Source organism: Heloderma suspectum, chromosome 11, assembly GCF_057233095.1.
Source record: "Heloderma suspectum isolate Gila_16-S chromosome 11, 16-S_ref, whole genome shotgun sequence".
Taxonomy (NCBI): Eukaryota; Metazoa; Chordata; class Lepidosauria; order Squamata; family Helodermatidae; genus Heloderma; species Heloderma suspectum.
Window position 1 is genome coordinate 8,756,196 of NC_139468.1, and position 69,594 is coordinate 8,825,789.

Consider the following 69,594-nt stretch of genomic DNA (forward strand, 5'->3'; position numbering starts at 1 on the left):
ACAAAAGTCTTACTACTCCCAGCATTCCACAGCTGGCTGGGGAATGCTGGGAGCTTAGTGAAGATGTCAGCCCAGTGTGCAAACTCCCATGTTAGGCATAATCAGAAAAGGAATAGAGAATAAAACTGCCAATATCATACTGCCCCTATACAAATCTATGGTGCAACCACACTTGGAATACTGTGTACAGTTCTGGTCACCACACCTAAAAAAAAGATACTGTAGAGCTGGGAAAAGTGCAAGAAAGAGCAACTAAAATGATCCAGCAGCTGGAGCATCTCCTCTATGAGAGAAGGTTACAGCAGCTGGGATTGTTTTGCCTGGAAAAAAGGAGGGTGAAGGGAGACATGAGAGAGGTCTACAAAATTATGCATGGTGTGGAGAATGTGGATAGGGAGACATTTTTCTCCCTCTCTCATAATACTAGAACCCCACTGAGGTGATCCCATGAAGCTCATAGGTGGGAGATTCAGGACAGATGAAAGGAAGGGCTTCTTCCCACAGCACATGGTTAAACTATGGAATTTGCTACCACAAGATGTAGTGATAGCCACCAATTTGGATGGCTTTAAAAGGGGGTTAGATAAATTCCTGGAGGAACAGGATATCAGTGGCTACTAGTCCTGATGGCTATGTGCTACCTCCAGTATCAAAGGCAGTATGCCTAAGTACGCCAGTTGCTGGGGAACATGGGCGGGAGGGTGCTGTTGCACTTGTGTCCTGCATGTGGGTTCCTGGTCGATATCTCATTGACCACTGTTTGAACGGAAACCTGGATTAGATGGAACCTTGGTCTGAACCAGCATGGTTCTTCTTATATTCTTATAACTTAAAGCAGAAAAGCCTTAGGCCTATCCAGTGCTGCTAATCAGAATCAAATTTTGGAGCTGGACATCATCTAGCTCAACCTCTTCTTCAGTGCAGGAATCTACAGCATCCTTGACAGATGGCTCCCTAGCCCACAGCAGAGGACAGCCCTCTGAAGGTAGTATGTTCTGCTGTCAAACAGCTCCACCAGAAGTTTCTCCTAAAAGTTAGCCGAACTCTGCTTCCTTGCCACTTCCATCTCATGGTTCTAGTCTGGAGCCACAAGAACAAGTCTACTCCATCTTCTGTGTGACAGCTCTTTAGGTATTTGAAGACCTCTATCATGTCTCCTCTTAATCTTCTCTTCTCCAGGATAAACATACCCAGGTCTTTCACCCATTCATCTTAGGACTTGATTTCAAGACTCCTCACCACTCTCATCACTCTTCTCTAGACAAGCTATAGCTTGTCAGTGTCCTTCATGATATATGGCACCCAGAACTGGATACATTACTCCAGCTGTACTAATAACCGGCACACTCCGGGAGAGAGCAGAGGACAGGAAGGCCTGGAGTGCTATGGTCCATGGGGTCACGAAGAGTCAGACATGACTTAACAACTGAACAACAACAACTAATAACCACACTTGGAGTGATGTCCCAGTTCTATGTTCCTCTTCCCAAGCAGAATTGGAGTTAATTAAAAATGGTTGTGAACCTTTAAGGCAGGGTAGGGAACCTCTGGTTCTCCAGATGTTGTTGGACTCCAACTCCCAACAGCACCAGCAAGCATGGCCAATGATCAGGGATAAGGGAGGCCTACAGGTTCCCCATGCCTGCTTTAAGGGTATAGCTGCCAAAATTCAGAATTCTCATGACTCAGATCCATTGCTCCAGTTCAAAAGCTGTTGTGCAGAAAACCTGCAGAGTGCTGCAGTCCAATCAGCAACAGCTTGCAAGAGCCATGTCTCTCCTACCCTATCAGGGGTATTCAGCACCGGAATGTGCTTTACTGTGTTAGGCTATACATACAGGGCAAATGAGAAGCTACTACACTTCCACCCTGCCTGGCTGGAAGACTCGGTCATCTTCTGTGCAAGCAGATATCTGACTTACTACCCTCTTGGAAAGATGCTTAATGATTCCATTTTTTAAAAAAAAAATCTAATTGAACATTATTTTAATAACCACCAGTATGTTACATCATCTTTGATGCCCAAGCTGCATGCCCGAAGTATGCTCGACTTGTTTACTCAGAAGTCCCACTGAGTTCACACTTACTCCCAAGTATGCGTGCCTAAGACTGCAGTTGGAGAGTACCAAAGGACATTTGACTGGTCATTCTGGCCGTTTTGCAATATTTTTCTAAGCAAGATAAGTTCCCCGTATTCAATCAGCCAATGTCTGTGGGCAGAGATCCCAATCAGCACAGCCTTATCAGTGCAAGTGTTTCATCACATGCACCACTTCAGCTTACTTCATTTTGAACTGTTTGCAGAAGTTCCAGCAGATTGCCTGTAGATTACGTGTAGATTACATGGTCAGATAAAAGATTGTGAACAGCAAATCAACCCCCCCCCCTTTTTCTTTTTTTTTACAAAGAGCGCCTTGGATAAACATTGTTGGGAAACATACAGGACTAATGACCCAGGGCCTCTCTGATCTGCAGTGTGTAGTGCAGTTAATCCTTTGTTTACATACTGCTATGGGTTTCCCCATCAGATTTTTATGAATAAAACTATTGGTGTAGGTTGTCTGCAGAAATACCTGCCCAACAAAATAGTATTAATATCCTGGCAATATGTTACCACATCCAAACTAAATAGCCAATTGCTTCTTGATACAGGATCTTTGGGAAAAGGGCTGGCCTTTCTCTCCCTCACCTCCACGCAGAGGTAGGTCTCAAGGGATGCGTGTGTATGATGCTGGGGTCTCCAATGTCATGACTGTGGGCACCAATGTGCCAGCAGACACCTTTCTTGGCGCCCACCAGAGTTCCTGTCCCTCCTGATTTTTATTTTATTCAAGGTTCTTTAAAAAAAAAAAAAAAACTGGGAGGTTGCCATGCTGCAAAGCAAAGGCTTTTGCTCCAGCACTATCTTTATTTGGGTTCAGGAGAGTGGTTTTGTTTTGGAGCTCAGCCCCCACCCCTGCCTTTTACTTAGGTTCTAGGGAAAGTTATTTTTCTTTCAGCCTCACTAATTTGCCTTCTGGGAAATGGGTGTTTTGTGACTGGCCACGAACACCATGGCAGTCATTTTATGAATGTGCAAGCGAAGAAAAAATCTAATTATGCGTCATAAATAACGATGATGATACATTTAATTTATGCAGCATCAATAATAATGACGCTAATAAATCCGATTTATGCCGCATCCATAACGATGGCGATGGCCGTAACGATGACTCCTTCCATTGTTTATTACGGTCACAGACCAGCGAAATCAATATAAAGCGCAGGTGAGACTAGCGCGGCAACAAAAGACAATGTATGAGGTTGCTTCTGCCACGAAAACAGTACCGTTTTTTCCTAGTTTGCATTAAAATCATTAAAAAAAAACGAAAGAACGCCCGGCAACCCCTCCAGCGACACAAGAAGCCCCATCCCGTAAACAAAAGGGCACCAACGCGGGGGAGGCGGCTCGGGGGAGGCTGTTCATGGCGGGGAAATCCGCTTTCCTCTGCATCCCCTGCGGAAGTCGGGATGTCAGAGAACGCGCCCGACGGATTCCGCCGCTCCGGCGCCCGCTCGCCGACGCCGACCCAACACCGCCGGCACCGGCACCGCGCCCGCGGGCGCAGCGCCGCCCGCGTCCCCGGCGCGCCTGCGCGGCTGCTGCGAGAGCCGCCCCGCGCGAGCCCTCCCGCGCGGGCCCCGCCCTAGGGAGGGGGCGGGGCCTGGCGCCGGCGGGGCGGGGCGGGGCTCCGCGGCCGCCGCCAATCCGCTGCCAGTGCGGGCCGGGCCGCCCGCTGGGATTGGCCGGCGCGGAGAGGCGAGCGCGGCGCCGGCGCGGGAGCGACGGGGACGGCGAGGAGGCCGCGGCCGCACCCTCACCTTCTCCCTCGGGGCCCGCCGGACCGCCCGCCCGCCCGCCCGGGAAGGGGCCGCAGAGGGCCGAGCGGCGCGCCGGGCCCCGTCCCCGCCATGGCGTCGTCGCGGTGGGCGCCCAAGGTGAGCGCCGGGTGACCTTGGCTGGCGGCGTCTCGGGGATCTCGCGGGAGCGCCCGCGCGCGCGCGCCCTCGCCCTCGTGGCGCGGGGGCGGGCCTCCGTTGCGCCCCGCCCCCTGGCCCTCGCCCCTCCCTCCCCCCCTCCTCACGACCCCCCTGCGAGGCAGGCCGGCCGGGAGCCAGCCTCTCAGGTCGCCGTCGCCGTCTCCCACCCTTTTCCCCCTCCGTGGGGCCCAGGCCAGCTTACGCAGCCCGCTCCGATTCATCCTCACAACCCCCCTGCGAGGCAGGCTAGCTGGGAGGTGCTCGCCTCTCGCCCGCCCGGGAGCCCGCCTCTTAATTCGCCGCCATCATTATATTCCACTGTTTATTTCCTGCCTTGTTCCTCATGCAAAGAGCCCAAGGTGGCACAGCTGTTAGTGGGTGCCTTGGCGCCTTTGGCGTGAGAGAGGCCTCCGGAGGTAGCCTGATGTGTTTGTTTATTATTTGCATTTATTATTACATTTGTATCCTACCGTCTTTCGTCTTGCAAGGAATTCAGGGCGGCTTACATGGCCCTCCTCCGTTGCAGTCTCACGACAGCCCTGTGAGGTAGCTTAGACTGAGAGTCATTGGCTGGCCCAGAGTCACCTGTGTCTGAGTGGGGACTAGAACCCAGGTCTCCCGAGTCCCAGGCCAGCACTCGAACTACTATACCACTTTAGCTTTTTCATGCATATGTTTTTATCCCTGTATCTGTATAATGGTGTTATTGCTGCTGTTGGGACCCATCAGGCTGCAATGCAGTCATGTGGGGGTAGGCAACCTGGTGGCTTCCAGATATTTTTGGACCACAGTTCCCATCAGCCTCAGCCAGCGGGGTCAATGGCGGGAGTTGTAGTCCAAACACCTGGAGAGTGCCCAGTTACCCTACCTTGCAGGATCTGGTTTGACTCACCAATTGAGAGTTGGTGCTGGCTATGACACACCGGGGAATGTCTAATTCAGCCTTCCCCAATCTGGTGCCCTCCAGATGTGTTGCACTACCAGCAGCCAGCCAGTGCATCTGAGGGGACCAGGTTGGGGAAGGCTGGTCCAATTTAAAGAAGAGCCCTGTTGGATCAGAGCCAAAGTCTGGAGTCCAGTGTCCTCCTTTCCACAGTGTCCAGCCAGATGCCTCCAGTGCATGAAGGCAGCAGCCCTCCCTTGTAGTTGTTGGTTGTTGTTGTTTACTCTTAGTGTCTGGGATTTGGAGACACATTGCCTCTGAATGTGGAGGTTCCATGTAATCAGCGTGGCCAATAGCTATTAATAGAGCAATCCTATATGTTGTTGTTGTTCAGTCGTGTCGGACTCTTCGTGACCCCATGGACCATAGCACGCCAGGCCTTCCTGTCCTGCGCTCTCTCCCGGAGCGTGCTCAAGTCCATATTCATTGCATCGGTGATGCTATCTAGCCATCTCATCCTCTGCCGTCCCCTTCTCCTTTTGCCTTCAGTCTTTCCCAGCATCAGGGTCTTTTCCAGAGAGTTTTCTCTTCGCATTAGGTGGCCAAAATATTTGAGCTTCAGCTTCAGTATCTGCCCTTCCAATGAGCACTCAGGGTTGATTTCCTTTAGGATGGACTGATTGGACCTCCTTGCAGTCCAGGGGACTCGTAAGAGTCGTCTCCAGCACCACAGTTGGAAAGCGAATCCTATATGTACTTGCCATTAATAGAGCAATCCTATATGTACTTGCCTTATCACTCACATCCAATCGTTAGATTGGCAAAAATGGGATTGTTATTTGAGGAAATGGACGAGTTGGAGGGGGAGCCGCAATTGTAAAACTGTTTGGAGCAGGAATCTGTGGCAACAGATTTGTGTCATATTCCAGACTAATACAGAATTTTATTTTGGCTGTTCTTTCTTCAAAGTGGGTGAAGGGCTTTGGCTTCATAGTTCTTGTTCTTTAGGGAGAACAGTTGGACACTTGGATTAAGGGTCACCGGACCATGCTGGTATTTGTGCTTGCCCAGATGAAATGTGACATGGCCTCCAGTCCTCAGTTTTAACAATCCAGCTTTTCCCAGCTTGCTGAGGGGTTGCAAAGCAATAGCCACAGCCTTGGTGAATATGGAATTGTTCAAGTATGTGCTCTCTTTGACCTAGTAAGCTTGATCATTTATACTGAAATAACTCTTTCAGTCGTTTCTGTCTCAGATTTGCTTTTGGGTGTGTACTGTTGATAATCTTTCAGAGACTTGGTGTTGTTGTTGTAGATATACCGCTTCCTGTTGTATGTACAATCATTATTCATGTTCCTTCATTGTCTCTAGTCAAAGTAGTTTTGTAGATTTTCGTAGTCTTCAAAATGGATCCTGGGAAAAGCAAAACCAGCTTATATTGCGACCAGCAGTTCTGCAACAGACCTATGTACATTGGACATGATGGTTACACATGCCTATTCCCCCCACAGTGCCTAGAGTACCCCTGGAACTGTGTTTAGAATTATGATTGTATTAGAGAAAGTTGAGTGTATATATGTAGTTGAGCATTCATTTAGAGTTTTGAAAACAAAGCAGGCATAATTTTAAGGAGTGAAATTGCTCAGACAGGAAATCACCTGTCTGGTCTAGTCAATTTCACATCTCCTTTGACACCTATGAAAGTAGAAGGAGAGGTTGGAATTAAGAATATAGATAATGAACCATGAGGCTCTTCCTTTACTCTTGAACAATTAAGCTACCTGTGCAGACTGGTTAATTTTCTTAGGACGCAATCCTATGGGGTTAGGCAGCCGCCTCCGAACTCAGAGGGGACCGCCTATCCAGTGCAGGGCAGGAGAAGCACGGAGGGGATCATGTATTTGCAGCTAGACAGCTGATTTTGGCTGGCTAGCCATGGGAAGGCGGAGCCGGGGAGGTGGCTGCTGGACGACACATAGGATGTGTCATACCAGCATTTCCGCCTTCCCCGCCCCGTTTTCACCACTCCACAGTCCAATCTGAGCGCGGGGCTGCTCCAAGCTGCCTGCAAGGCAGCGCAGGATGGGGGGAAGGTCGGTTCTCCAGGAACTGACCTCGTAGTGCAGGTTCCTGGAAACTGACGTATCCTATGGCTGTCTAGCTGCTGACTAGTGGCCATAGGATTGCTCCCTCCCAGACTTACGTGATTCTGGGCTAGTGAAAGGCTAGATAGCAAGGCACTCTTGGCCTGCCTCTGTTACTGAGATAACTTATCTTGTCTGCAATACTTACAATACTCAGGAAAGTAGAATCAGGAATTCATTGTAAGTGAGCAGTCAGCTGAGAGCAACCTGAGAAAATAAACAAGGACTGCATAGTTAAAACATTCTGCAGTGTGTATCTGTCACAGAAATGAAGACTCCAGTTCTGCAGTGTTCCCTATGCGAGAATATACTTCTGTTTGTTTTCTGTAAGTTTTCAGAGTTTGCCAATAAGAACCACACTGGAATAGTGAGGTCTACTTTTCTACCTTGCTGGGTATATAAGAGCCTATAATATGCAAGATACAAACTCTTAAAAAGCAAACTTGGAAAATGGCTAAACTGCAAAATGCTTTGCTAATACCTTTCACTGGGTTCTGAGTTACCTTCCATGTGCCTGTTAAGCAGCCAGAATATTTGGATGGTGCTCAGAGTAATGCTGCTTTGTCAAAGTGATGTAACAAGTGCAGTGACTCAAGATAACTGAATGTTTAGGGTTTATATTCACTCTAGTGGGATACATTATTCCTTTAGTTGCAAGGACATTAGTAGTTCAAAGGTGAATATCAGGACGAAACTCTGCCTTGAAGCAAAGAACTATTGCAGGCCTGGGCCCCGATCTCACTGCTGATGCAAGATGTGTCATCCTCTTGTCTGGAGTAGTTATGCTGCTTTGTCCAGGGTATGGTCCCAAGGGAGCTACATGGAAACATAAACCTTCCTTAAGTTGCAGTGCAAGATCGCCTGTAGGCATGACAGAGCTTCTTCCCAGGATAAGAAGGAGGCCTATTGATGGCAGGTCAAGCCACTGCTGCCAATGATGAGGCTGTTCGAAGGCCACAGACAAATCTTTGAAGATGGAATGCTTCAGTTGGGTGGCATAAACATTGCGGCATAAACATTGCAGCATCAATCCAGTGAGACCCTTTATGTGCACGCATGGGATTTCATTTTCTAAGGAATCACCTTTCCCATATTACATATCAGGCTGCTCGTTAAAACTCTGAATTTTAAGTAGCAGGTTGCCGTTCTTTTCTCAAAAAGTAACAAATTTCCTATTTCTGTTTCTTTGCTCATAGGCCGTAATACAATAGATACATTGATAATGCGTGTGCAAACAACACATGAATGTCTTTGAATGCAGAATTGCTGGAGTCCTAACAGACTGGGGGATTGTTCCTTTTCTATTGCCCTCATGGTCTAAAATAATCATATTTCTGTTTTTGTTACATTTCTGTAGGTCTTTCGTTTACTAGGGGGTTTCAAAAGCCCAAAACAGGTGACCAGAAGTTTTGGTAGTGCTGTGAGTATACTAGTTTTTTTTTCTTTAAGAAGCTTCTCAAAGAAAGGTGCTATTTTTGTGTCAGTTTAATTTAATCATATTGAAAATAATCTGTTCTGTTACCATGCACTTCAGAGATGTATTATGTATGTCACACTTAACTTGAGTACAGAGATCTCTGTGTGGTTGTACACTTGGAGAAAACTCTGATGAACCATATTCAAAATATCCAATAAAGCTTTTGAAGCCTTGCTTTCTCCTTCTATAAAGCTCATTCTACAGAAGAAAATTCTCTGAGAATGTTCATACATAATTTAAATAGTTTGTATTAGCCACTTGATGGTCGGGAAACTTCGAAGCAGGAATAATGTTGAGAACCTTCTTATCTTCTGCACCATTGTTTGAATGTTTCCTTATAGGCAGTAGAATTATTTATTTTTTGCTATCTAGAGTAGATTTCTCTGCTTCTTAGATCTGCTCCTTAATTTATTCTATTTCGTTTTTTTAGAATTATCCGTCAACAGTCTTGATGTATTGAAGCATGTCACGCTTGCTGTTCTTAGCATAGTTGGCATTTCCTACTAGCGGCCCTCCAGATGTGTTGGCCTACAACTCCCATCAACCCTAACCAGCATATCCAATGGTGAGGACTGATGGGGGTTGTAGGCCAAAATATCTGGAGGGTCACTAGTTACCTACCCCTATCCTAGCGGATTCCCTTGTCAAATTCTTTGTATACCTGTAGTCTGGTCTGTAACTTCCTTTTCAGCTTGTTTATCTTGTTTTCAGTCTTGCTGTAGATAAATGTTTGATGCATGTGAATTTTTTTTTTAATGGGCGGAAGCAGGCTCTTAAAAACATACCTAAAGAGGGCTTTGAGTCAGCCCTGGGGGCTGCATAGATTGGGGCCATTTCACACATGATGTAGTATATGTATGCTCAACAGGGAGCGATGACTTATAGTTGTTCCTTCACATGCATTTGTCACATTCACACCTTAGGTACACATTTTTAAATGCCTTAGGTGACCCAACAGTAGTATTTCCTGTGGGAAGGAGAATTGCAGAAGAGATTTTGGCTCACGGTGGTGATGCAGTAACAGTTAGGTGTGCATCAGATTCATCTGAAGCCCAAGCCGAATCGTGCCCCTTCAGAACATTTCTGGTGCTTCCCAAAGCAAAGAAGGCTTCCCTCTGAAGCAACCCAAACTGAAGCTGGACCAAAACAAGACTTCCTGGCATGATTCAGGCTTCAGAAATTTTCAGACGTTCCATCTCCCTAAAAGCGTCTTTTTCGTTCTCTAAACACTGATGTGGGTGGGGGAGGGAGTGCGGTAAAGTGACTGACGGTCTACCTTCTAATCAGAGAGCAAGTTTTACCAGGAGCTTTCCCATCGTTGTGCGGGAGAAGGGAAAGAGAAATGAGTCGCTTCCCCCCAGCCATCACTTGATCTTTATAATAAGTCTTAGGTCCAAGACAGATAAGCAAAATCCTTACATGATATATTTGTACCACTGCGGGTGGAGGAACATATACTTGGATGTTTCCCTACTCAAAAGATTCCCTGCACACAGAAAACTAGAAAGTGGGAGGGGGGCGGCTAAGAGCTATTTATCCTGGAAAAGCAGACTTTGTGATCATAATGCTTCCCGATGCACTGTTCATGTTCATTCAATTTCTGGGCAATTGTTAGAATATAAAAAAGTAATTTTGCACCATGCAAGCCACAGGTAACCTGCAACTTTCTGTAAATTTATGTTTAATCATGGTTTCTGGTGGACTATTATTTTACATCTAGAATCGGACAGTAACTTTGATCCCAGGAGATGGCATTGGACCAGAAATATCTGCTGCTGTCGTGGAGATTTTTGAAGCTGCTAAGGTAAGGTACTCCTTTGATAGCTGCATGTGTTTCTCTAGTTCTGCCTGACACCCTTGGATTTGTTCAGTTATGGAATAGGGTAGTGATGGGTCCCTCTTCCCTTGAAGGAAGGGTCAATGTGTCTGGGAACAGCTGTTCCTCTTATTAGGGGAGAGGATTATTAGGGCTTTGGGGGTAGGGGTGTGTGAACCCATCCCCATCCGGGTTCTCTGGGTGCCCACCCAGTCCCTGCCCCCGCTCGCTGGTCCCTGGACCGCACTTGAGCCCCTCCCGTTCTTGACAAGCAGCCCCCACTCACCCCACCGGCCTTGGTGAGCTCTGCAGTCACCATTTTTTGAAAAATAAAATGGCAGTCACAAAAATGTGCATGTTTGTGAATGTGCTGAAATGTGCATTTTGCGAAAGTGCAAATATTTGCAGTCGCGAAATGCGCATTTTCGCACATTCACAAATGTGCACATTTTTGCAGTCACTATTTTATTTCTCAAAAATGGTGACTGTGAAGCTTGACAAGGCTGCTGGGGTGAGTGCAAGCCATTTGCCGAGTGCAGGCAGGGGGCAAACAGGGGCTGTTCCGCTGGATTTCCAGATGGAATCGGGGCCCTGCGCCATCCCTGTTTGGGGGCAGTAGATATCTTGGCTGTGATGTCAATGCATAGCAGCGAGAGACTTTGGAATCATAATCTGCAGATTGTGTTTTACATACCATGACCTTTGTTTCAGAGCTTTGGCAATTAATGGCATCGCATTGCACAGTTTGTCTGCACATTAATTATTTAGGGAGATCTGCTCTGCAGATGCATAGGTGTAATGCACATTGTTAATTTCTACTGCATGTTTTTGGTGTTCCGCAATCTGGCATGTTGGGGATATGGGGAGAAGACAATGATGTATGGAGAGCACTGGATTTGGGTACTTTCTGCTTTCTTCACCCCTATGCTTTATAACCATGAAGCCTAGAAGCCTATAGTTGTTTTGTAAAATGAACAAGAGCATCTGGTCTGTGCAGAATTGATGTTAAGGGCACATGTCCCTCACTCCTCCATTATTACGAAACGTAACCTCACAGCAAAGTTTTTAACACATCTCAGTCTTGACTTGATATTCAAGAAGGAATGGAATGAACTAATGTACAGTATAGCCTCTGAGAACATTCTGATTTCAGTTATTTATTTGTTTAAAACCTTTGTATCCCGCCTTATATCATTAAGATCTCAGGGCAGCTAACAGATAAAATCAATTAAAACAATAAATAATTGAAACAGCTAAAATCATTAAACAAGGTAGTACCAATTAAAATCTAAAACATTGTGCTACTTCAGGGAATGCATTTAGCCCTCAAAGGCTTTGGTAAAAAGCCATGTTTTTACTTGGCGCCGAAATGAAACCAATGTCTGCACCAATCAGGCTTCCAAGGGGAGGGCATTCCACAACTCGGGTGCCACAGCAGAGAAGGCCCTCTCCCAGTTATGATGTCAGTTTGGTGGTTCAATAAGAAATGATATGTGCTTGACATGAATGAGATTTTAACACTGTAGCAGTACTTATGTGCATGGCATTTCACAGAGTAATATAAGCAAAAGACAAATCTCTGCTCTCTAGAGCTTACTATAAATAAATAAATATATATATATATATATATATATATATATATATATATATATTAGTTTGTATCCTACCATTCTTCCGCAATGGAGCTCATGGCGGCATGCATGGAAGAGCACGTGGGAACCCCATCTAGGCTCTGACAAGAACCAACGTGCCTAGCTTCAGCAAGGTCTCTGCTGTGTGCCTCCAGACCCTTGCCCTAAATTTAGATGTGGGATGAAATGGGGGTGGGGGAAAGACAGATAACAACGTATGAATGCAAGTAATGTGTTTTTAAGTCTGAGTCGGCATCATTGCAATCCTTCCTGAGGTCAAAGCCAAGCCACATGACATTCTTGCAAAACGGGATATTCCCCAGGTGACTCTCAACTAAGAAAGCTGAGAGAGACCCCACCAATAGGATCACTCTTAAATTTAGATAAGGGGCGCAGATGAATCTGCTCCTATCTGTCAGAAGTCTCCGATCGATTCCAAATCCCTGTGAATCTTGCGAAAAGCTTTCCTGACCAGTGATGAGGGTTTTGCAGAAAACCTGGAAGTGGGAAGATTTCTGTTGACCTAACTCTATAGAGATCTGATTTGGCATATTTATAAGTTAGTTACAAACTTGATTTTAAATGTATCAGTATTGTATCAATTCCAGTTGCCCGGTTATTTTAATTCATTATGTTACTAATTTTATGGAGAAAAGGCGTATCTAAAAATGGAAAGTTTTCCACCTCACATTGCTGTTTTTGACATGAGCCAGCTGTAGCCAGATGCATACTGTGTTGTGCCACTAATGGCAGTTAAAACTCTCTGGTTAAAACTGCCATTATTTCTGCAGGCTTGCCATAGTTGCCTCCGCTGGTCTATATTTCTGTGTAGACCTCCCATTATTCAGCCTGAAAACTTCTGCTTTAGGGCTGCTGTGTCTTCCAATCCAGGGTAAGGGATTCCAAGGCTGTGAACAAAATCCCTTCAACGATTAGTGGTTTTTCCAAAACAGCTCAGAAGATAATTTGAAACAATTATGTTTAGGCTCCTGTTCAGTTTGAAGAGAGAAATGTGACTGCAATCCAGGGGCCGGGAGGAAAATGGACAATTCCACATGATGCCAAAGAATCCATGGACAAGAACAAGATAGGACTGAAAGGTATTTTGGAGGTTTCTGCTGACATAAAAAAAGAAAAGAAAGTTTGCAGCATTGATGCATCTTTGCTCCCTCCACACATCGTTTGTAATCGCATGTTCCCTGGACAGTGTCTGTGGGGGACATAGGATTGTTCCATTTCCTGGCTCCACGCTTGTCAATAGGACTCTGAGCCTGGAGCCAGGAAATCGCAGTCCCCTCCCCATCCCCCTCATGGCTGGTGCGGAGAGAACTGTGCTGGCAGCCTCTACACGCTCAGAAAACGGAGCACAGAGACGGGGAAAGGCGCCATTCCCAGGGACAGGAAAGAGAGAAGACCGGGGGTGGCTGCCTTACATTGTTTCCTATGGATGCCCCAGCCTCCTTCCCTCCCTGTCTGAGACGCTGCTGCTAGACAGGCAGAATCGCCCGTTTAGCAGAAAGGCAGGGTGGGCTGGAGCACGGAGGCCAAGATTGCCTCCGCACTGTTCCCGCTCTGCGTGGGATTCCCATAACCCCCCAAGTTCAGAGGCTGATGGGAATCGTGATAGGATTGCACCCTTAATTTTGCATTAACGAGGTTTTGTTGTATCATAGAATCATAGAATCATAGAATAGTAGGGTTGGAAGGGGCCTACAAGGCCATCGAGTCCAACCCCCTGCTCAATGCAGGAATCCAAGTCAGAGCATCCCTGACAAATGGCTGTCCAGCCTCGTCTTGAAGGCCTCCAGTGTGGGAGAGCCCACCACCTCCCCAGGTAATTGGTTCCATTGCCGTATTGCTCTGACACTCAGGAAGTTTTTCCTGATGTTCAGTCGGAATCTGGCTTCCTGTAACTTGAGCCCATTATTCCGTGTCCTGCACTCTGGGATGATCAAGAAGAGATCCTGGCCTTCTTCTCTGTGACAACCTTTCAAGTACTTGAAGAGCGCTATCATATCTCCCCTCAGTCTTCTCTTCTCAAGGCTAAACATGCCCAGTTCTTTCAGTCTCTCTTCATAGGGCTTTGTTTCCAGTCCCCTGATCATCTTTGTTGCCCTCCTTTGAACCCTCTCCAGCTTGTCTGCATCCTTCTTAAAGTGTGGTGCCCAGAACTGGACACAGTACTCCAGATGAGGCCTAACCAGTGCTGAGTAGAGGGGAACTAGTACTTCCCGGGATTTGGAAGCGATGCTTCTATGAATGCAGCCCAAAATAGCATTTGCCTTTTTTGCAGCCACATCACATTGTTGGCTCATATTCAGCTTGTGATCGACGACAATTCCAAGATCCTTCTCGCTCGTAGTGTGGTTGAGCCACGTATCCCCCATCTTGTAACTGTGCATTTGGTTTCTTTTTCCTAGGTGCAGAACTTGGCATTTGTCCCTATTAAATGCCATTCTGTTGTTTTCTGCCCAGCACTCCAGTCTATCCAGATCACTTTGAATTTTGTTTCTGTCTTCCAAAGTATTAGCTATCCCTCCCAATTTTGTGTCATCTGCAAATTTGATCAGCATTCCCTGCACCTCCTCCTCCAAGTCATTAATAAAAATATTGAAGAGCACTGGGCCCAGGACTGAGCCCTGCGGTACCCCACTCGTTACCTCTCCCCAGCTTGAGAAGGTCCCATTGATAAGCACTCTTTGGGTCCGATTCTGTAGCCAACTGTGGATCCACATGATCGTTGTTTCATCTAGCCCACTTCGAGCTAGTTTGCTCATCAGGATATCATGGGGCACTTTGTCGAAAGCTTTGCTGAAGTCGAGGTATATGATGTCTACAGCATTCCCACGGTCTACAAGGGAGGTGACTTGATCAAAAAATGAGATCAGATTTGTCTGGCAGGACTTGTTTTTGACAAATCCATGTTGGCTTCGAGTAATCACTGCATTGTTGTCAAGGTGCTTCCAGATGGATTGCTTTATGATCTGCTCCAGAATTTTCCCAGGGATTGATGTCAGACTGACTGGTCTGTAGTTCCCAGGTTCCTCCTTTTTACCCTTTTTGAAGATAGGGACAACGTTAGCCCTCCTCCAGTCATCTGGCACTTCCCCGGTCCTCCATGATTTCTCAAAGAGAATAGACAGCGGTTCTGAGAGCTCTTCTGCCAGTTCCTTTATGACTCTAGGATGCAGTTCATCTGGCCCTGGAGATTTGAACTCATTCAAAGTAATGAGGTGTTCCTTGACCATATGCCTGTTGATCTCAAGCTGCAATCCTGCCCCTTCAGCCTGTACTTCGCCTTTGCCAGGGGGGGTCATAGACCCTCTTTTGGGAGAAGACTGAGCCAAAGTAGGAATTGAGCACCTCTGCCTTTTCTTTGTCCTCTGTTATCATTTTAACAGAGGACTCCCTGTCATAAGGAGTCTGTATATACAGACTCCTTATGTATATACATAAGGAGTCTGTAAAACATAGTCTGATGGTCCCACTCCAAGCCCTAATCTACCAATTGCCTTTGTATTCTATCCCCTTCTGATTAAAATCCCATGTTTAAAAATAGGGGAGTGGGCAGGCGATCCCAACTAAATACTCCACCAACTCCTGCTCAACAACAAAGGATACGTTCTTATCCACTTTTCCCTTCTTCCCAAAATTGTTTCTCCCTAGACTCTGTTTTCTCAGTGCACATATTGAATTGTCTTAGTCTAATCTTCCTCATCCTACTGTAGCATGCTGGAGGGACAATAACTCAGAGACAGAGCACATGCCATAACTGCAGAGGATCCTGAGTTTGATCGCTGGCGTCTCCAGTAAAAGGATCAGGGAGCAGGTGGTGGGAAAAACCTCTTCCTGAATCCCGGGAGAGCTACTACCAAAGCAGACATATGCTGTACTGACTAAATGGACAAGTAGTGTGGCTTCATACTTCCTATGTGCAGCTTCCTGTGTTCCTCGCCAATCCCCAGACAGCTGGCTCTTTTATATGCTCTCTCCTTCAGTAGCTTCCAAAAACCAGTGACAAAGTTCCCAGAGAGGGAAGTGGTAGCAAACGGCTAATTATAGAACACTGTAGAGAAGGAATGTAACCCAATGGAGCATATCGGTAAAAAATGTCTAAACCTTCCTTGCCTGTTGAAATATACAGGCCAGGTTGAGGAGTGTTCCTCCAGAATGAATCCCCAGCATAAGATACTGTGCAGTGCAGGTAGTACTCAGTGGTGAGTTGTAACGAGAGCCTTGCAACGGGAGCTAGTTTCAGCTATAGGTGACAAAGTCCCGTCCTCCCAATTCACATCAAAGGATTTAACTTGGGAGTGGCAGTGAAGAATGCTGTTTCTAAGTCTCAGGCCAGTGTGTGATGTTTGTGCTCTGAACTGGAACTTTTCCACTTTGTTCTTTCCTCTTGTCTGTTTCAGGTCCTTTAAAAACTCCAATAGCTGCTGGCCACCCATCAATGAACCTGCTGCTCCGTAAAACGTTCGACCTTTACGCAAATATCCGTCCTTGTGTGTCGATCGAAGGCTACAAAACCCCTTACACAGATGTTGACATTGTCACAATACGAGAGAACACAGAAGGCGAATACAGTGGAATTGAACATGTGGTATGCTTAGATAGTGGAAGCAGATTGCACACTACCCTCCCCCCACAACAACTAATACAAGTTGCCTGAACTAGAAAGTACTTAAACAAATTAACTTTTAACCACAATAGAAGATATATTTAATTTTGAAATAATACAGTGTTCTGCAGACTTGATGATTCACCAATCAACCCTGCTGGGACTATCCAGATTTTTAAAAGATAACTCAGCTTTTTACTACCCACGTAACTGTTGTGTGTCTTTCAGATTGTTGATGGCGTTGTACAGAGTATCAAACTCATCACGGAAGATGCAAGCAAACGTATTGCTGACTTTGCTTTTGAGTATGCCAGGAACAATCAAAGAAGCAAAGTTACAGCTGTGCATAAAGCAAACATTATGTATGTGATCTTAACAGAGTAACCTAGTTCTAATGTTCAAAATTCTTACTGCTGTTTTTGTTTTTTAGTGGAGAAGTGTGTGTGGATCTGCTGCCACATGTCACTGCCAGAAGTGGATACCATGTATTTTATGCAGCCTGCTTCTGGTAGCCAGGCTTTGTTCAAGGCTTGGACTCCACCCCTTTTCTCTGTCATTCAAAATAAGCTTAAGGGCATAATCCTATGCATGTTAGGACAGAAACAGGCCTACAGCTCATGTAGCATACAGGCTGGGGCATGCTGGGAGTAGGAGGCATCTTTTGTGTCTCAACATGCATAGGCTTGTGCCTGAAGAGGTTTTGGCACATTAACTCACTGAAAAGTGATGCTTGCACTTGTATGAAATTATCAGTTCTGTTCTCACTTTCAAATCCAGCGTGACTGAATACATGGAGGAGGAGGCAGCAGGGTTGGGCTTGCTCTCCTCACCCTCCTGACTTCCCTATGTTCAGTAGAAGATGAAAGCAAGGCTGTACACATGATCGAGAACCCTAATTGTGTGGTGTTCTTGACCACACAGAAGAGGCTCTGCGTGTACAATCCTGTTCTCATCTTTTGCTGAACGTACAGCGGAGTAGATCCATCAGAGGTGAGCCTACTTCTTCCCCACCCCCGATGTTCAGCCACGTTGGATTAGAAGGTGAGAATAGGGCTTTGTTAGGAGGCCAACACAGACATCAGATCTCCTTCAGTTACAAAATATTTCCCCATAGCTCTGTATGTTTTGATTAGATTAGTGTAATTTACCTCTTTTTCATGTAGTTTGGGAAATGGTATATCCTAGAGACAGCTATGAAAGCAACCCTTAACAAAGAAATTTTGCACAGAAAAAACAATTTTGTATTAATAACAATATTTCCGTAATCCAATGTAGTCCAATTACATTATGCAACATTTGCCTAAAAATGTAAAATAACTAAACCTAATGCTGCTGCATGAATACTGGAATTAAAATTGTATTCCTGGACCTCAACCCAGTGTGCTTTTAAAAAGACAACCTCTTCTTCTCATATAATATTTGGTACAGTACTACCTGGCTGGTGCTGTGCCACAAATGCCGAGTATAACCACTTGTTTTACCCCCACACCATGCCTCTAGCTTAATCTCCTGACACTCCCGAACTCACAAGATGGAACAGCTTTTCAGTTTACAGCTGACTTTTAGCTAGGGTTAAAACTCCTGCCATCAGATTGTTACAGTGGACATGAGTGCAGAGAGGCTTTATCCCTTTCACTTAAATACAAACCTTTTACAGCTAAGTAGGTGGTTATGGCTCAGTTCTAGAATAATGCTGTGGCCTCTGAAGAGGTTGACTTGAATAGTGGTACAGCTGCTATTGGGTGTCTTGGAGCCTTTGGCACGAAAGTAGGAGCCTGATGTGCTTGTTTATTATTTGCATTTACTTTTATTTATTACTATGTTTATATCCTGCCCTTTTTCCTCTTGCAAGGAATTCAAGGCAGCTTACACGGTCGTCCTCCTCTCCATTTTATTCTCACAACAGCCCTGTGAGGTAGCTTAGACTGAGAGTCAGTGGCTGGCCCAAAGTCACCCAGTGAGTTTCATGGCCGAATGGGGACTAGCACCTGGATCTCCCGAGTACCGATCCAACACTCTAAGCACTACACCACACAGACTAGCTTCAGATGTAAACTAGAAACCTATCTTGGCTGATCAGATGTCTTTTGACTTTTAAGGTCTTCTCTGGTCTTGTCTACTGTAATATGCTTTGAATGGAGGCTGTAGGCTATGTACGAGATACATTTTGGCCATACTGGATTCTGAGCTCTATATTTTTTTTAAGGCAGTTCACAATTTTGAATAACGGTGTGGAAAACTAAAAATATATTACTGGTAAGAACTCTTGTCCCTAAGGAATAGGATATTTGCCCTTAGGGTAGAAAGTATATTAAAAAAAAACCACCCTCGATCTGTCTCCATCCTTCTCCTTTTGGCTACCACTTTAAAAGTTAATGACTTGCTTAAGATCAGTAAAGAAGGTTACATTTGAGGCATGGATGTATGCTATAGTGGACGTTAACAGACGCTCTCGCTGTACCTGGACGTAGTATTAATCCAGTGTGCACATCTAGGTCCCTAACCTGCTTCTTCTGTTGATGTGCAGGCGAATGTCTGATGGATTGTTCCTGAAAAAATGCCGGGAGGCAGCAGAAAACTGTAAAGATATTAAGTTTAATGAAATGTATCTCGACACTGTGTGTCTGAATGTGAGTATACAGCAAACTCATGATAAGGTGTTTAATAGTTGCTATTTCAGGTCATCTTAAAAACAGCAACCTGTCTGTTACCCCTTAGATGGTGCAGGATCCATCACAGTTCGATGTCCTTGTTATGCCAAACTTGTATGGTGACATCCTTAGGTAAGTAGACTTGAGCTAGCATAAAGGAATATATTTATCTGATGTATGTATTTACAAGATTTTTAAACCAATTTTCAACTCGGACTCCCAAAACCGTATACAAATAGTTTAAAATATTAACTTACAAAAACCAGCAATAAAACTATAAAAACAAATGGCAGAGAGGCTAATTCCCCCAAAGCAGCCTTCCCCAACTGGTGCCCTCCAGATGTTTTGGACTTCAACTGCCACCAGCCCCAGCCAGGATGGGGTTAGGAATGCTGGGAATTGTAGTCCAAAACATCTGGAGGGGACCAGGTTGGGGAGGGCTGCCCAAAGCATAGCAAAACAGAACTGTTTTCTCCTGTCTCCAAAATGTCTTTATAGAGAGAAATACTCAGAAGTATGTTCCCAAGCTCTGGAGCTACAACCAAAAAGGCCTTGCTTATTGATGAAGCCAGTTGGGCTTCTACATGGAAATTGAAGCAAGTAACCTAGAAGTTCGGGATATTTTAAAAGTGTATCAGAGTACATCGTTGTGCTAGCATGTCTTGGTCCTTCTCTCCTGCTTTCATGTCATGCAGCTTACTAAGTTTACCCAGCCCCTTTCTCTATCCTTCAAACCATGCTTTACACCATCTTGCCTGCATTTGCACCCACTGACTGGGCTCAGCACTACTGCAGTTAGATCCCTGCATTCTGCTCCCAAACACTCTTCCTGCTAATGTCCTTGTTAAAGCTGCACACTTTTGTCTACCCAGCTCTGCTTGTTGGCTCACTCTTCCAGAGTCACCCACTGCTGGTATGCAAGATTTTTTCAATATGGTCTGCTAAAGGGCCTAAACATAGTATCTCCAATCCTTTTCTTGTGTTTGCATTTTCCTTGCAGTGATTTGTGTGCAGGATTGATTGGGGGTCTTGGAGTAACGCCAAGTGGGAACATTGGTGCTAATGGAGTTGCAATCTTTGAATCGGTAAGGCCTGTACTGCGAAATGAAATTCTGGGACAAGGCCCCTGGCAGGGCCTCGTGGCCCTTTGATTTTCTTGTGACTGTTGTTGGGCTTACTGCAAAAGCAAATAATTCTGTCTTTAGGGTTTAATAAGTTCATTTCAGGGCTGTTCAAATACTCATAATAAAGGATATTGCTGAATCTAACACTCTCTCAGTATCAGGATCTTCAAAGGCGCCATTAGTTTAGGCTCTTAAATGGGATGTTTGTTTTTGAAAGGAACATAAAACAGCAAATTAGCAGCTCAAGTTCCCTTCTCGTATGGAAGTATTCCCCAGTATATTGCAAAGCAAGGAAGTGTGAACCAGGAAGTGTTTTATATTGGCTGTTGTTCACTCTTGGGGAAAAAACGTAGTATCTTGGTCTCACTGGTGTGACAAAGAGATGGGGTGCAGCAATGATTTCTCAGTTCCTCAGCTGGTCCCTGCCAGCCTCCCTTTTTTCCTCAGCAGCAGGAGGCAGCTTTCTTGCGTAGTTCCCTACTCAGGAGAAAATCCCAGTCACTTGTTTCATGTGAAGCCACCGTTTGTCTGAACTTAATAGGCTTTGTAAAAAAAAAAAAAGGCAACACCAACCACCAGACTTTTAACTGCTGATGCAGGATATCCACCAAAAATGTTCTTATCAAAAGAAATGATAAGTCAGCATAATGAGAATTTCTTGTTTTTGTAGGTTCACGGAACAGCTCCAGACATTGCCGGAAAAGACTTGGCAAATCCAACGGCACTTCTCTTGAGTGCGGTGATGATGCTACGTCACATGGGAATGCAGGAATACGCCACCAAAATAGAAGATGCATGCTTTGACACAATCAAAGATGGAAAGGTATACCTTTCTTGGTTCTCCTAACACTGGTGCTCTTGTGATCTAGTTTCTGCAGGGAGAGTAATTCAGATAGAACCAGAAAGCACACAGTACCCTTTTTAGAGAGTCAACTGGAAGAATCTTCTGTTGTCTAGTACCCCCTACTTTGGACTTGCCTCCATTCTCTTTTACTAGGTCTAAAACCCCAGGCCATCCCCATACATTAACTGGGTCTCAACAAGTGCCCAGCGTCTGCTGTTCTCTCCATTTTCAAGTATCTAAATGGTGCTGCTAGCTCTGTCGATTAATTGGGAGGCTGGCATGGTGGTGGGAGGGGCAAAATCCAGGTTTGGGGGTCTAGTGAGAAAGACCTACAATTCTGCATGGGTGCCCTGCAAAGTGGGAGAAATATGCGCTAATCTCTTGCACAAAGCCTCGAACTCTGGACAACTCTTTTTTGTGACAATGTATTGGATTGGATAAGGGGCCGCGGTGGCTTAGTGGTTAAGATGCTGAACTGCAGACTGGAAGGTCGGCAGGACAGCAGTTCGAGACCCTAGTGCCGCGTGACGGAGTGAGCTCCCGTCTTCAGTCCCAGCTTCTGCCAACCTAGCAGCTCGAAAGCAAGAAATTGCAAGTAGATAAATCGGTACCGCCTCGGCGGGAAAGGTAACAGCGTTCCGTGCACCTCGGTGTTCAGTCATGCCGGCCACATGACCACGGAAGCGTCTTCGGACAGCGCTGGCTCTTCGGCTTAGAAACGGGGATGAGCACCGCACCCTAGAGTCGGACACGACTGGTTGGGGACACCTTTACCTTTATTGGATTGGATGACAACATGTTAGGTTGGATCCAGTTAGCGAGACTTCGAGTAGCCTCACTGAAATCAATGGGACTTATGTTAACCATGACTAACAAATCTGATTGCAGTGGGTCTACTCTAAATATGACTGAACCAGCTTCTAACCCTCTATGTCCAGGTCTGGAAATGGTTATGTGGTTGTAGCAAGCCAACTCAACTCTTGTAATTTGTCCTTTCTTCCCTCCCCCCCCCCCCATCGCCCCCATTTCAGGTCTTGACCAAAGATTTGGGAGGCAACTCAAAGTGTTCAGAGTTCACAGCAGAAATCTGTCGCAGAGTGAAGGAAATGCAATAAAGCCTTTTCGTATCTCACTGGTTTCAGTTGTTCCTGATGGATGCTGCTACTAAAGCGCATTAGCTGTCTGCAATTCATATCCATTCTCTAGAGGAAAGCAAACGTTTAGACAGGGGCCCTCTTTGTTAATAAATCCAGCCCAGATGGATGCAATTATTCTTGTGCCTGCTCCTGGTGGACATTTTCCAAGTGTTTTGTTCTATTTATTATATTGCACACTCTTTATAGAAATTCCTTTTAGCAGGTATTGCATGAAATGGTCAACCACCTTCCATTCTGAGTCCTACTTTCTGGAAACACTTGATGTTAAGTCCCCCAGAGAAATGGAAGTATGATTTTTATCACAGCAACTTTAAATGAGGCTCTCTGTTTTAGCTGCCTGCTATCCGTAAGGAATGCAGGAGGCTTTTCCACCTTCAAATAGCACAAGATATTTTTCTAAAGCAAAAGACCTTTATTTAGCTGGCTAGCAAATTTGCCATAAAGAAGTACTTTCCCTCTGTTCCTGGCACCTGAAACCTGTCCTTCAAAAGCATTGAATAAAGACTTGAAACTGTGGAAAAACTAAATAAGTTTCAACTATTGTATATAAATTGCAAGATACCCAACTTTGGGGGGCTGAAGGGATACTGTAAAACTTGACCACACATCCTATTAGACCACAGTTTCTCTACACATCACCTATTACCTGCTCTAGCACTCGTCAGTGAAGATTAGTTAACACAAATTGATTTTTGTCTGCTACAGATTGTGACAGGAATGTTGATGCAGCTTTTCTGTCTAGACAGACACCAAATATATAATTTGCAATTAGTACTGTATCGGAAGGCCTTTTATATTGTGCTCAAGGTTATAGAATATATAATAATCTTCAGTTTATGTTTAAATATTGCTACTCAGTAATTAATGGATTTCCAGCCACTTGAGTGGAAGATGAATGAGAGATAACATAGCCAGTTCAGGCCAGCCCTAGATGCGATGGGAGACCCACGACTGCCACTGAAAACAGCAGCCCTGCATCTCCTCTCCCAGTGACCTTGACTAATACAAAATCCATAATGTGGCATCTTAATTTGCATGTTTTCCCTGCTCCTTGAGCAGCAGTGGATGAAGTGGAACCCGGGAAGCTCACAACATCATCCCATCACATGTGTTGTGTTAGTGGATGTTACTGGGTAAGAAAGGAGGACAAGATGCAGGGATGCTGTGCTTGGTGGCACCAGTATGTCTTCCGCCAGGCCCAGTTCCAGCCTTCGGAAAAGGAAATATAGGGATATTGAGGCTTTGCCAGAAAAGTGCTGAAGATCATTATTTGTTACCCTCATATATTATGTTGCGGGCATACGTGGCACAAGCTTTTTGAGTGTCTTGGAATAATTCCATGCCCAGATTATCTCCATTGTGAGTGGCACACTCCCAGTCTGTATCCAAGGGCTGCTATGAGAGGCGTGACAGGGCCTGCAGCTACTCAAGGCCCGCCTGTCTTGCTCATTTTTTCACACATTAAATCCAAGTCGTACCGGATGGCTTTGCCTTGCCACTACAGTTTCCCGTTCGTTGTCTGAACAACAAGAAGTAGTAATGAGACAATTGAAGTTTGGGCAGCTAATCTTTTTTTGTGTGTTTGCTTCTGCACTGAGAGGTATTTCGTACTATTAAGGTAACTTTCGTATGTCAATATGGGCTTCTCAGAGAACTTGGGAACAGCGTTCTTGCTTGACCTGAATGTGTTTATTTTTGCTGCTGCTGCTGCTTCTGTCTGTCCCTTGGATTGTACTAAGTGATGGGTTACTATTTGCGCACAAAGTGAGGAAAAATAAAGACCTCCCAAAGAGATACAGCTTTCGTTCTTGTTCTTGCAATAGGAAGCGAAGTGCTCTGAACAATCCAGCCTACAAGGGGGCTCAGCTACCTCTGCAGTAGCCCATATTGAGCATGCTTTCCTGTCAGCAGATTGGCCCTGGAAAAGGCAGCTCTTGGGAGTACAGCTAAGAAGTGTAGGGCTAAATCAGTTCCCTAGTTAGCTTTTGCTAGAAGCTTACACCTTGTTCATTTAAAAAAACATTGGGCTAAATAGTGTGGAGATGGAAAAATATATCACATGACCCTGAGCTGTTAAGGAGTAAATGTGCAGTGGCCCAATTATACAGTGTAAAATTATATACACCACCTACTCTTCCTCCAGTGGAGTTGGGGTGGTGTGCGATGGTTCTCAGCAATTCATTATTTCCTTGTAACAACTCTGTGAGGTGTATTAGGCTGAGCGGGAATCACTGGCCCACAATCACCCATTCAGATTCTTGAGGAAGTGGACTCCAGACCATGAACGCTTACGCCATTACAAGCATGTTAAGTTTTTAAACGTGTTAAGTCGAAACTGGTGGTTGCCTCAGAACAAGCAGCTCCCCGGAAAGATACTCTTGCGTGTTCTACAGAAGAATGTTTCATACTCTAGTGGAGTTTGGAGAGCAGTCCTGGATTGCCAGCTTTAATTTTCATAAAAGGAATTGATTTCATCTTTGTACTTCTCAACAATAGTTTGCCGCTTTAATTTCATTGTCGGACCTGAAATGGAAGGGAAGTGACGTTAGCAGGTTGTTGTAGGGGAGATGTTTATGGAAAGGGTGGATTTGCTCTCCCACAACAAAAAGTAGGAAGTAGCCTCTGCAATCTTCGAGTCCCAACTTAGATGTTCATTAAAATATGAAAAAGCATCAGGCGTATATTAGGAATGTGACATCTGTACCAGCAGATGTTCTCAGCAAATGATCAAATCTCAGTTGCAGCCTGGGGGCTGCATTCTTTGGCAGCAGTCCCCAATTAGTTTATGGGGAAGTCAATAGGTCATTGGAGGAGTGCAAGTTTTGCATGCAGAAGATTGCAGGTTCAATCCCTAGCATCACCAGTAGAACAGATCACTGGGCTGGGAGAGTCTGATGGAGCCTTTGGCCACTTGTCAAAGCAGACCAGCCTTCCCCACCCTGGAGCCCTCCAGATGTTCTGGACTTAAATGGCTATCAGCCCCAGCCGGCATGGCCAGGAATGCTGGGTGTTGTAGTCCAAAACATCTGGAGGGCACTACATTGGGGAAAGCTGGAGTAGACCATCCTGGGCTAGTTGCCGTGGCTCAGTGATGCAGCAACTGCTTTGCAGGCAGAAGGTCTCAGGTTCTATCCCCGGCATCTCCAGTTAAAGCTGGAAAAGAAATTTCCACATGAAACCCTGGAGAGCCATTGCTGCCAGCCAGTGTCGACAATAATGGGCTAGATGGACCAAGCAACTGACTCCGTGTAAGACACCTTCCAATGTTCCTAGGTGGATCAAAGGTCTGGCTCAGTATAAATCAGCTTCATATGTCTCCCATACAAAGTGTGTTTGGCTTAAGACGCTACTTGTTTGTGACCCTTCTGCCCTATGCATCCTCAGCTAAATATGTCAAGCACCTCCCTCAGCCTATGAAATTCCAGGCTGTAACGCAGCATTGGGAAGACTTACCAAATTCTCCACCAGAAATGGAAAAATCCTTTCCTAGGACTGCCCACTTCTGAATGCGCTGAACGTTGGCGACTGCACACTCATTGACCCGGTCTATGCCATCTTGGATGGCCCGATAAATGGCCTGATCTCTCGTCCTTACGATCTCGGACACTTGAGTGGCTTTGCTGCCAACTTTCTGGCAGAAATCTCTGGCTTCTTGGGTCAGACTGTCTGTAGGTTCAGATGTATCAGAATCCACTGAACACTGAAAGAAAACGCAGAGCCTTTTCATATTTACGACTGCAATGGAATAAATAAATTTCATGCATGTATTTATGTTATGCCACCCTTCCCCAACCTGGTGCCCTCCAGATGTGTTCGACTGCTACTGCCATCATTCTGTGGAAGCTGACTTAAATGGGGCCAGACTCCATCTTGTGCGTTCCTCAGAAAGTACGCTCTGGCCTCATGCACTGGCCAAACGAATGAAAGCCACCAATTGCTATTCAAGCAAGAACTCCAGTGAGGGAAGATTATCCTGGTCTGAACTGGTTATAAATGCATGCTTATCACTCACCATTTTGCACTGGCCTTGAAGAATTGATCTCCCTCTGCTACCTTTTCCCTCCACTCTCCTTCCCTTGTTTATATTTTTAGTTTTTAAGCCTGATGGCAGGGCCTGTCTCTTTTTTTATTGATGTGAGCTGCTTTAGGGGACAATAATTATCTGAAAAGCCAGATAAAATACCATAAATAAACCAGTCTTAAATGTTTAATCATGCTTGCACCCTGTAGTACCTTTAAAGTCAGTAGCATGGACAAGAACTTCTTTTGATCTCCAATCAGCATGGCATTGCTAACAAGCCCCAGCAGCTCCTTTTTGACAGCATCTTCGAGGGGGACTGGAGGGACATTTTCCCCCCCAGCTGTAATGATGATCTCTAGGAACAGGAATCACTTATTGCAGTCTCTCTCTCTCTCACACACACACACACACACACACCGCGTTTCTCAAGATGGTGCCAAGTGGGAGGATGTCTTGCTCTTGTGCTCAGAAAATGTACTAAGCAGTTTGTTGTGAGAGGATCTAGATCTTACATTTGAAGCACCTTTGCAATTACTGTGGAAACTGCCACATTGGGGCAGGGGCTGATAATTATCAGGAACCTGGCAGGTAAGGACGGGGAGTTTAACCTGTTCCTCCCCTGCTACAGTACTGCTGAAAATCACTGCTATTTTAAAAATTTTACTGAAAATTTTAAGCTGCTATTTACATTGGGGGGAAATCCTCCATTGGTGCTAATAACTGGAGTTTTCATCCCTATGCAAACAGCAGCTTCAGAGAAGCCATTTTCATCAGGACTACAGCAAGCAAGAAAAGGGTTAAACTCTCCCTCACCACTTGCTGCAATCCCAAGATTTATCACACTCACGCTTTTTTTTTTTTTTTTGGTGGATGTTAAATGCAAAGGCGCTACTGACATCATGTCTAGTTTGGCCTTTACATTCGGAACACGTGTGCAAGCAAAACACCCCCTACACCCATATACTTCATCAACTCTTATTTATATACCTGCCCCTAGTGCATTACTCTACCATATGTTGACTCTATTCCTGCCCTTTGGGAGAAAGCTCTTGGGGTGAGCTGCCAAGAGTTCTCCTTCAGGTCCAGGGTCCATGCCCCTCTCCTGGTTCACTAGCAGTCAGGTGCAGCTCCATCTCATCTCCAGTACACATGCATGTAAGCGCATGCACATGAATGCCAAGTCACCAACTCAGATACACTTTAGATGCCAAGGTCCCATGGCAAAAGCACTAATCTATGCTCTTCCTTGCACTTGCTGAAAAGTGGGACAGTCCAGGAACAAGTTTTGCCATCACAGCTCTAGGAAACTGCTTTATATCAGGTCAGGTCATTTGTCCATCTAATTCAGCTGTCTGCTTTGGCACTGGCTGTCCAGGATCTTAGACAGAGAAAGATCTTTTTCATCGCCTGCCAGCTGATCTTTTTAACTGGAGGTGCCAGAGGCTGAACCTGGGACATTCAGACTGCAGGCAGAGCAGGTCCTCTACTTGCTGAGTTATGCCTCTTCCCCACACCGCGGATGAACTGGGCCTCAAGGAGGATAGGACTCCGTGCAACTACGAATGTACAGATTTTGTAAAAATCCATTCCATCTACATTTCGCAAATTGTCAGGTGCCTTTCATTCTGGTGTCCACTCACTGACGCAATCGGATTTTTCCAATTTCCCAAATTTGTGGAAATTCACAAATGCGGACATCCCCCCTCCCATGCACCAATCCCCCCAAAATGTGCATTTTCATGCTTTAGCATATAGGGAAAATGCACATTATCAAGCAGGTGTTGTTTTTTAATTTTATGTATTTTTCTACATCTAAATTTGCATACAATTCTGGAAAGTAAAGAAACCACTCTGCAAGTCCACAGAATCTGTGCAACTCGGGAAAAGCTGGTCCGTTGTGAAATCCACAGGTGGGATTCATAGAAATCCAAACTCATTTGATTCCATTGCTGATTTCTCTGACATCCCTACGTGTAACGTTCTACAGATTGCTATACTGAAGTGCCATCTGCAAAAACACCAAAAGGGGGCAGGCCAGGACAATTCACCGAGTCTTTGGCAATGGCAGGGATGTTAATGGAGGTGACCACAGAACCCAAAAGGCAAAGATTTTACCTTTGACAAGGGGAGAAAACAAAGGGTGTTTGGCTTGGGGGTCTCACCCTTAAAGCACTAAAAAAAAGAACCTTAAAAAATTTCCTCCTTTAATTCAAAGGTAATACCTAAATTACCTGCAAAACACATTCAGATTTAAAAATGACTTTCTCCCCTTTCCATCCCACATTTCCGAGCACACAAATGGCACCAATGCTTCTGTTAGCTGAAGCATGTATCTTGTTTGGAACAGCAGGCAAAGCTACTGCCTCCTCCAGGTATTGTCCAGACTGACTAACAACTGTTCCCCAGGGCTTCAAGGAGAGAAAAGTCTTTCCTGTCAGCTGCTCCCTGAGTTCCTGATGGGTGTTGGAGAAGTCAGAAACTGAAGCCTGGACATTCTGCATGCAAAGCATGTGCTCCACCACAGAGATATGGTTGCCGCTCATCCACTTGATGCTCAGGCTACAATAAAGCCACTTTTACCACTGGTAGAGTGGAGAGGCGCAGCCTACTGAAGTGGGACAGAAAAGATTTTTTCCCCAAGGACTTAAAATCTACAGATATGGACTTGATTGATAAAGGCAATGTGCTGAAACAAATTCTGAGCATTTCTACATGAGGCTTTTATTGTACGCTCATGAATGGTCACTCACGGAAGTTTGCAGGTCCTTTACATGATGTCATCAACCTCCAGGGCATCTCCTGTGCTTTCTGACCTTTATTACGGTTTTTAAAAGATCTGGGATAATGTGGTAATAAATGTCATTCTGCTTTAATGGCCATGTGAAATTGCGCAGTTCTGCTATATCACAGTGCCATCTAGTGGCTGAATGAAACATGTAGAACTTGCAGATAAAGGAAGTCCCTGAAAAAAAACCCGTGTCAGCCCGTATAAGGAGCCAATCTTAATCCTGCAAAGAATCCGGAAGCAGAAGCCCAAGTAAGTTGCAGGATAAAAAGCCTGGTGTGGAGAAGCCCTCAGACCAGCATTCTGCAGTTACACTACATATGTAATTCATTCTTGTTGTTATAGGGTGTTTAGCAATAACTCTATTATTGGGGTTTGGGGATATTATTTCAGAACCCCTATTAGTGGAGTAATTTATCCTGGGAGTGAGTGTGATGCATAATGAAGGAGCATTTCACCTTTAATTCTTCCAGTGACATAAACAAACCCGTCCTGGTCTATCTTTCCAAGGTCTCCAGAATGCAACCAGCCATCTTCATCAACCGCTTCCCGGGTCTTATCCTCCATGTTCAAATACCCCATGAAAACAGTCCGTCCCCAGAAGCAAATCTCCCCATTGCCCTCTTTGTCCTCGTTCATCAGCTTCACTTTGCAACCCGGGACCGCCTTGCCACAGCTGGAAGAGAAAGGGAAGAGAACGCAAACAGCCCCACCAGGTAGGTGTCAATGGGTAGGTGTCAGGGGTGGGAGGGGGTGATCACAGCACCTTGACCCCACAACCCTGAAGCTTGCCCTACCCTAGAGCCTTCATCTGTCACTACTGCTTATAATCTAATACACATTATTACAAAAGGGGGAAATGGGATGTGAAGGAAACGGGAGAAACAAGCAAATTCAGGCCCTAATTTTTTACTATGTTTCATAATACACATAATATAGGGTGTTCAAAATTCTTATGTTTGGCCAATGTCCAATAGTTGCCTCTTTTGGGGAGGAGGTTATTACACATATAAACTTTGTACTGGAACACTCTTTAATATTTACTGATGTACATGTTCTTTTAAATTAGCTACCTGCTTCCTGGATGTTAATGCACAGTCAGCGTAAATGGATTCTCCGTGTCTTTTTGACAGCTAAAAGACTTGTATTATAACACTGAGCCGGTGTAGTGGTGAGATTGTTGGACTGGGAGTCAGGAGATCTGGGTTCTAGTCCCCACTTGGCCATGGAAGCTCACTGGGTGACTTTGGGCCAGTCACAGACACTCAGCCCAACCTACCTCACAGGGTTGTTGTGAGGATAAAATGGAGAGGAGGAGGATTATGTATGCCGCCTTGGGTTCCTTGCAAGAGGAAAAAAGGCAGGAAATGAATGAATGAATGAATGAATGAATACAATTGGATGGATAACTCCTTACCTCCTATAACACAATGGATTGAGGGGCTTAATAATGCTTTCAACGTTTGAACGGGTGGTATGTAGGCACCACTCATGAATGGATACATATATGGATGTTTGAGCCTTTGCTGAAGTTTATGTAGTGTCTCTTTTATGTTTGAGAAAGTTGTATTTTCATTCATATATATATATATATATATATATATATATGAAAATATGTGTGTGTGTGTGTGTGTACACATATATATTTCGCATGTATTAACTGAAATTGATACATTCAATCATGTTGACATTTTCTTCCTTTTTATGGTTTTGCTTTGCTTTGTTCTGTTGAAATTTACAATAAAGTTAATTTTTAAAAAACTGTATTGTATGCGTTATGCAACGTAATGAAGAACTGGTGTCTGGGTTTGCTTGTTTTCCTGGTTCCTCCCTATCCCCACCCTTGGGCAAGATGCTCTGGGGGTGGGAAGCCCTCCCTGTGTGGCCCATCTCCTCCTCCTCCTCCTCGCCACTGTTGCTGCTGCCCATTTGCTCGCCTCTCCCTTTGGGCCCAATCCACACCACTTCCCAAAGAGTGGTTACTGCTCAGGCCAGGAGGCCCTGGGGATTGGCTGTGGGCCCCTGTTGGGGAGTTGTTGGGCTCAGCAGGGGTCCACCAATGCCCGCGCTTACTCACAGCCCTGGTGTAGTGTGCAAGCAACTTTGTCCCTTGCTGGCAGTCTTGTTTGATTGTTTGGCAGTCTTGACTACAAGATTGCCTTGGCCAGACTGCTAGAACAAACGTTGCAGAGTGTTTACCTGTAATGTTGGTAAACGTGCGGCCCAGACATGCAGTGGGGGCCGGTGGTCTCGCTCATCCCGTAAGCCTCGTACAAGGGGATGTTCAGAGAGAGGAAGAACTGTAGCGCTTCTGTAGAAAGAGGGGCGGCTCCGCAGAAGTGCTTCTGACAGCGAGAGAAGCCCAAGGCATGGCGGATTTTAGCAAGCACCAAGGCGTCTGCCAGTCTCATTTGAAAGGGCTTCAAATCACTAAGGAACACAAAAGAGCGGGGGGGGGGAGCCCAGGAAGGAATTCAGAGGAAACAACCACCGCTTCTAAGATACAGAATGTGATACAATTCGGATGGAGACGGAGAAGAGAACATGGTGCATAACCAAGACATGGGAAAGGCCAGGTTTCACTGGAAGCTGCCTAGAAAACTATTTGTCCATCTAGCTCAGCATTGTCAACTCTGACTGGCAACAGCGCTCCCAGCAAGGGTCTTTCCTGTCACCTGCTTCTCGATCCTTTTAACTGGAGATGCTTGTCATGTTCTCCAGCCTCGATCCCACCCCCCTCTGGCTCAGAGGAAGAAAAGGCTTCCTCCAGTGACCCATCACCTGCTATTCCGTGACCTTCTATGCTTGAGGTCGTGACTGTACCAGACTCCTCCAAGTCAGAGGAGCCCCCTCTGGTGCAGCCCTCATGGTCTCCATGCTGTAGGAGCCAGAGGCTGCAGAATCGGACAATGGTTGTTGTCTGCTTCTTAGACAGCTCCTGAGAAGGAGTGGAGTCAACAGCAGGTCCGGACCTGGCAGCCTTCAGAAGGCCTCTGCATGTTGCTGAGACAACTGCTCTTCAGAAGGCCTCTGCATGTTGCTGAGACAACTGCTCTTCAGAAGGCCTCTGCATGTTGCTGAGACAACTGCTCTTCAGAAGGCCTCTGCATGTTGCTGAGACAACTGCTCTTCAGAAGGCCTCTGCATGTTGCTGAGACAACTGCTCTTCAGAAGGCCTCTGCATGTTGCTGAGACAACTGCTCTTCAGAAGGCCTCTGCATGTTGCTGAGACAACTGCTCTTCACTGGTGAGTTTCAGCCAGTGATCTGCCTGGCCTGTTGGAAACCTGCTTTGCCTAGCCTGACCTCGCCTCATCAGACATGACTTTGCTATGTCCGACGTGATCCAGACTTTCCAGGCAGTACCACCACTGCAACCCAGTCTCCCCTGGGAGCCCTCTGCTAAGCTAGAACAGGACAATGCTAAGGAAGAACCTCGGATCTTCTGCAGGCAAAGCAGGTGCTCTACCACTGAGCTACGGCCCAGTTCGGGGGAGCTACAGCCTCCGTCACTAATTCTGAGTCAGAAGGAGATGCTGCAGAATCAGGCGCAGCCATGGGAAGCCAGGAGCCTGAGAACTCGGTTCTACCAGCCCTCCCACTGGCTTGCCAGCCACGATGGGAAGAGGAGAACGACGCTGATACGGCCTATCTAGCTCTGGAGTTGGGAGACCTGACCTCGACCGTTGCCCATGCTTCTCAACCAGGGGAGCAGGAAGAGGTCTCTGAAGGAGAGGGTGTTCTAGGTGTGTCTCCTTCTCTGCGTCATCAATTAAAGAGGGCGTCTTTAATTGAGGTGTCCTGTGAGAGGCAGTGATCACCTAAAAGGCAGGTTTCCCTGCCAAGATCGAATGTCCAATACTGATCTTTAGGGGCCGCTGCCCTGTATTTAAGCCAGAGCCTCTAGGAGCAGACTTTGCTAGAAACAACGCTTGGGTAACCTGCAAAGCTTCCCCACTTTTACTTGGACTCTCTGAACTTCCTGGAGTTTATTCTGCCAGCTAAATCCAGGGCTGCTTGGCGTTTTGTTCTGGTGCTCACGAACTGAACCTGGTCTGCGTCTTATGTTGTGAACTGTTATCTGTGGATCTTTACTGGGGCTGTAAAGGCATCCCTGCTTACTGGAATTATTGCACTCAAAGGTTTTGCTGTGAATTGGGCCTCGCCTCTGGGAAGGCAGGTCCTGACAGGCTGCTTTCTCAGCCCAGCCCAAAAATGATAAATGCACGGGACCAGTGGAGGCTGGTGGCTCTGATTTCGGTGGGGCTGTGCATCCATTCTGGATTCCAGTCAGAGACAGCCAGAACTCTAAAGCAGCGATCCAGGGGCTGAACCCTATCCCTCAAAATAGGTTCAGCCACTTTGCCTGTGGCTCTTACGCAGTTCTTGTCTGTTTCCAATGAAGCTTGTGCAAGGGAGTGCGTGTGTGTGTGTGTATGCTCAGAGGCACTCTGTCCCTTAATACGTCCACCCACTGAGCCACTATTTTGCACCTGGTTCAGACTGGTGGATCTCATGTTTCTAGCAGACAACAACAACAACAAACCTATTGTTAATCCTATTTGGAGGATAGGGTTCAACACCTTGGATAGCTCCTTTAGAGTTCTGGCTGGTTCTGACTGGAACCCAGAATGGATTCACAGCCGCAGCGAAATCGGAGACACCAGCCTCCACTGCCCAGGAGACTCTGCTTCTGCACACAGCTCTCCTGGGCTGGATCCTGGATGAGAGTCTACGATCCCTGGAATACAGCGCCATCCCAGTTTTGCTCGTATAAACAGAGAACAAACTTTTGTTATCAATGACATTGTTGGAGTGGGGGGTAGTAGTATCTAGAACTGTGCACAAAGGACCTCTCAAAATTCTCCAGCCCTTTTGTGGGCAGAGAAACTGGGGGGACAATTTCACCGCATTTGTCCTAGGGGAGGAGAAATTCTCCAGCAGTTTCTCACAGACAGGGATCACTATCAGCAGGGGCTGTAGCACAGGCCCTTTCGTTTTTCCGAAGGGTTTTCGGTTTATTGCACTGCTTTGGAGGTGGCAACAGCATCAACTGTGCTGAGGCTTCCACTTTCTTGATTCAGAATTTTGAATTCCTTTTGGTGGTCTTTTTGAGCTTACCTAATCACTGTGAGGCGGCCGAGGGTGCTGTGTGTGTTTTCTTTCCATTGCTCTGCAGCCTCCCAGGCCCCCTGCACTTTCTGAACTGAAAAAGCCCCATGGGAGGATTTGCCTCAGGATGTCTTCCTCATGATTTGACTGAAATGTGGGAAGCTGAGGAGGCTACAGGCTGCCACAGAGATTACTGTACAATGACAGACAGGACACTCCTGCACACTCCTCAGCCACCTCATAATTCAGGTAAGCACAAGAACCCCAAACCCAACCCATGAGAATTTCCCTGAAATTTCTCCTCTTTTGAATTTCTTTTCTAACACCATTTCTCTTCTATCAAATTGAATGAGAATGGCCGGGAAACATGTAGGGGAAATTTTTGGCACAGCACTAGCGGTAACCAACGTGGTATAGTGGTGAGAGTGTTGGACTGGGAGCCGCGAGATCCAGGTTCTAGTCCCCACTCAGCCATGGAAGCTCAGTGGGTGACTTTGGGCCAGTCACAGACTCTCAGCCCAACCTACCTCAGAGGGTTGTTGTTGTGAGGCTAAAACGGCGAGGAGGAGGACAATGTAAGCTGCCTTGGGTTCCTTGCAAGAGGAAAAAAGGCAGGATATAAATGCAATAAATAAATAAATCCCAGAAAAGCCTTGCTTTTCCATTTTGAAATACAAACCTATTTGAACAGCTCAGGTTTCGTTCCAAGCTGACCGACATAGCCCAGGAGAGCATTTTCTTCTTCACGTATCCAGACTGAGAAGAGACATCTTTGATCTTCTCCATGATCTTCTCCCACACCCGGGGGACTCCCATGTGCGAGGTGGGCAGCGCCTCTTTCAGGATGTCGACCAAGCCTCCCTGTGAAGGCGGAGGACAGATTGTAAAATGAGCCCAGTGGGGTCATCCCATGAAGCTGAACGGTGGGAGATTCAGGACAGACAAAAGCAAGTGCTTCTTCATACCTGTGGAGGCTGGTGGCTCCGATTTGGGTGGGGCTGTGAATTCATTCTAGGTTTTAGTCAGAACTAGCCAGAACTCTAAAAAAAAGGGAAAAAAAGAAGCTATACTAGGTGTTGAACCCTATCCCCAAAATAGGTTCAGCATCTTGGATATCTCCTTTAGAGTTCTGGCTGGTTCTGACTAAAACCCAGAATGGATTCACAGCCCCACTAAAATCGAAGCCACCAGCCTCCATTGCTTCATACAGGGCACAGTTAAACTATGGAACTCACTGCTGCATGATGTGGGGTCAAGCCAGTAGTTTAAAATGTTTTAAAATGGGATTAGATAAATTCACAGAGAATAAGACTACCAATGGCTACTAGTCATGATGGTTACGCGCTCTCTCCAAGATTGGAGGCAGAGTCTCTCTGCATACCAATCACTGCAGAACAACAGTAGGAGTGGGCCGACGCGATGGATGGATGAATCAGCCAATTTCAGTTTCCCTCAGTTTCCCTCAGTTTCTAATTTTTCCATTCTTAACTTTGGTTCATCCCATTTCCACATCAATTTGAGATTGTTTTTTAACAGTTCGCACCAAAATCCACACACCTTTCTCCAAATCCATGTATCTTAGTACCTTCAAGGCATCCGGCTCTGCAAAGTAAACCTGCTCTCCCCACTTGATGCCTGTCCAGAGGTCATATATTTGGGCAGCAATGTGGCTGAGTGGAAGGTAACTGACAATGGTCTCCTGCTGGTTTTCAGCTGGTTGCATGTCACCTGCTCGGCTGGCATGCACTGATGTCCACGTTATCTGTCCAAGAAACACAGAGAAGTTAGGTACCAGAGCAGGCTTTGTTCTTTTGAGGGAACACTTGAGTCCATCAGAGGGGAAAGTGAGACTGCAATGCCCCCTCCATCGACCTGACTGGAGCCAAGTGCCTTTTGGCTTTTCCCCTCCCAGAACTGCCTCCCTCAGTGACCATCCCACTTGGCTGCATCTGAGAAGGTCAGGTCAGACAGTGTAACATGCTTTTCAGATGGAGTGACCAGACCTTTACACAGTATTCCAGGTGGGATCAAGGAGCCCTCCATCTGCAACCCCCTCTTTTTAATGAATACATATGAAATGCATAGATATATGAAAATACAACTTTCTAGCGATTATACATAGGCTTCAACAAAAGTAGACCAGATATCCAAAGAAGTATCCATTTGAAGGTGGCATCTATATGCCACCCATTCAAATGTTGAAAGTGCTGTAAGGTCCTCAATCCATTGCTTTGTAGGAGGTGAGCATTTATCCTTCCAATGTTGTAATATCAGTCTTTTACCTGTAAAGAGGGCGTGGAGAATCCATTTACGCTAACCAGTCTTTAATTGAAGCAGGTCAATAATTTAAAAGAGCATGCACACCAGTGAATATTAAAGACAGTTCCAATACAAGATTTATCCATTTAATAACCTCTTCCCCAAAAGAAGCAACTATTGGACATTACCAAAACATATGTTTAAAAGAAGCATTAGCTGTATTGCACCGCCAGCAATTCGCCCAATTAGACAATCCCTTATTAAAGAGATGTTGCGGAGTCCAATAGAACAAAACAATAATATTTTTGCTGAATAAGATGCTGTCTAAGATCCATAGACGCGACAGGTGTAGACACCAAAGGGGTGAATCTGGAAGCACCTTAAGGAGAATGGAATTTGCCCCAGACCAGGAAAGATGGTGCCAATCCTGTAACTTCTCCCAAGGTCCATGTGGTCAGATGCTATGGCTGGTTGCTGCTAACACCACATGGTCCCAATCTCCCTAGACTGGGATTAGAACGCATTTATTTATTTATTAAATTTATTTATTAAATTTATTAATCGCCCATCTGACTGGTCACCCAGCCACTCTGGGCGATGAGTTTACATGGCAAACATCGGCCTGAACAGGCATGATGTAAAGCATTGCGAAGCATTGGAAATTGAATTGGATCCTAAGAATTAAAGAGTGTTATATTAAACTATGGGATTTTGCACTTTTAAATAAATTGACTTGGATTATTAGAGCTAGCCAGGGAGGAAGGCCTCATACTAGATTTGAGCAACAATAGAAGTGGTTTAAACAATTCTGGAACAGTCAATGAATTACAAGGATTGGCAACCCATTTGGGGTGATATATTAGTCTGGCTGTTCAGTATGTTGATAATGATGATGCTTTTCCTCTTCCTTTTGAAAATTTAAATTTAAATTTTAAAATCAATACAAAAATGTAAAATGAATGAATGAATCGGAAGCTTTGTAAAAAAAATAAATCGGAAGCTTTGTGGCATGTGAGACCCGAGAGGATAGTCAAAAGCCAAGGTCAAATGGAGAGAAGAGACGGCAGGCACAGCGCTTCCTCCTAAACCCGAGGCTTTGGTGTCTCCTGAGCATCTAAATATGCCTTCCTGAGTCATCCGTGATAAGAGCCTGGCACAGCTTGGAACTTGACCACAGACAGAGGGGAACATCTTTTAATAAAGAGGCCCTCAGTACACATATGGGCAAAAGATGTTTTCCAGGGTGAGTGTGGCATTAAAAATAGCCTCTCTGCAAACAGTAGTCAGGAACAGCTTGGCCAACCAGAATAGAAATGACATAGAGAAAGAGGAGTCACTGACTTTGCATGCATCATCCATCACCCATTATTAAGGGCATAGGAAAGCGCCTTCCACCAGGTCAGATGATTTGTCCATCCAGCTCAGTATTGTACGCTCTTGACTGGCAGCATCTTTTCAGTGTCAGGCAGAGAAGGGTTTCCCCCATCACCTGTTACCTGATCCTTCTATAACTGGAGATGCCAGAGACTAAACCTGGGACCTTCTTTTTCCAAAGTGTATGACTGAGTTATGATCCTTCCTCAAGTTCAGCTTCTTTGGGGATGCTTGGGGAACAGGATTTGCGTGTGTGTGGCATGGCGGGCGGTGGAAATGTCAACACGATCAGGACATGTCAGTGCCTGAAGTGGCAAATTCGAACACACGCACGCACACACACACACACACACACACACACTAATTATTGGAATGTCTTTAAATAAAACAGTGCTTGGTCCTGCTTGGAATACTGCTTACACTTCTGTTCAGTCCATCTCCAAAGGATGCTAAAAATCTAGGGAAGGGACAGAATAGGGCAACCAAAATGATTAAGGGGCAAAAGTTTTTGTGAACGGTTTCACAGTTTTGTGAACCGCCCAGAGAGCTTCGGCTATTGGGCAGTATAGAAATGAAATAAATAAAGCAAGGATGCAGAACCGCAGGCCTGGGTGCCCAATCCAGTCCTCCTGGGTTCCCCATCCAACCTTCCAGGGTTCCCTAGAAAACCACACCCCTTCCCCTGACCACACCCTGTTCCCCCCAACCACCAATCATTCGTTGGTTTCCCGGCTTTTCTGCAGTTTTATCCCCGTTCTAAAAGATTGAAATGCCTCTCCTAAGACTCAGGTACAGCAGTAAGAGCTTTAAGCTGCAATATGCTGGTATTTCTGGTCCTGCGCCTTGGGCTTTGGCTCCTCTCCCTTTGTCTTTGGCCAGCCCACCACTGCAATGCAGCCTCCAAGAGCTTCTCCAAAATGGAATTCAGCCCTAGGGCTGAAAGAAGTTCAGTACCCCTGATGTAAGATGTCTCACCAATCCAAGATTATCATTTCACTCCCATGCTATGGTTTTATAAACGTTTTCCTTTCCTGCCATGCTCTTAAGGCATATCATCTGTGATATGAGTCAAAAAAGAAACAGCTGCACCAGTTGAATCCCCACCGCATTTCGACACTTGGTCTTTATCAAGGGAAAAGCTCTTGGAGATTCCTTTGGAGGAGTAAAGAAGCAAGGGAGAGGGAATCCTCCAAAAGAATCTCTAAGAGTTTGTCCCTTGATAAAAAAAACAAGTGTCAAAATGCATTGGGAGTTCAACTGGTGCAGCTGTTTCTTTTTTGACTTTGGTTTCCAGCCTTATAGCTATGGGGGGTTTTCTGGTCCCTATTGGCACAACCCACATTGACAGATCCTGTCTATTTAAAAAACAAGCATATAATACATTCCTCCATCATGTTTTAGTGCACTTACTCAGAGGGGCGTGCCTAGAAGACTTACGTTGTCATGGCTCAGCATCACACCTTTTGGCTTTCCAGTTGTCCCAGAAGTGTAGACCAGGACACAACACTGATTTGGCTTTTGGGAGTTAATGACAGCATCCAGCTCTCCATCCTGTACCTCATTGCCCAACTCCATAAATTCATCCATCTACCGAACAAGGGAGTAGTGAGATAAGTAAGGCTTCCAGCTGAAGCAGCAGGCTTGTGTCACAATATATTAGTCTTCATTCATGTATGTACTTTCAAAACCTATATAGAATATTCAAGGCAGCTCACAATACAAGACAAATAAACCCAATTCATAATCCCCATTTCTTCTAATAGTAAATTCGGGCGGCGAGTGCTGACAGGATTGCATCCAAAACGGGGCCCACCGAGAAACAAGAGGGAGGCATCAGCATGTTTGGGGGACTCCGAGGTTTACACAACTACAAAAAATAAAAAAATAAAACTGGAGGAGGTAAAACACACACCCCAAAACAGCCCAATGAGGACTGAACATGCTCAGTCACTATGGAAAGGTGGGTACCACTTGGAAAAGAAAAACAGAACAAAGGAATGGAGTAACCTAGAGGAAGGCATATGGCTGGCTGGTGCTCCTATTAGGAGATGAGAATATATTGCAACATTTTCTTGCAGTTCCTATTTGGAAAACAAAACAACAAATTATAATCTTCCAATGAAAGACACTAAATGCAGCTTAAAAGACAGTAGCAGCAAAACATAGGCTAAAGGGCAAAAAAACACACCACCCAACAGCAAAAGCTTGCTAAAGTAAAACCACAGTCACTGCCTGTCTAAAAATGATGAGGCTAGGTGGACCTCTATAGGGAGTTTAGGGTTGCTTCTAGACAGAGTCTCCCAGTACTAGCAATCAGAAGGTATTGTGCAGCTGACCCAACTTTTTCTGCTTAACGGATTTTCTGCATTAAGGAAAAAGATGGAAGAAGCAGTAAGAAAACACGGGAGGGTTGCAAGTAGAAGAGGACAACATCTGGATTCCCTGTAAACATCAGTGAATGAGGCAGCCTCATTTGGAAGCACCCTCTTCCAGATCTTGAGTGTGACAACTGAAAAGGCCCATCCTTTGGTTGTTGTTGTTCAGTCGTTCAGTCGTGTCCAACTCTTCGTGACCCCATGGACCATAGCACACCAGGCCTTCCTGTCCTGCGCTCTCTCCCGGAGCGTGCTCAAGTTCATATTCATTGCATCGGTGATGCTATCTAGCCATCTCATCCTCTGCCGTCCCCTTCTCCTTTTGCCATCCTTTGGTACCCACCTGCTATATTTCTGAAGATGGGAGGACGTGAAGCAGAGCAGGAAGGAATTTCTCAAGCAAGCTGTTGCCTTTATGTCTTGCTTATGGGCTTCCCAGGAACATCTGGTTGTCCACTATGAGAACCAGGATGTTGGCCTAGCTCATATGGTGACACAGGACACCTCCTGTGCATGTTTACTCAGAAGTAAGTCCCACGAATTTCAGTGGGACTTACTCTCTGATAAGTGTGAATCGGATTGCAGCCTTAAGTGGTTTGATTGGTAGATAATCAACTAAAACTTTGATTCATAGGCCAATTTAGTCACAGTAATAAAAGAATCCACAAACTTTAGCTTGATGAAGGCACATCTGAAGCTGCCCTAATCTATACCAAGATGTTTTTAAAGTTTAAAGTGCAGTTATATGATGCTAGGTTTATGGAGGTTTCAACTAAAGATTCTCAAACGGTGTTCATTGTTATGGTAGACTATATTGGTCAATATGAGCTGGTGTCCTTTTCTGCCCTCTGTGCTCACTGGAGGGGTACTCTGACCCTGGTCATGCATAAAGGATTTGTTCTCCTACATGTTGACACTTCATACTCCATCATCTTGACCAAACAAGTGCTGTCATTCTATGAGGTGTTAATCCGTTTGCTCCCAGTTGCCTGGGTGCTGTTTTCTTGGCCAGCTCCTGCACCAGAATAAAGTTTCCCGTTCCACAGATGTGGAATGCCACTATTCTAAAACGTTGGCTCAGATCCAAAGAGCCAAGAGTGAAAGGAAAATAGGCACTGGTGCTGTACTGCAAATGTTTCTGCAAGACCTCTCACAAGGACCTCTGAAGTGCAATATAGGTATGTTCGATAGCTGCTCCGGCATTTCCACTTATGAAAGAGGTTGCACGAGCAGAAGGATGTCATTGGATTTCGTTTCACTTTTCCCGTGTAAAAGTCTAGTGCAGGGCTGTCGAACCTCTTTCAGCCCGAAAGCTGGATTCTGTTTCAGAGAAGCTCTCAGGGTGGTGGGGCTGAAAGCAAAAGGGGTGGGCCAAAGACAAAACGGGCAGGCCCCAAAATAACAAAAATGCCAGCAGAGTTTTGCTTAAAGCTCCTGTTGCCAGTAATTAAGCATTAGGAGAAACATTTTGACCTGTCAGAATGCGGGGAAACTGCACAAAAGCTGGAAACTTGGCCCCTACGACTGAGGTTCTGCCCGACTGTTCTAGTGCGAGGTGTGAAACAGCCTTTTTGTGAGCAGAGGCCACCTTCTGCATGCATTTATTCTTTGCTGCTGGTTTTATCTTGGTTTTATTCTGCGCTGGTTTTATGTTTTGTTTTAAAGCTTTTATTTTATGTTTTTAATGTATTGTACACCACCCAGAAAGCTTTGGCTATTGGGCAGTTTAAAAGTACAAGGAAGGAAGGGAAAGAAAGCCTCCTTTGGTTCCAACCCATTATGTCTAATTTCTTGCACTGCTAGTTGCAATAGTATCCTCCAATGCAGGGCTGCATTAAAGGCTGGAAGGATCTATTTTCTTTTATACAAGAACCCCATGGTCCACTAAGTGGACTTCAGCATAAAAGAGTGGCAAGAAAGGGCAACACACAATGAAGGAATGGGGTGCATATATTAAAGGTCTATGTTAAATAAAGGGGTACCTTGGAGTACATGATCAGTCGAGCAATTTGTTCTCTGTACCAAGATCGAGTTCATGGTCCTTCCACACGAAGCTCCACTCCTGGTTTCCCCACAAGCTTTATTGGTTTCCATAGCCTAATTTAGGGAGAGCGGAGCCTTTTCTTCTTTTTCTTTTAGTGTTTTTAGTGTTTTTTCTTTTTCTTTTAGTGGGGGGTAGTGCTTTTAGTGTTTTTCTTTTAGTGTTGCTATTGTGAAATCAAAAATATATGCCAATCTACTGCATATGAGCCAGAAAGCTACCAGTGGAAGCCGATCTACATTCTGTCAACTCCTGCTGTAATGTGTAACTTTTTATTTCTTGGATGCCATGAAGTTTTACAGAAACAGAATAACTAAAGAAAATAAGAATCTATATAAACCATAACAGGCTAAAACTTTTCCCACTGCAAGCTCTCTCTCTCTCTCTCTCTCTCTCTCACTCACTCACTCACTCACTCTGTTCTTTATTTTTAACACCTCCTCTTGAAACCATGTTTTTATCTGTTTTCAGACATTCCAGTGACAGGGAAAAAGAGACAAATGGACCAAATAGCAGCAACATGGATAATTTGCATGGTTTGTGGTTACTTGTACATACCGCATACAAATTGGGACATTTCAAAAGCAAAGGATCCTTGTACATCACAACAGCTTTCAAGTGTGGCAAACGATTCCAGATCTGTGTCATGTTTAAGAGGGGAAAAAACTGCATAATTTCACTGACTTTTAAATGCTTATAAAATACTTTAAAATTAAATCTGTATAGCTAACTAAGGTTCAGTGAGCCAATTTTCACTGCCTATGAGCATGACATTTTGAAGCAAAACGCAACATATTGATTTGGGGAGTAAATGACTCTAGAAAGGTGACGCAAACGTAAATGTGAGATCAAAGTTTCAAAGCAATCCATTTGGAGCTTTTAAGACCATGTCTGCACTACAGATTTACCTTGGTATTGTCATTCCCTATATTTCTGATGTTCAGGCATGAGTGTTGCTGCTTATCTAGCCAAAACAGCACCATCCACACACAAGAGGGAGATACTAGAAGACTTGGGGAACCCCAAGGTTTGCAGAAATACAAACAATCTTTAGGACAAAAACCTTGAGTGGGGGGACCCCAAAACAATTCAGTGAGGACTGAGAATGCTCAGTGGTCACAAATGTTGTAGTGGGGTAGAAAGTGAGTTGAGGGGTGAGGGAGGGTGAGGGGGATGTAATATGTTAGAAGAGGATGTGGCTGGCTGGCTGGAACAGTGAACAGAAGTAAGCAGCAACAAGGATGCTTCCAGACAGCTCATAAAGTTACCAACCAAAAGACATTGGGCAGCTATTCAATCTTTTCCTCCTTAACAGATTGGGGGTTTTTTGTAGAGGGAAGACAGGAGAAGCAGTGGGAAAACATGGTAAGGTTACAAGTGAAAGACAACATCTGGACCTCCTGTAAAATCCAGTACATGAGGCAGGGCACAGCACAATAAAATTCTCATCTGGAAGCACTCAATGTCTCCTACCTGCATAATTTTGTCCAGTTGTTTCTGGTTTTCTACTACAATGATATTAGCTCTGCAGTCATGAGCAATGTAGTGACAGGCTTCAGGAGAATTGGTCGTGTAGATCCCGGTCACAATGCCACTGGGGGGAAAATAACGGTCTTTAAAAAAAAATAAAATGGAAGCACCCCATCATGTGAGTGCTGAACTTGCCATCTTGACACATGCAAGTTAGTTAACATCTCTCATCTCAAAACCAGTTGGTCATGGCAATGATATCGACTCATTTAATTTATTTAATTATTGGGCAGTGCAACCTTATGCACATTTACCTGGAAGTCATTCCCACTACATTCAGTGCAGCTTGCTCACAGGTAAACATGTGCGCACTAGGATTGCAGCCACCTTTTATCTTGAAACCCTACTTTTCTGAATGTACAAATGAAGCTGCTCACAAAAATCCAAATCGCAACAATCAAATGGAAAAATGAAGGGCAATAAAACAACAGTCCATACAGCTAATGAGCACTAATTAAAAACAACCCAGCAGAGAAATCATTAAAATACCAATAAAGTCATACGTTAAATGCTTTTCAAAACCAGCCTTAAAGGGGGACAGAGAGGGAGCCTGATGAGGAGAGAAATCCCCCACGGTGGTGCTACCACTGAGAAGGCCCTGTCTAAGACCAGCATCAGCACCTGATCTGCCATCCTTGGGCAGCTGTCAGGATCCCAGTACCGAAAGAGGGCCCACTACTGATGCTTGCTCACAGGGGTGGGTGGTGGGTAATTTTTTTATTACGCCAGCACTCTGGGCAGCCAATCCTCCACTGTTGCGAAAGCCAACCGGGTGTTTGTTTTAGGGGTTCAAGATGTAGTTGAAAAAGGTAATCATGCAAACGTCAACAGCTCTAAATTCACCCCAGCAGCTGCTTCATGTGACATATCCAGCTGTATGCTGCATGGCGCCTCAGCATTCAGGTATGGGCATTTAGTTACACATGCGCTTGAGACAAGAAGAGTCTCCCCCCTAGCGTTTAGCTGAAATCTGCTTCCCTTCAACTTCCAACCATTGGTTCAAGTTCAGTCCTCTGGAGCAAAAGAGGACTACTCTGCTCTGTCTTCTGCCTTTCAGATATTTGAAGACCGCTTTCCTTCACTGCAGATTGACTACGGAGAAACTATTAAGCACTGTCCTCACCTATGCAGCATCCAGTCATGTGCACCTCCTCTTCTTAACTGTTCTCTCATTCTCAAATTTTTCTTTTCCTTTCAAATGTTCCTCTTCTATTCCCCTCAGTTCTCTGTGACGCTCCCTCATTCGACCCTACTTTCTTAGCTGTGAGTAGCCTTGCTGGGGGCACCAAAATGGAATCATGGCCGGCCCTGTCATTAGGTAGAATGACGTGGCCGCATCAGGCAGCAGATGCTGGGAGGCAGCAGCAAAGTGTTGAAGGAAAGAGCTGTGGGTCAAGTATTCTGCCCTGTGCCCCTTAAGCTGACCTGCTGCCTTCAGGTGAAGTGAAGGATGCTGTTACTTAACCAGTGTTGAAGAAACAGCCCAGTCATCTTTTGTACATGGAATGGAAAAGGGCACTATCTTGTTCTTCACCTCAGGCAGCAAAATGTCTTGGGCCAGCCCCGAATGGAAGAGAGTGTTATGAAAGAAAGCATGGCTGGCTGGCTGGCTGGCACACTGAACAGGAGTACTCCTAGGAAGGCTCCAATTTCGGAGGGGTGGAGATTCCATTCTGGGTTTTAGTTACAACCAGCCAGAAGTCTAAAGGAGCTATCCAAGGTCCTGGATCCATTTTGGATATAAGGTTCAGCACCCTGGATAGCTCCTTTAGATTTCTGGCTGGTTGTAAGTAAAACTCAGAATGGAATCTCCACCCCATTGAAATTGGAGCCACCAGCCTCCCCTGGAGCCCTCCATACTGCAAACTTTTGTTGCAGGTCCCACATTACTTACAATATAGATTTGTTAACATTGCATAGCATATGCTGGTAAGGTAGTAAACACCAGTGACAGAAGAGTGCAAAATACCTCTTCCGGTGTTGCAAAAGAAGGCTAGATGGACTCCCACCACCCAGAGAGCTTTGGCTATTGGGCAGTATAGAAATGAAATAAATAATAAGTAACTAGCAACAGCACTGGAAATAAATGTTGTACACCCCCTCAGCACCTTACCCAGCAAAAACAGCTCCTACTGCCGAAATGAACCATTCTGCCGAATTGAACCCAAGAATCGCAACGCTGTGGAACCGTTCAAGGCCAAGCTTTAAAAAAAAATGGATACAAGAAATAGAATTCTGAATATAGATGTACCTTCAAACAAACAAGAATAGATCTGGGTTTTCCTGCTGGGAGGTGAACGCTCTCTGCATCCCCTACCAGCTCGCTGTTGTACAGCATCCCGATCTAGCATGGCCCTCCTGTTCCTTGCCTTCTTCAGGCTGGCTCTCTGCTTTGGGGGTGTTGCTTTTCTTCCAAGCACCATTCATGTTTGTCTGCTCACCATTTATTGGGTGCCTTATTATTCTGCTTGACCAAAGGAAAAATTCCTGGATATATAGACTCAGAACTCTTAGTCCAAATGGCCTTAATCTGGAGGACAATTCATAGGCATTATATACCAATCATATTTTTTCTCCTAAGGAACTTCCATCTCTAGGCATTCCAAACTGCCACTCCTGATACCTATTTAACAGCACAGCTACTGATGAGGGCGGAAGCCGAAACATTTCACTTAAAATATATTTTTAATTACTCTGTTGTTAGTCTTTCTATGGTGTGTGTGTGTGTGTGTGTGTGTGTGAGGGGGGGACTTTTCTTTAAACTTTAAAAACTGCCATGAAAAAGAGTGAGTTGGCTCATGACTAACCCAGAGCCAACCAATCAGGGTTGTGCACAGCCTTGCTACAAAGAAAGGGAAGGTGTGTGTATGTTTGCTATTGACTCAAGGGCCAGCCAATCAGCACTTTGCAAATGCAGTTTCTCCTCAATACCAGGTTTCCCCTGAGTTCGAACAAGGGGAAAAGAAGGTAGTAGAGTAAATGTGCCCAAAATGTGGAGAATGTGCTTCCATAGCAGTCTCACCGCTAAAATGTTGTACATCTGTATGCACCCGAAAGCAGTGGTGGGCAGACTTCAGGCTTCTGGAATTTACTTTGTTGTTGTTTGCTAGAAACCTGAGATCCACCAGTCAGAGCCAGGTGCAAAATAGTGGCTCAGCTGGGCAGACCTATTAAAGAATAGGGTACCTCTGAGCACATGCTTAGCCCATATACATATATGCACACGCCCTTGCACAAGCCTCATTGGAAACAGGAACTGCAGAAAAGCCACAAGGGGAAAGCATTTAGGATTTCCTTCCTCAGGCAGCAAACCTTTACCCAACATTTACCTTGTACATTTACAATTGTAAGACCCTTATAGGATTAAAACATTTACCTTCAAGAAACTTTTGGCTGCTTTGCGAGAAAGACTGTAATACTCAGAAAAGGTAATCTTTTCCCATTTCCCATCCTTTTTGCTGGCCATTGCATTGAGAGATGCATATTTCTCTAGGGATTCTTGGAACATTTGATGAACTGTTATTGGAGTTTGCGAGCAGGTGGAGTCCATTCTCAGTTTAACAAGCCCGTTGGCAGATATGGTCCAGAGAGATGCTGTAAAACAAGAGATGATTGTGATGCAGCATCTGTACATCATCCCCACACTTGCAAAGTTCAGACCACCAAGGGTCCATCTAAGTCAGCATCCTATTTCCCATAGTGAACAGCCCATGAGGAGGAAATGCAGGTAACAGGCCCTCTCCTACTGTTGTCTCCCAGCAGCTACAATTCAGAAGCATGCTGCGTATATAGGTTCTATATACCCACAAATTTTATTGTATAGCTGCACTAGCATGTGACAAAGTGATGAGGCACAGAAACTGGCTTGTAGGTGGGGGAGTCTGGATGACCATGACACCATAGTGGGAGAGTGGGCACTGCAGAAGGGTGAGTGCTGCTCTCCCTGCACAAAGTGATGGACTGCCACTGTGGATAGATGGGGGGGAGAGAGAGAGAGAGAGAGAGAGAGAGAAGTGGAAAGGCAAACAGACAGAATGGTTCAAAGTAGAGCTGTGCACAGATGGCCTCTCAAAATTCTCCACCTTATTTGTGGGAAGAGAAATTTGGGAGACAATTTCACTGAATTTCTCCAGGGGAAGGAGAAATTCTCAACAGTTTCTCACAAGGAGGGCTCCCCATTGGCAGGGCTTGTAGCACAGCTTCTTTCTGGTAAGGATTTGGTAAAGGTTTGGGGAGGGTTTCGTGCTGCAACAGCATCAGCTGTGTTGGCAGGCTGGCCCCCAGTTTGCATCCACCACAAGGCAGGTGTGAGGAGGGGGCAGTATTGTGTCAAGCTCCAGGGATGAGGTGGGGTTAGTGCTTTGCCAAAATCTGTCCTCCAATTTTCAGGAAGTTTTCTTCCCCCATGAAAGGGGCTTCCATTGTTCTGCCTCATTCTCAGGACAGTCTATAATTTAGGTTGAATTTTTTGGGGTGGTGTTTTTGAGCTTACCTGATCCCAGCTAGCCTCCCAGGCTGCCTGCACAGCCTGATCTGAAAAAGCCCCATGGGAGGAATTACCTCATGGCGCCTTAAACTGGGCTTTAGTTGAAGTGTAGGAAGCTCAGGAGACTACAGGTGGCCAGAGGAATGATTGTACAGTGAAAGACAGGACACGTGTGCCCATTCCTTGGCCACCTCCTGAGTAAGGTAACCCCTAGAAACCAAATCCAGACCTTGAGGATTTCTCTGAAATTTCTTCATTATTGAAATTTTGAGGGGAAAGCAATTTCTCTTCTGTCAAATTGAGAACAATCAAAAACAATGTGGAAGAAATTTTCAGCACAGCACTAGTTCAAGGGTATCAACTTGCCTAGCCTAATGATATGTCACTTATTTCTCAAGTAGAGAAATTGTAAGACCCTTATAGGATTAAGAACTGGTGCCTGAGTTTTCTTATTTTTCTTTTCCCTCCTCATCCCTTTTTTCCTTTTGTGTTGTGTCTTTTTTTACCTGTACGCCTGAGGGCAGGGACTGTCTTGTTTTCTATTGATCTGTAGGAGCTTTTCTGGCTGAACAGCAGGGTATAAATGCTTTAGATAAAGAAATAATCATAAATAGTAGTCCATAAAGTAGAAATTGTTTTCATTCCAACCCATAAAGAAAAGTGCTGCTTGCACATCATTCAGGAGGTAAAGAGAAAAGAGTGTTTGCAAATCAGTCCGGAATGCATTCTGGCTCCAGCGAGGAGAGCTAAGGCAAAGGTCAGCTTGCTGGCACCAAGGGAGAAAACAAATCCCCCAAAGAAAGAAAGACAGTGTTTGAATTTTGCTATTAAGCCGTTCAAGGCTTAAGTGGGGGGGGGGAGGGGGAGAGAATTGAAAAGAGGTCACAATGACTTCCCTCTGGATGTTTGCTGCCACACAACTAGGCTCTTTTAAAATGGGGCTTCTGTACTTTTAAGAGTTGTTCCGAAGAGGGAATTTCAGCCACTTTTCTCCTTTCCCCCTGCATGTCAAACTGCACCTGCTAAAACTCCCCCTTCTGAATGACTCTGAAAGATACAGGAGCCCTTGTCATCCTTTGCACCTTGCCTCTACCTGGTAGGGTTGCATTTCACCAAGTGCAGCTTTTCCTGTCACAGTTGCTGAAGGGACAGAAGAAGCAGCACCTGGCAGAATTTTCCCTCCTCTGCTTCCCAGTAGAAATATTTAACATAAACAAATGAAAGTATATACTATGAGATGGGAATTTTGTTGGGGAAATCATAGAGGTTGTGCATAAGAGTGCCCCTGAGCATGTTCCGGATGATAAATGCATGTTCAGTGGTTTAAAAACAGGGGGGATAAGGGATGAGCGAATTCTAATCAAGGAATTTCATTTTGCATTCTGAGTTTTGCTGTTTAAAGGAGGTATAAACAGTTGGCCATGCTCACGCATGCATATATCACCTATGGGAATTAAAGGAGGGTTTGGTATTCAGTTACTTCATCTCACCCCAGATATGGAATTTGTCCCTTCTGTGTCTCCCCCACTCCATGTTTTTTTCTGGTTCCAACATTACACAGAAGGCCAAGAGGCCCACTGCCCCGTGCAGTCATATTGTACACCTGGGATCTTTCATGACATTTACTTACCTGAGGGGTTTTCTTGACCTGTCCCAGAGTCTTTCAGGATGTTATGTGCTCCTGATGAGTTCCTGAGGAAGAGAAAGGAAATGCCATCTTTAAAAAGCCAATGGAGTGTGCTTTGCATAGAGCCAGAGTTCTTAAACACAGTGTGAAATTGCAAGACAATGAAACACCTGAGGCAGAAAATCCAAAATGGCGACCGCCAGCAATGTAATCATGCAGCACAAACCCAGTGGAAAGTTTTCCTCAATGAGCCTCATGGAAATTACAAACTCCATTGGTCATGTGTGTCAGCCACTCTTTTTGCCTTTAATAGCACCCCAACATTTGGCAATTGAGGCAGGGCCATCTCTGCTCTAACAGTGTGTTGAGCCTTTTCTTAACCTCTTTCTGAAAAGATGCCAAAGAGGAGGAGAAATGAACCGCCTATGGCAAGGTGTTGTGATGCTTTGGGGCAACCACTGAAAAGGCCCTGCCTCTTGCAGAAACCAATCCCTGGACACTTTGCCCAGAGCCCTTTCAAATTACAAGCTGGTCCTGTGGCCAGCCCAAGGATATGGGCATTACAAAGATCTACACTACAAGCCACCAAAGCATGAACAACAGTGCTCGCCTGTCTAGTGGTGAACAGGCATGTGTGTGTGAACTCATCCTCAGCTGATGCTGAAGCAATCTGAGGAAGGTTCTCACATTCTTCTACATATATATACCCTAACTATATCCCCCATGAGAATAAAAAACTGGCACAGTGGGAGCTGGTTGAGTTAGAAGACCATAGGGAACTGCCTTATGTAGTATATACCAGGTCATCTGAAAAGTACTGTTTCGGGGAAAATATTAACAAATGCATTGGTAAGGGCTGAGAAGAATAAATTCAACTATTTACTGGGCGGGGGGGGGGGAGGCAGGGTAATAAAACTGAAATTATCATTGTGGTCAGTGTGAATAACCAGGAACAGGCAATCAATTCTACCATGCAAATCATCTAATTCCATCACAGCAAAGTTTATGACTGCGTGTGCGTAGTTTGTGGAATGTCTTGGGAGTATTCTTCTCTTCTCTTTCTCCTTCTTTTGTTTGTTGCATGCACTCTTATGACTTGGCTTTACTCCTGACAGAACCATACTTGTTCCTCATGTCAGAATTCGGATTCCTACTTTTTTCCCTCCTCCATTCCCTGCTGCTTTAATTCCTGAATGTACTGGTCTTGTGTCGCATGTGAAAAACAAAATCCTATGCTAGTAAATCCCACGATTAAATTTTAGGAACAAAAACAACAAGGTGCAAAGTAGCCATTTTTGCAGGAGAAAATTCCCATTTACAAGTCAATGTCAGCAAATGAGATACAGTGCCAAAACTTCAGTGTGCTTCCTTTGAGAAGAAACCCATTGTCAGTTTTTGTGCATTATATATGAAGACCCATTTTAAATGAGGCTGCAGTCCTAAGTGTGAGGGCTTAGAAGGACATACCATTGAAATCAATGCCATTTACTTTTGTGTAAACGTTTTTAGGAATAAGGCAGAGGGCAGAATCAGAATCAGGTGCATATGCTTAGAAAAGCAATCCTATGAAAATTCATTCAATGGGGCTTACTCCTAGGTAAATGTGCATATAGGAACGTTGGAGAAATCCACAATGGGATGAGTTTGGATTTCTATGAATCTGACCTGATGTTTCTGCAGTGGACTGCCTTGTCCCGAATTGCAGACTCTTTTTTTTTTTTACTTTTCAAAATTTTACACAAATTTAGTCATAGAGAAATACATAGAATAAAAAACCAGCCGAAAATGCACATTTCCCCCATAGGCTAAAACATGAAAATATGCAGTTTGGAGGGATTCACACTTGGGGGGAGGGATCTGCACATTTGGGGGGATTTGCAAATTTACCAAGGGTAAATTTGCTCAGTTGTGAATTTGCAGAAATTTGGGGAAATGGGAAAAATCCGATTCTGTCAATGAGCAGACAACGGAATGAAAGGCACCTGACAATCCATGAAATGCAGACGGAGCAGATTTTACAAAGTCCATACATCCCTATGTGCATAGGGTTGCAGCCACAGTTTCTGAAATGACTGATTTCTCCAGAAATTATTTTACCTGATTTCGTTGCTTTCAGTCATCTTCTCTCCACTTACGATTCTCCCTTTGGGGTGGAGTGGATGTCCCTTCTTTGGCCGACAAGCCAACCGAGGCTGGCTTGAAATATGCTAAAGTTTTGTGTGGTCCAGCATAAATAAGCTGCTGATCTGACATAACGCAATAGGAGGAGACTCAGAAAGCTCCCCAAAGCAATTTCTCACAGCTTTTGGCCATGCTCAGAATCCCTCAATGGCTGGATGGTGTTCAACTGTTAAAACTTTTCTTTCATTCAGCTTTCTTTAATTATCCATGAGAAGAATGTGAATGAGACCATGACTCATTAAGATGCAAATTCTCTCTCTCTTTTGCTAGAATATCTGCTCCCACACCCATTCATTCTTCTGTTCAAATAATCTTGATTCTTCATTTAAATGTAAGTTTGCAGGAAAGTGCATGCATGTTTGTTTGTTTGTTTGTTTATGGATCTCAGTCACTGATTTGAGGGGGGGTATATTCACATGGCTAAGGTGCTTCCCCAATAGATAGCTGAAATGTGGGACATGTGTCGTTCAAGACACCAGATTACTACCAGTGAGTCTGAAAATAGCAGAGTTTTACACCTGTTGTGCAAAATTTATGACATGAAGTCCTCCAACACTTTTTTTTACACATAATGTATTTGTTTAAATATTTTACTTATCCTGTTTTAACATTTACTGTGAAAAGGGGAGGGGGGCTTTTTGCACCAACAGTTTCTTTGCAAGAAGAAGAAGATTCGACATTTATAGAATCATAGAATAGTAGGGTTGGAAGGGGCCTACAAGGCCATCGAGTCCAACCCCCTGCTCAATGCAGGAATCCAAGTCAGAGCATCCCTGACAAATGGCTGTCCAGCCTCGTCTTGAAGGCCTCCAGTGTGGGAGAGCCCACCACCTCCCCAGGTAATTGGTTCCATTGCAGTATTGCTCTGACACTCAGGAAGTTTTTCCTGATGTTCAGTCGGAATCTGGCTTCCTGTAACTTGAGCCCATTATTCCGTGTCCTGCACTCTGGGATGATCAAGAAGAGATCCTGGCCTTCTTCTCTGTGACAACCTTTCAAGTACTTGAAGAGCGCTATCATATCTCCCCTCAGTCTTCTCTTCTCAAGGCTAAACATGCCCAGTTCTTTCAGTCTCTCTTCATAGGGCTTTGTTTCCAGTCCCCTGATCATCTTTGTTGCCCTCCTTTGAACCCTCTCCAGCTTGTCTGCATCCTTCTTAAAGTGTGGTGCCCAGAACTGGACACAGTACTCCAGATGAGGCCTAACCAGTGCTGAGTAGAGGGGAACTAGTACTTCCCGGGATTTGGAAGCGATGCTTCTATGAATGCAGCCCAAAATAGCATTTGCCTTTTTTGCAGCCACATCACATTGTTGGCTCATATTCAGCTTGTGATCGACGACAATTCCAAGATCCTTCTCGCTCGTAGTGTGGTTGAGCCACGTATCCCCCATCTTGTAACTGTGCATTTGGTTTCTTTTTCCTAGGTGCAGAACTTGGCATTTGTCCCTATTAAATGCCATTCTGTTGTTTTCTGCCCAGCACTCCAGTCTATCCAGATCACTTTGAATTTTGTTTCTGTCTTCCAAGGTATTAGCTATCCCGCCCAATTTTGTGTCATCTGCAAATTTGATCAGCATTCCCTGCACCTCCTCCTCCAAGTCATTAATAAAAATATTGAAGAGCACTGGGCCCAGGACTGAGCCCTGCGGTACCCCACTCGTTACCTCTCCCCAGCTTGAGAAGGTCCCATTGATAAGCACTCTTTGAGTCCGATTCTGTAGCCAACTGTGGATCCACTGGATCGTTGTTTCATCTAGCCCACTTCGAGCTAGTTTGCTCATCAGGATATCATGGGGCACTTTGTCGAAAGCTTTGCTGAAGTCGAGGTATATGATGTCTACAGCATTCCCACGGTCTACAAGGGAGGTGACTTGATCAAAAAATGAGATCAGATTTGTCTGGCAGGACTTGTTTTTGACAAATCCATGTTGGCTTCGAGTAATCACTGCATTGTTGTCAAGGTGCTTCCAGATGGATTGCTTTATGATCTGCTCCAGAATTTTCCCAGGGATTGATGTCAGACTGACTGGTCTGTAGTTCCCAGGTTCCTCCTTTTTACCCTTTTTGAAGATAGGGACAACGTTAGCCCTCCTCCAGTCATCTGGCACTTCCCCGGTCCTCCATGATTTCTCAAAGAGAATAGACAGCGGTTCTGAGAGCTCTTCTGCCAGTTCCTTTATGACTCTAGGATGCAGTTCATCTGGCCCTGGAGATTTGAACTCATTCAAAGTAATGAGGTGTTCCTTGACCATATGCCTGTCGATCTCAAGCTGCAATCCTGCCCCTTCAGCCTGTACTTCGCCTTTGCCAGGGGGGTCATAGACCCTCTTTTGGGAGAAGACTGAGCCAAAGTAGGAATTGAGCACCTCTGCCTTTTCTTTGTCATCTGTTATCATTTTGCCATCCTTATTTAATAGCTGAACAACCATTTCTTTCCTCTGCCTTTTACTATGCACGTAGCTGAAGAAAGCCTTTTTGTTGTTATTAGCATCCCTCGCTAACCTCACCTCGTTCTCCGCTTTAGCCTTCCTGACGCCATCCCTGCAATTCTGTGCTACCTGCCTGTACTCTTCCTTTGTTACTTGGCCTTCTTTCCACTTCCTATATGTGTCCTTTTTTGTTTTCAGGTCATCCCTAAGCTTTTTGTGAAGCCACATTGGCTTCTTCTGTTGTCTTCCACCTTTTCTTCTTGTTGGAATTGTTTGTGATTGTGCCTTGAGAATTTCCTTTTTTAAAAGTTCCCACCCATCTTGGACTCCTTTTCTCGCTAGCATTGTTTGCCATGGGACCTTACTGATCATTGTTCTGAGTTTATTAAAATCAGCTTTCCTAAAATTCAGGGTACGCGTTTGAGTACACTCGGCTTTTGCTTCCCTTAGAACCAAGAACTCAAGTACAACATGGTCGCTTTCCCCCAGAGTTCCTGTAACTGCTACTTTATCCACTAAGTCATCTCTGTTGGTTAGGATCAAGTCAAGGATAGCCGATCCTCTAGTTCCTTCCTCTACTTTCTGTAGGAGGAAGTTATCCGCCACACAAGTCAGGAATTTCCTGGAGGGGCCATGTTTTGCAGAATTTGTCTCCCAACAAATATCGGGGAAATTGAAGTCCCCCATTACTACTACATCATGCTTCCTTAAAACATTGGCTATTTGCTTTTCAAAAGTTTCATCCTTGGCTTCTCCTTGATTGGGTGGCCGGTAGTAGACTCCGACCACCAGGTTCCTTTTATTCTTTGCTCCATTTATTTCAACCCAGATGCTTTCGATGGGGCTACCAAGCTCCTCCTCCTGTATTTCTGTGCAGAGATATGTATTTTTCACATACAGTGCAACCCCGCCTCCCTTTCTGTTCCTCCTGTTCTTTTTGAACAAGTTATATCCTTCAACTGCTGTATTCCAGTCATGAGAGTCATCCCACCAAGTCTCAGTTATACCTATCAAGTCATAATTTCCCTCCTGTATTAAGAGTTCAAGTTCGTTCTGTTTGTTTCCCATACTCTGGGCATTAGTATATAGACATCGAAGACCATGTGCTTCATAGTCTGGCTTTCTTCCTACATGTGTCTGAAGACTATTATTGGGCGCTATCAGCGCTGTTCTCTCCATTGCAGTGCATGCGCCTACGTCCATTGTTACCCCCAACATTACATCTCCCTTCCCCCTAGGATTCAGTTTAAAGCCCTCCTGATGAAGTTCTTCATGCTGTGGCCAAACACATTCTTCCCAGCCTTTGTGAGGTGCAACCCATCCCTAGCCAACAGCCCATCTTCCAGGAAGTATAGCCCGTGGTCCCAGAATCCAAATCTCTCTCGTCGGCACCACCTTCGTAGCCAGTCATTCACCCGGAGTATTTTTCGTTCCCTTTCTATCCCTCTTCTAATTACTGGAAGGATGGATGAGAAAACTATCTGGGCCCCAAAGTTCTTGAGTTTCCTTCCCAAAGCTTCAAAGTCTGACGTGATCTCTTCGTAGCTCCGCTTGGCGGTATCATTTGTTCCCACATGGATGAGAAGAAAGGGATACCTGTCAGTGGGCTTTATGAGTGCAGGCAACCTTTCAGTCACGTCTCTAATCTGTCCTCCCGGGAGACAACATACCTGGCGAGTCCACGGGTCTTCGCGACATACTTGGGTCTCGATCCCACGCAGCAAGGAGTCTCCCACTACTACCACTCTTCTCTTCTTCTTCTTGTAGGCCTGGGTTTCATCGCCTCTGTTTGACTGACCTTTAGCCTCTTGCTCACTCTCATGCAGGTTCCCCTGTGATTCTTCCTCTGCAGGCTGTCCTCCAGTCTCATCTGCAAGTACCTGGAATCAGTTCCACAGCTCCACCGCTTCCACTGGTGCAGAGTGGCGTCTAGTTCTTCTTCTCCTAACTGTCACCGTTTTCCAAGGAGTATCCTCTACTCCATTTTTCTTCACCTCAGCATTTCCCACTGCCTCATCTTGCTGTTGCTCTTCAAGCTTCTGGTCTGCCCTTTGCTGCTGTAGTTCCCCCATTCTGTCCAAGAACTCTTCGTGTTCTCTTATTCCCCGGAGGGTCGACAGTCGCCGCTCCAGTCCACTTACTTTTTCCTCCAGCAGCGTGATCAACTTGCACTTGTTGCAGGTGTAGGCCATGTTGTTCTCAGGCAAGAAAACAGACATTGCACACACCTTGCAGGTCACCACCACTGGAGAGTCTTGTCCTTCCATAGCCTCTTTTCCCTTTTTGTGTCTAGCTTTGTGATTGTTCTAGACTAGCCTGTGCCTGCTCCTCTACTCAGTAGAGGTTAAAAGCAGAGTCCCACTGGTGTGGAAGTGTGTGTTACAAGACAAATAAATGAAAAAAAGTTAGTAAAAAAAAAATAAAAAAAAATGTTAGGGGCCTCCCCCTTGACCTCCCCTGCCGAACTCCCCTGGCCAACTCCTGTTTGCTCCCCCCGTTCGCTCGCTCTGTTCGCTCGCTCTCTGGGAGCTTGCCTGCTTCTGTAGTCCCTGGACCAGCTGGAGCAGCTTGCTCTGCTCTGCTCTGCTCAGCTGGGAGGCGGGAAACAGACTGAAGCTTCCCGCCCAGTCAGCTGCTGGGAGTACTCAGGCCACACCCCTCCAATTCAGTTGGAGCTCTCAGAAGCTCCTGGTGAGCTCACAGCCAGTCAGAAGGATAAAGGGCAGCGCCCTGGGCTTCCTGCAACCCACTTACCTCTTAGCCTCTGTCTCCTTTGTCTCCTTTGTCTCTTCAACCACTGCAACTCCCCTGGCCAACTCCTGTTTGCTCCCCCTGTTCGCTCGCTCTGTTCGCTCGCTCTCTGGGAGCTTGCCTGCTTCTGTAGTCCCTGGACCAGCTGGAGCAGCTTGCTCTGCTCTGCTCTGCTCAGCTGGGAGGCGGGAAACAGACTGAAGCTTCCCGCCCAGTCAGCTGCTGGGAGTACTCAGGCCACACCCCTCCAATTCAGTTGGAGCTCTCAGAAGCTCCTGGTGAGCTCACAGCCAGTCAGAAGGATAAAGGGCAGCGCCCTGGGCTTCCTGCAACCCACTTACCTCTTAGCCTCTGTCTCCTTTGTCTCCTTTGTCTCTTCAACCACTGCAACTCCCCTGGCCAATTTACTTTATTTTTATTTATTCGTGGGATTTATACCCCCCACCAGTATAAGTCACAAAAGCCCTCAAGGGTGCTTACACTTTGTAATATCTAACAGCAAACTCATTCTCTGAGTGTGGGTCCTCGTGTAGCCAAAATAGTACCATCTATGCACAGCAGGTAGGTATCTGCAGGCTTGTAGGAAACCTAAGGCTTACAGAAGCACAAAAAATCTCTCTGTGTGTATAATTTTCTTGCTGTTTTTCCCCATTTTGCTTGTTGTTTTTGCTTATATCATAAAATCACTAAACAGTATGTGAGAGAGAGAGAAAAAGAGAGTGAGAGATTAAGGCTGCAATCCTGTACATTCTTACGTGAGAGTCAGAGCTTTTCTATAGGAAGCATTATTGTGTACTTGTCATTCCGTATTCACAGTTGTTTACAGGTTCTTTAGCTACCACCGTGACCCTCCAGTTTCACTTTTGTTTTTAAACAGCAGTTTCAGCAAGTTTTTTTAGAGCAGGGGATGTGGTATTGTATTGCCCTGGCCATGGGTTTTGAACTCTTAGGTTACAGGTGCCAAGATAGTGATAAATCAGACCTAGGTTTACTTACAAGGAGCACTTTATTGAGTAATTTACAGCACACAGGTGTACCCAGTGGTTGAATCAGACAGCTTCTCTGAACCCAGAGCCATGGGGTACTATGGGTTTTATACATACATGTTAGCAATGAGGCAGCATAACAGCAGCAAGTGCCCCCTAGCATTCATTCCCAGCATGGACTAACAGCGTCTGGTTCTCAGCACAGCCACCTGCAGCTTTAAGACAAACAAACCTTCACTTCCCAGGCACATCTTGATTCACTCATTAGTATGGAATGTGCTAGGCCGCACTCTTGGCCTTTTGACTCATCTTCACATGCTCAGAGGCTTACTAGCAAGGAAATTGCACTCATAATGAACTTAAGCAAGGCATTATGGATCTATAGGCCCTTCTAATGCTACAGGTGACTTGGCTTTGGCGTTTGAACCTAAGTGTGGGGGAAAGTAATCCTGACACTGTGTGCCCCAACTCCCGCATTGACCTGGGGTATGCTAGCCCTGCCCAGGGGTGTGCCTTTTACCGTGATCCCGGCCAAGGGGTGTTTTTATTTTGTTTGTTTGTTTGTTTGTTTGTTTCATTTCTATACCACCCGATAGCCAAAGCTCTCTTTCCTTTCTCCCATCCCTGTGTTTTCCAGCACAAACCAAATAGTGTCTGCTCAGCAGTAACACCCATTGTATTCAATGAGGCTTGGGGCTCGTTGGGAGGCTTGTCTTACAAATGCGCACATGGGGGGGGTTCTTTCACCCCTCTGTTACCATGATCAAGCTCGTTGGGAGGCTTGTCTTACAGCTGTGCACAAGGAGAAGAAATATTTTGCACCTTCCTTACGGGGGGGGGGAAGCCTCTCTTATTGGTTGAGCAGCCCCTGCCACTCAGATGACTTTCACTTCAACCCTCCCCCCCCAACCCTCACTCGGAAGTAAGTTTTGTGAAGCCACTTGGAATGGTGCGATGTACACCCTCATGGAGCCCTGCCCGGACCAAAAGCAGCTCTTACAAAAATGCGAGTGAGCCGCTCCTCCCTTCTTCCGTTGTCGTGGAAACAGGGCACCAGTCTTCTTCTGTCTACACAGACCTTTACCTTTTGCTCTCTCTCTGCCTCTCTCTCTCCCACTCCCACTCTCTAGCCCCACTCTTTCTCTCCCACTCACCCCTTTATCTTACTGTTCCTCTCCACTCTCAGCCTCAGTTCTTGCTATTTCTCTTGCCCCATCTCTTTCCTTCACTGCTTCTCCCCCCAACCAGCCTGTAGCCTTGCTCTTTCTCTCCCCTCTCCCGTTTTGCCTTGCTTTCTCTTCCTGCCCACTGAACAGCTGATCAGTAGCAGGTTCAGGAAAAGGAAGGAGAACCCAGCACCCTAATATTTTTCAGTTTTGTATTTTAAAAACAAATCTTTTGAAGGTGCCAGGGGGTGAAGAGCTGTGCGGGCGCCATTCGAGGTGGCCACGGGCACCATGGCGCACTGGCGACTCCTGCTCCAATGCGTACATCCCTTTCTGTGGCCCAAATTCACTTCTCTCTCTCTCCTTCACACTCAGCTTTTATCCTGCGATTGAGACTGCTCCTTCACGGAAGTTTGCAGGCTCTTTACATGACGCCGTAATCATTCAAGGCATCTCTCTCTCTTTCCCAACTGCATTGGCATTTTTGTGGCTGAAACACTTTTAATAAATAGTGAACTGCTATATAAAATAAACTCCACCCTTTTAAAAGTTATACATGTGTGCACACAACCAAATTATTAAGATATCCTGCAAACTGATATGAAGATGAGAAGGGGGTAAAGGGGGGCATCTGTTCCTAAGCAACAGCAGAGGCCATTGGTAGAAACATTCTATTAGCCCCATTTGACAGTTGGCTGGAGGAAAGGTGAGTGATTATATCGTTCAGCACTCACTGGAGGGATGGGCTGTTTTCCCCTCCGTTTTTTCCTAAAGCCCTCTATCATATATACTTGCAATTGCTGAATCTTTCAGTTACGTGTTTGGCCAAGATGTCTTCTAACATCTCATGTATTAGATGAATTTGCATGGTAAATACAGGTATGTTCTGCTCACCCCTCCCCGCAGAAATGGCATTTAAATCGTTGTTAGAATAATAATTATTCATTTAATTTAATTAAACACTGGCCATTTTTAAAGGCATTTCTAATACTCCCCCCACCCCCAGTGTTTACAAGCCCTCTGATTCAAAACAGCCCATGTTTCATGGTGCTCTGAGAATTTCTTTTAACCTTATTCTCAACATCTATATAACTTCTCCTTTAAGTGTAGCTTCTGGGAGTAACTGTCCAGAGGAAAACTGATCTCCTGGAAATCCCAGTTGGTAGCCATCTTAAAAAAGGCATCTAGTGGCACCTTCAAGAATCTGGGGTCTCCACTGCAGTGCCAACAGACACCTCTGTCGGTGCCCTGTCTGGCTTCCTGCTCCTCCTGATTTTTATTTTATTTCTTAAGATTTTTTAAATCATTTTTTTTTTTTAACTGAGAGCCAGGCATGCTGCAGAGTGAAGGACTGCCCTCCAGCGTCATCTTTGTTTGCGTTCAAAAGAGTGGTTTTGTGTTTTGGAGCTCAGACCCCACTTCTACCTCGGACTTCTTGAACAAGTTACTTTTCTTTTAGTCTCACCAGTTTGCCCTCTGAGGAGTGGGTGTGTTGTGGTCACCCACCCCACCATGGCAGCCATTTTGTGAGAGCACCTGTGACACTCTCCCCAAATTCTAGATATGCCCACCAGCCCAAAAATGTTGGGGACCCCTGTAATAGTTTCTGTGTGGCAACCGTTTTGTGACGAGAGTTAACTTCATCAGACACCTGTTAAGATAATAAATACTTCATGCATGATGCATCTAATAAAGTGGGCTTGAATCCATCCAAGCTTCTACCACAAAACAGCCTTTGTTGTTTTGATTTCTTGCAATGTTGAAGCCAAAGAGATAAGGCTGACCTCCCCCGTGCCTTGTTCCCTGCCGGTAGCCACATCCCAGAAGACTAAATACTCGATTAGCCAACAGAGGCCAATTAGATAAAATTGCTCAGACATAGAAACAAGGCACTGCGACATTAAGAGCACACACCTTTGCATGTCTACTCAGAAGTCAGTCCCTTTGAGGTAAATCAGATTTTCACTGGGGTACGTGATTTGGAGAAAGTACTTGGCAAAGTGTTTTCAGGTGAGGCCCCTCCTACATCAGTGCCCCCCTCATAAGCCCCCTTGGTTGCGGCAGCAGTAGCAGCACTGGGCAGCAGTGTTCTGATGGAACTGCCATTTTAATTCCCCACAATGCCCCTGACATAGCTTCACTCTGGTGCATTGTGGGAAATGTAAATGGCAGCTCTCCAAACTCAGCCCCCAGAGCACAAAAATGTTTAAAGGGGCCAGAGTGAGTGGCAGCACTGGGCATTACCACGGCATGCTTACTCAGAAGTAAGACCCACTGAGCTCAATGAGCTTAACACCTCAATTAGTGTGCGTAGAATGTTAGATGTGCAGCATGTATGTCCATGCTATCTAAGACATACCTAAATATGTTTTCTCAGCAGTAAGGTCCACCTGGTTCGGTGGGACTTACTCCCAGATCAGTGTGCATGAGGTTGCAGTCTTGCACCACAATTATGTATGTTTTCTCAGATGTACGTTTCTTTGCATTCAATGGAATAAACTCAACTCTGTCTTTGTCTTGTTTTCTCCTTGCAGGTCTGATTTTGAAAATTAACTTAACAAAACTGAGTGTTTGGGGTAACACCTTTTATCCCACTGACAAAGACCCTTGGGGTTGAAACACATCTGGGACAATAATTGATGTGTATTAGTATAGCCCACTATGTGATTATTTGGAGAGCCAGTGTGATGTAGTGGCTAGAGTGTTGGACTGGGAGCCGGGAGATCCAGGTTCTAGTCCCCACTCAGCCATGGAAGCTCACTGGGTGACTTTGGGCCAGTCACAGACTCTCAACCCAACCTACCTCACAGGGTTGTTGTTGTGAGGATAAAATGGAGAGGAGGAGGATTATGTATGCCGCCTTGGGTTCCTTGAGGAGAAAAAAGGTGGGATATAAATATAATAAATAAATAAATAAATACAACTCTCTAGTAAATGGTGTAAGATTACAACCTTACAGTGCAACCCTATGCATGTTTACTCAGAACAGAACCCCTCTGTTCAAGGGCTCTAACTCCCAGGAAAGTTGAGTATACGCAATTAATACATATGAGTAAGACCCATTACAAGATCTCTAAATTCTTCTTTGGTTTGGATTAAAATCTGAGCCAGGGGACAATTCCCAGCCTACCCTCCTATATACCCAACCTGCAAAGCCATCTCCTTCTTCCCTTTAAACAGTACTGACCCAGTAAAAACAGCAGCAATGTTGTAGGAAGAACTTATCTTTCTTGCTTCACTGAGCTTTTCTACATAAGGCATTTATTGTGCACTCCCTACTCATAGCTATTTACAGGTTTTTTAGATGACGTGGTCACCCTTCAGTTTCACCTCTATTTTTAAACAGTGCTTTAGGCACACACAAAAATTAGAGAATGGAAAATGTGGTATTATATTTGAAAGCAAAAGAAAACACTTTTCCCACTTGTGAACTTGTGCTATTCCACTATACCACAGTGTCACCTAGCAGTTATATAGTGGAAAAACAGGAAAAGAAATGCTCTTTGTTTAGTGCTTGGATCTCAGTTCTGCAATGAAACTGAAAGTAGATACAACTTGTATAGAAAAGCTCACTGATAGCACACTAGGAATTGAGGCCTTGTTGACCTTTGAGAAGCGTAGTTTTCCCACCTTTGGGAAATGCAGTTTCCCCAAGGTCTACCTCCAAAGCTGGATTGGTTTAGAAAACAGGCCAAGCTATTTCTGATTCTCTCCCCGCACCCCACCAGAAGTGGCTTAACTTATTTTTTGAGCTCATCACTAGTGCCACCCATCGCTAACAGTTACACAAAGCCTCATTTAATAACATCATTAGTTTGCTTTGTTTCTGATCATTTCTGGGGGTTTTCCTTGCTTTTATTCAGTAAATCTAAACCAAGTTAGCAGAAATGGAGTCCAAAGAGAACCAAAAAACAAATGGACAGTCCACAGAGGGGGAAAAAACAACTGGACAATCCACAGAGAACATAAAATCTAGTGGGAATTCCTCAGAAGACAAAAAATCTAGTGGGAAATCCACAGAAGACAAAAAATCTAGTGGGAATTCCACAGAGGACAAACAAGCTGAAGGCCAATCTACTGAGAACAAGCAAGCTGACAGCAATGTGGTAAGCAGACGTCATTTTATTTCACATATATTTTATTTCACTGAATCCTGGCAAGATAGAAGCCCCGTGGGTGAGTGGTTCCTGGGTATGGGAGATAGACTCATTGCCTGTTCTGGATGGGGTTGCACTCCCTCTGAAAGATCAGGTCCATAGTCTGGGGGTACTCCTAGATCCATCATTGTCGCTGGAGGCCCAAGTGACCATGGCAGCTCAGAATGGCTTTTGCCACCTTCGGCTGGTTTGCCAACTACAGCCTCTCCTGGACAGGGATAACTTGGCCACAGTGGTACAGGTGCTAGTAACCTCAAGGCTGGATTACTGCAACGTGCTCTATGGGAGGCTGCCCTCAAGGCTGCTCTGGAAGCTGGAGCTAGTGCAGAACACAGCTGTTCTCGGGAGCTGCCCCTTTCCAGCATGCAACTCCTTTGCTGAGGGAACTGCACTGGCTGCCTGTTCACTACTGGGCCAGGCTTAAAGTCTTAGTACTAGTATACAAAGTCCTAAACAACTTGGGACCAGGATACCTGAGAGAGCGCCTTCTCCCTTACCAACCTGCCCAGTCACTGAGGTCATCAGAGGGCATGTTCCTGGAGGTTCCACGTGGACCTATGGCCCGATTGGAGTCCAGCAGGAGAAGAGCCTTCAGTGTGGCGGCCCCCTTTCTTTGGAACTTCCTGCCCCTGGAGGCCAGGCAGACACCGTGTTTTTTCCGGCACCTCCTGAAAACAGCACTGTTCCAGGAGGTGTTCCTTCATTGACCAGCCACGGTTTCTATTGGCATTCTGTTTTTTAAAAAGCATGATTTTAAGGTGTTTTTTAATCTTTTTATTCCTTTCCTGTTTTATCTTTTGTGTTCACCACTCCGAAACCCGAAAGATATGGTGTGGTATACAAATATTGTAAATAAATAAATATATTTTCCCCTTTAATTCAGTGGGGCCTCAGAGGACAGTCCTCTATTTGAAAGTGTCCTATTTGAAGGACTGTCCTGTCCAAGTCCAGTTTAAAGATAAAACACCCTAAGAAATGACACCCATCAACAGCACCTAGACAGCAGACTGAGCAGTAGGCAAACAGGTCACCTGGCCACTGTCTTTCCTGCTATGCCAAGATGGATTGTATTTCTATCTACATAACAGTAATTAAGAACATAAGAAGAACCATGCTGGATCAGACCAAGGGTCCATCTGGTCCAGCATTCTGTTCACACAGCAGCTGTCAACAGGAGACCTACAAGCAAGACATGAATGCAACATGTCTTGTTGCACTCATTGCTTGTTACAGTAATTATTTCTAAATTTGCATCTATTCCTACAAACTAGCACATGCTAATTTTATGCAAACCCGTGTCCTATTTTTCCCTCTCTTTTGGTGATGCATTTCCTCTTTTTTGGCGATGCCAAGAACATGACAAAAGTAATACTGGCGGTCATTTTGGATCCAATACGGCAGCCTCATAACACTGTGGTATTCCTAGATAGGAAAAAATATTATACTGGGAAAATATGTACCAGATTTTATCCCTTCCCAGCATCATATTCCTTGCCATCTGCTTTTCATTCTCAGCGAAGACATGTCACCATTTGGTTTACTTGGAGTTTCTAGAGTGTAGGAGCTGAAATACAGCCTGGCATAATGCCAATTCAGCACACCCAAAACATATAAAAAAGACATGTGTGACCTGTTCTTCTACTCAGAAATCCCCCTTTCAGTTTATTCATGCACTTCCCCAATATCCAACTTGACTGGCGTGGATATATGCATAGTAGCGCAGCAATGCAGGATGCTGCAGTCAGGGGGCATGGCTAGGCACTTAAAAGATTTGGAGCCCAATCTTTCAATTGACATCAGTGGAAGGTCTTTTGCTAACCTTAACTGCCATGTGGAGGGGGAATTGGGGGGAGGGGGTCACAGTGTACAGGGAGGGGACAGTTAACATAACTGTGATCCCCTGGAAATCCCACACCCCCAGCATGGTAGCTAAGCTTGGGGCGGGGGGGACTCCGATTGCCACTAATGCAAATATTTTTTTCTAAGCTTAATTGCCATGTGGGGGTTGGGGAGGCATTCCTGCAGGTGGGGAGGGAGTTACCCCTTCCCTCCCCAGCTGCAATACCCCTTGAAAATTGCCCCCTATATGGCAATTAAGCCAAGAAAAAAACACACCTTCCATTGGCACCAGTGGAGAGTCAGGGTTCTGGGGAATAGATCTGGGGCCATGGGAAATAGATTTGGGACTGGGGGCCCTTGGGCCCAGACCTAACAGCAGAAGGAAAATGGAAGGCGGGATGTCTGGCAAATTCATATTAACCTCCTTCCCTAGAACGTATCTGCTAAATTTCTGCTTAAAATGTATGTCTGAAAGCATAATCCCAGCACAATGAGCTGTCCTCTACATGCAGAGACAAATTGGTATGGTTGGCAACACTGTGGCAAGCTCCTGGGATGTGCCTGGTGATGGAAAGGGTGTGTCACCCAAGGGTGGGTGAGCTTCCTGATGATGGAGGATCTCTGGAGGCAAACAATCACGTCATTTCTTGAAATTTGGTAGCAACTAGGTGCACAAAGAGGCGGTGGAGCTTTAACTGAAGTTGCTATTTGTTGTTGTTGTTGTTGATAATAATAATAATAATAGCAGCAGCAGCAGCATTACTATACCATAGTCGAAGCTCTCTGGGCAGTTTACAGAAGTTAAAACACTAAAATACAATATACAAAGTTTAAAAGCCATTTACATAAAAACACACAGACAGTATACACGGACAACTTAGAACTAAAAACAACTTTGAACAGTCAGTCATAACTGAAAACACATCCAGGACTGATTAAAACTAGTCAAATTTAAATTATTTGATCTTGGATAAGAGGGTGGAGTATGAGATGAAATGAGAACTGTTGGCCAGATGTCTTTCTTTGTTCATTTATTACATTTTTATGCTCTCCTCCTTTCAGAGAGCTCAGGCTTCGTTCATGATTCTTCCCTCCCCCTAGTCCTTACAACAACTCTGTCAGGGAGGCCAGGCTGAGAGTGACCAGCTCAAGGGACAGGTCTTTGCTCAGTCCTGCAAAGTGGGAATAGTGCTACCCAGTGCAATGCACGGTGTATATATTGCCTGCATTCAGTAGGCCCCAGGTTAAATATGTGTAAAGGATAGCCGCCATGGAGCCTGAGGCTTACTCCCAATTAACAACGTGCATGGATTGGGGGAGGGATAACCAAGTTAAGGTGCAATTCTATGCATGTTTAGATAGGAAAAAGTCCTACAACTCTGACTTTTTTCTGTCTAAACATGATAGGATCACACCTGTCCTGACTCTTTTGTTGTGAACCTCCTTAAATGCCTCTTATTGAGTCAGAAAGGCTGGATATAAATGTTTAACACAATGTTTAAATATGCATATTTACTTGGATTTAAGTCCCAGGGAGTTTACATTTTATTTCATTTACCTAGTTATTACATCTCCAGCAAAGGAGATCATTACCTTGTCGTGGTGCTGGAGCTTGAGCACCTCAATGATGTCATGAGCAAAACCGTGAAGGGACACCCAAGACGGGAAGGTCATGGCAGAGAGGTCAGACTAAATACGATCCCTGGGGAAGGAAACGGCAACCCACCCCAGTATTCTTGCCATGAAAACTAAATGGATCAGTACAACCAGAGATATGTCAGTATACCGCTGGAAGATGGGACTCCCAGGTCGGAAGATGGTCAAAATGCTACTGGGGAGGAACAGAGGATAAGTTCAACTAGCCCCAGATGTGATGACGCAGCTAGCTCAAAGCCGAAAGGACAGCTAGCAGCCGATGGTCCTGGTGGTGAACAACGAATCCGATGTTCTAAAGATCAACACACCATAGGAACCTGAAATGTAAGATCTATGAGCCAGGACAAATTGGATGTGGTTATTGGGGAGATGTCAAGATTCAATATAGACATTTTGGGTGTCAGTGAACTGAAATGGACTGGAATGGGCCACTTCACATCAAATGACCACCAGATCTACTACTGTGGACAAGAGGACCACAGAATGGAGTAGCCTTCACAATTAATAATAAAGTGGCTAAAGCAGTGCTTGGATACAATCCAAAAAATGACAGAATGATCTCAATTCGAATTCAGGGTAAGCCATTTAACATCACAGTGATCCAAATAGACACCCCAACCACAGATGCTGAAGAAGGAGAAGTAGTTCAGTTCTATGAGGATCTGAAGCACCTACTGGATAGTACACCAAACAAAGATGTTATTTTCAATACAGGAGACTGGAATGCTAAGGTGGTTAGTCAAACGACACCTGGAATTACAGGCAAGCATGTTCTGGGAGAACAAAATGAAGCAGGACGTAGGCTGATAGAATTTTGCCAAGACAACTCACTGTGCATAACAAACACTCTTCCAACAACCTAAGAGACGACTTTATACATGGACTTCACCAGATGGTCGACACCGAAATCAGATTGACTACATCCTTTGTAGCCAAAGGTGGTGGACATCTATGCAGTCGGTAAAAACAAGACCTGGAGCTGATTGTAGTTCAGATCACGAACTTCTTATTGCACAATTTAGAATCAGACTCAAGAGAATAGGGAAGACCCACAGATCAGTTAGATATGAGCTCACTAATATTCCTCATGAATATGCAGTAGAGGTGAAGAATAGATTTAAGGGACTAGATTTAGTAGATAGGGTCCCAGAAGAACTATGGACAGAAGTTCGCAACATTGTTCAGGAGGCAGCAACAAAAAACGTCCCAAAGAAAAAGAAAACCAAGAAGGCAAGATGGCTGTCTGCTGAGACACTGGAAGCAGCCCAAGAAAGAAGGAAAGCAAAAGGCAACAGTGATAGGGGGAGATATGCCCAATTAAATGCAAAATTCCAGAGATTAGCCAGAAGACATAAGGAATTATTTTTAAACAAGCAATGCGCGGAAACAGAAGAAGATAATAGAATAGGAAGGACAAGAGACCTCTTCCAGAAAATTAGAAACATCGGAGGTAAATTCCAGGCAAAAATGGGTATGATCAAAAACAAAGATGGCAAGGACCTAACAGAAGCAGAAGAGATCAAGAAAAGGTGGCAAGAATATACGGAAGATCTGTATAGGAAGGATAATAATATCGGGGATAGATTTGACGGTGTGGTCAGTGAGCTAGAGCCAGACATCCTGAAGAGTGAGGTTGAATGGGCCTTAAGAAGCATTGCTAATAACAAGGCAGCAGGAGATGACGGTATCCCAGCTGAACTGTTTAAAATCTTGCAAGATGATGCTGTCAAGGTGATGCATGCCATATGCCAGCAAATTTGGAAAACACAAGAATGGCCAACAGATTGGAAAAGATCAACTTGTATCCCCATACCAAAAAAGGGAAGCACCAAAGAATGTTCAAACTATTGAACAGTGGCACTGATTTCACATGCCAGTAAGGTAATGCTCAAGATCTTGCAAGGTAGACTCCAGCAATTCATGGAACGAGAATTGCCAGATGTACAAGCTGGGTTTAGAAAACGCAGAGGAACTAGAGACCAAATTGCCAATATCTGCTGGATAATGGAGAAAGCCAGGGAGTTTCAGAAAAACATCTATTTCTGTTTTATTGACTATTCTAAAGCCTTTGACTGTGTGGATCATCACAAATTGTGGCAAGTTCTTGGTGGTATGGGGATACCAAGTCATCTTGTCTGCCTCCTGAGGAATCTGTATAATGCCCAAGTAGCAATGGTAAGAACAGACCACGGAACAACGAACTGGTTTAAGATTGGGAAAGGAGTACAGCAGGGTGGTATACTCTCACCCTACCTATTCAACCTGTAAGCAGAACACATCATGCGACGTGCTGGACTTGATGAAGCCAAGGCTGGAGTTAAAATCACTGGAAGAAACATTAACAATCTCCGATATGCAAATGATACCACTTTGATGGCTGAAAGCGAGGAGGAGCTGAGGAACCTCATGACGAAGGTGAAAGAAGAAAGTGCAAAAGGTGGATTGCAGTTA

The 69,594-nt window shown here is 45.1% G+C and overlaps 2 protein-coding genes across 2 annotated transcripts; one reads left to right on the top strand and one right to left on the bottom strand.

Annotated features, from left to right (window-relative positions):
- The first annotated feature begins 3,807 nt into the window (after nt 1-3,807).
- IDH3A (isocitrate dehydrogenase (NAD(+)) 3 catalytic subunit alpha) lies at nt 3,808-25,899 on the top strand. The gene is made up of 11 exons (XM_084816757.1): nt 3,808-3,978; nt 8,405-8,467; nt 10,245-10,328; nt 12,957-13,071; nt 16,387-16,574; nt 16,821-16,954; nt 19,120-19,222; nt 19,311-19,375; nt 20,244-20,328; nt 21,038-21,190; nt 22,243-25,899. The coding sequence occupies exons 1-11, from the start codon at nt 3,952-3,954 to the stop codon at nt 22,324-22,326; spliced, it is 1,101 nt and encodes a 366-aa protein (XP_084672883.1). The 5' UTR covers nt 3,808-3,951; the 3' UTR covers nt 22,327-25,899.
- Nucleotides 24,815-52,097, bottom strand: ACSBG1 (acyl-CoA synthetase bubblegum family member 1). Its single transcript, XM_084816756.1, has 14 exons — nt 52,075-52,097; nt 49,981-50,042; nt 47,241-47,458; nt 45,978-46,066; nt 43,808-43,928; nt 42,893-42,973; nt 39,356-39,505; nt 35,871-36,047; nt 34,965-35,146; nt 31,374-31,604; nt 29,633-29,850; nt 26,602-26,744; nt 25,822-26,068; nt 24,815-24,891 (listed from the first exon to the last, which is right to left on the bottom strand). Exons 1-14 carry the CDS (start codon nt 52,095-52,097, stop codon nt 24,815-24,817), a joined length of 2,019 nt encoding a protein of 672 aa, XP_084672882.1.
- Between the last annotated feature and the right edge of the window lie 17,497 nt (nt 52,098-69,594).

Bases quoted from the DNA above. Each gene is read 5' to 3' on its own strand.
- IDH3A (XM_084816757.1), top strand. From the start codon at position 3,952: ATGGCGTCGTCGCGGTGGGCGCCCAAG. The intron at 13,072-16,386 runs GTATTTTGGAGG...TGTCTGTTTCAG, and splicing joins GAACAAGATAGGACTGAAAG to GTCCTTTAAAAACTCCAATA. The intron at 16,575-16,820 runs GTATGCTTAGAT...TGTGTCTTTCAG, and splicing joins ACAGTGGAATTGAACATGTG to ATTGTTGATGGCGTTGTACA.
- ACSBG1 (XM_084816756.1), bottom strand. From the start codon at position 52,097: ATGACTGAAAGCAACGAAATCAG. The intron at 39,506-42,892 runs GTATGTACAAGT...CTTGTTCGGTAG, and splicing joins AATGTCCCAATTTGTATGCG to ATGGATGAATTTATGGAGTT. The intron at 26,069-26,601 runs GTACTACAGGGT...GTTTTCTTTCAG, and splicing joins CCATGCTACTGACTTTAAAG to TGTTCAGTGGATTCTGATAC.